The 70,212-nt window shown below is 30.9% G+C and overlaps 9 protein-coding genes, 1 long non-coding RNA gene and 1 other non-coding gene across 16 annotated transcripts; 3 read left to right on the forward strand and 8 right to left on the reverse strand.

The window, feature by feature from the left end:
- The first annotated feature begins 3,937 nt into the window (after positions 1-3,937).
- Positions 3,938-11,901, forward strand: LOC8280712 (autophagy-related protein 18f). Of its 2 annotated transcripts, XM_048378975.1 has the most exons (9): positions 4,993-5,128; positions 7,429-7,532; positions 7,883-8,344; positions 8,428-8,859; positions 9,297-9,533; positions 9,638-10,471; positions 10,552-10,703; positions 11,178-11,543; positions 11,679-11,901. In XM_048378975.1, exons 3-8 carry the CDS (start codon positions 8,036-8,038, stop codon positions 11,539-11,541), a joined length of 2,328 nt encoding a protein of 775 aa, XP_048234932.1. In that variant the 5' UTR covers positions 4,993-5,128; positions 7,429-7,532; positions 7,883-8,035; the 3' UTR covers positions 11,542-11,543; positions 11,679-11,901. The 2 variants fall into 2 exon arrangements, with proteins under 2 accessions (XP_002522834.2, XP_048234932.1); XM_002522788.4 differs by lacking the exon at positions 7,429-7,532 and having other exon boundaries at positions 3,938-5,128.
- A 141-nt stretch (positions 11,902-12,042) lies between these two features.
- Positions 12,043-15,980, reverse strand: LOC125371079. 3 transcript variants are annotated; one of them, XR_007217285.1, is made up of 3 exons: positions 15,218-15,980; positions 12,537-15,115; positions 12,043-12,451 (listed from the first exon to the last, which is right to left on the reverse strand). It is a non-coding gene; the product is annotated as an uncharacterized LOC125371079 (long non-coding RNA). The 3 variants fall into 3 exon arrangements; XR_007217286.1 differs by having other exon boundaries at positions 12,537-13,096; positions 13,198-15,973; XR_007217284.1 differs by having other exon boundaries at positions 12,537-13,011; positions 13,198-15,971.
- A 2,093-nt stretch (positions 15,981-18,073) lies between these two features.
- On the reverse strand, positions 18,074-19,937 carry LOC8280709 (putative methyltransferase DDB_G0268948). Its single transcript, XM_002522785.4, has 2 exons — positions 19,475-19,937; positions 18,074-18,861 (listed from the first exon to the last, which is right to left on the reverse strand). Exons 1-2 carry the CDS (start codon positions 19,622-19,624, stop codon positions 18,229-18,231), a joined length of 783 nt encoding a protein of 260 aa, XP_002522831.1. The 5' UTR covers positions 19,625-19,937; the 3' UTR covers positions 18,074-18,228.
- A 3,076-nt stretch (positions 19,938-23,013) lies between these two features.
- LOC8280708 (probable galacturonosyltransferase 12) lies at positions 23,014-27,058 on the forward strand. The gene is made up of 6 exons (XM_048378804.1): positions 23,014-23,400; positions 24,756-24,811; positions 24,962-25,117; positions 25,337-25,927; positions 26,024-26,326; positions 26,509-27,058. Exons 1-6 carry the CDS (start codon positions 23,190-23,192, stop codon positions 26,791-26,793), a joined length of 1,602 nt encoding a protein of 533 aa, XP_048234761.1. The 5' UTR covers positions 23,014-23,189; the 3' UTR covers positions 26,794-27,058.
- Positions 27,059-29,762: 2,704 nt separating this feature from the next.
- Positions 29,763-30,977, reverse strand: LOC8280707. The gene has a single exon (XM_002522783.4). It carries the CDS (start codon positions 30,846-30,848, stop codon positions 29,868-29,870), a length of 981 nt encoding a protein of 326 aa, XP_002522829.2. The 5' UTR covers positions 30,849-30,977; the 3' UTR covers positions 29,763-29,867.
- Positions 30,978-31,449: 472 nt separating this feature from the next.
- Positions 31,450-34,333, reverse strand: LOC8280706 (transcription factor ILR3). The gene is made up of 5 exons (XM_002522782.4): positions 33,936-34,333; positions 33,119-33,181; positions 32,309-32,383; positions 32,066-32,228; positions 31,450-31,872 (listed from the first exon to the last, which is right to left on the reverse strand). The coding sequence occupies exons 1-5, from the start codon at positions 34,073-34,075 to the stop codon at positions 31,606-31,608; spliced, it is 708 nt and encodes a 235-aa protein (XP_002522828.1). The 5' UTR covers positions 34,076-34,333; the 3' UTR covers positions 31,450-31,605.
- Positions 34,334-37,638: 3,305 nt separating this feature from the next.
- Positions 37,639-39,174, reverse strand: LOC8280705 (thioredoxin-like protein CXXS1). The gene is made up of 3 exons (XM_002522781.4): positions 38,909-39,174; positions 38,485-38,607; positions 37,639-37,958 (listed from the first exon to the last, which is right to left on the reverse strand). The coding sequence occupies exons 1-3, from the start codon at positions 39,005-39,007 to the stop codon at positions 37,806-37,808; spliced, it is 375 nt and encodes a 124-aa protein (XP_002522827.1). The 5' UTR covers positions 39,008-39,174; the 3' UTR covers positions 37,639-37,805.
- Positions 39,175-40,825: 1,651 nt separating this feature from the next.
- LOC8280704 (photosynthetic NDH subunit of lumenal location 3, chloroplastic) lies at positions 40,826-41,834 on the forward strand. The gene is made up of 3 exons (XM_002522780.4): positions 40,826-41,158; positions 41,253-41,539; positions 41,633-41,834. The coding sequence occupies exons 1-3, from the start codon at positions 40,879-40,881 to the stop codon at positions 41,738-41,740; spliced, it is 675 nt and encodes a 224-aa protein (XP_002522826.1). The 5' UTR covers positions 40,826-40,878; the 3' UTR covers positions 41,741-41,834.
- A 71-nt stretch (positions 41,835-41,905) lies between these two features.
- LOC8280752 (kinesin-like protein KIN-14N) lies at positions 41,906-48,588 on the reverse strand. Of its 2 annotated transcripts, none has more exons than XM_048379550.1 (17): positions 48,438-48,588; positions 47,708-47,965; positions 47,474-47,618; positions 47,283-47,392; positions 47,060-47,179; positions 46,732-46,935; positions 45,607-45,783; positions 45,440-45,514; positions 45,192-45,338; positions 44,976-45,114; positions 44,743-44,852; positions 44,303-44,464; positions 43,987-44,195; positions 43,592-43,673; positions 43,404-43,508; positions 43,175-43,279; positions 41,906-42,344 (listed from the first exon to the last, which is right to left on the reverse strand). In XM_048379550.1, the coding sequence occupies exons 1-17, from the start codon at positions 48,513-48,515 to the stop codon at positions 42,165-42,167; spliced, it is 2,406 nt and encodes an 801-aa protein (XP_048235507.1). In that variant the 5' UTR covers positions 48,516-48,588; the 3' UTR covers positions 41,906-42,164. The 2 variants fall into 2 exon arrangements, with proteins under 2 accessions (XP_048235507.1, XP_048235506.1); XM_048379549.1 differs by lacking the exon at positions 48,438-48,588 and adding an exon at positions 48,075-48,393.
- A 6,571-nt stretch (positions 48,589-55,159) lies between these two features.
- Positions 55,160-55,232, reverse strand: TRNAA-AGC. The gene has a single exon. It is a non-coding gene; the product is annotated as a tRNA-Ala (tRNA).
- A 1,603-nt stretch (positions 55,233-56,835) lies between these two features.
- Positions 56,836-57,943, reverse strand: LOC8280702 (21.7 kDa class VI heat shock protein). 2 transcript variants are annotated; one of them, XM_048378865.1, is made up of 2 exons: positions 57,425-57,943; positions 56,836-57,175 (listed from the first exon to the last, which is right to left on the reverse strand). In XM_048378865.1, exons 1-2 carry the CDS (start codon positions 57,729-57,731, stop codon positions 56,892-56,894), a joined length of 591 nt encoding a protein of 196 aa, XP_048234822.1. In that variant the 5' UTR covers positions 57,732-57,943; the 3' UTR covers positions 56,836-56,891. The 2 variants fall into 2 exon arrangements, with proteins under 2 accessions (XP_048234822.1, XP_002522824.1); XM_002522778.4 differs by having other exon boundaries at positions 56,836-57,172; positions 57,425-57,915.
- Between the last annotated feature and the right edge of the window lie 12,269 nt (positions 57,944-70,212).

Below are 70,212 nucleotides of genomic sequence, written 5' to 3' on the forward strand. Positions count from 1 at the left end.
TTCTAATTTGAAATTTATTTTTGAAGACTATTGATGAATTGGGAGAAAATATTAATAGGATCAATTTAAAATTGGAGTTGGAAATCGCAATTTTATTTTATTTTATTTTTTAAGTTTTAAAAATTTGTCTTTTTTTTACAGAAAGCTAATGCATTGATTTTTTCATAAAAATAAATTTGAAAAAAGTTATTTATAGAAATTTAAATTATTTATATTAAATTAAATAAATTTGAGATCTGTCTTTTTAACACTCAACAACAATCTTAAACAGATGCAGTGAAAACATTGAGTTTACTTCCTTTTGATTGGGGTTGCATAACAAGTGCCAAATTTAGGTTTAATTAGAAGTGAAATAAGAGCTTTGTACTGATTTATTTTGAAATAGTTTAAATTTTGCTTATCTAAGCCTTTGATTTGATACAAGTTAAAGGGCAATTTCACCCATGGTTGGTGTACTTGGATGTGATCCACATGTGGAAGGGACCAATATTAATAAGACCAAAAAAAGGAAAAAGAAAATTGTTGAAACTGAAAGTGACATGGGCATTGAATTTAGAGGAGGTTGTTCACTTTTCAGTATGCACCACAATCCCATGATACTCGCAAGTTTGATTGCCCACATTACATAAAATACTTGTTGATTTTTATGAGAATCTCTAGTCATTTCTTTGCCTTTTATTTTCTCTTTCATGTGGTGCATAACAATCATTTTCTGGTTTTACTTCTTGGAACATTTCATGTCATGTGCCCCATAGATTTCTTTTGTCATGTAAGGAGGGGAGAGGTGGCAATGAGTAATAATAACTTCTTGATGTGCATACAAACCTTTTTTTTATCCATAGAATCATAGCTAAATTTAAAACAGAATTCAACTTTAGTATCGCAATATCATCTCAAGAGTGTTCCGAGATATAAATTCTAAAAAAACCGTAATCTAGAATTTAAATTAAAATCTTTGAATTGCTTAATAAGATGCGTCCAATCACGAGACTATCACTCCCAGTGGGTAATTGCCCTATAGATTGTGCATGGATAAAAAAAATGGTGAAGTTTATAAAGCAGCAATGGGATTCAGTGTTAACCACCTTGTGACTCTTTGCACAAAGAAATTGAGGGAGAGAATGAAGGACAAATTAATGGGTGCATGTGTATTAATTTGCATTATAAAATTATAAGGACTATCTATTTGGAGAAAATTAAAATTGAATTATATTCAACTTTTCATGATTTTAGTGGAGTCATTGCTTCCACTACTACTCCCTTAGCTAATATCTTGAGCACCGAAAAAGATTGCTCAAGTTTATTCTGATCAAATCGGTCATGACTTGTGGGCCACGTGTTTAATACCTTCTATTTTATAATTAATATTGTTTTTCTATTGAAATTCATTAAAAATTTATTTTATTTATAAATGGTTTCTATGTATAACTCAATTCAATTTACGCTTATACTTTTTATGTGTTAACTGTACAATTATTTCAATTGAAATGAATATTATGTTGAAGATAATTATGATAAATGAATTTATAAAGAAATAAAATATAAGAAAGAAAGTAAAATAAAATGATATAATTGAAAGGAATATTTTAATTTTTATATTAATTTATTAATAAAATATTTATTTAAAAGTTTCTACTTTTTTCTTAAATTTATTTGAATTATAATCACTGTAAGCATAAATATTATGCATAAACAAAATTACTTACTCAAATATTATTCTGAGGCAAAAAGTACTATTTATTTAAATGTAACTCAACCAACTAAATGAAAAAAATAAATAGGATAAATGCATATTCAGACACCTAAAATTTAAATCATTTGGTGATTATAATATTTTAATTTTTAGTGTAATATAATAGATATCTCAATTTATATTTCCAGTGATTTTTAGACACTTTTGACGTGTAGTCCATTTAATATGTTCATATTTATTAGGTATTTTTTAGGTGTTAGTGTTATAATATTATCTAAAAAATAAATTAAGGTGGATTTTCAAATTTTCAACGTTTAGATTAATAATAATTTTTTGGATAATATAAACTTATTAGGTATAATATTGAAATCGAAAAGCATCATTCTTTTAAAATTGTAGATTTTAGAATTTTTCACCTCTTAATTAGGAAATTAATATTTTAAAATATTAAAATTTAAAAAAGGTGCCAAACTTTTAAAATCTATAGGTTTAAACTACCTTTTACTTGTTAGACAATAGATTTAAGATAATTTTTTAGATTTTATAAAGTTTATCATTTAAAATTTCTTAATCCAAGCGATCACTAAATAATATTTTATAAAAAATAACTAAATAATTAAAACTTAGATGAATAAATATATATATTGGGCACAATAAATACAAATGGAAGCAATGATAGAGAGAATAAGTGAAGGGATCATTGATTGGATACCATTCCTTAATGATAACCTTAGATGGTAATGTTGTATGCATGTCCTTTATCATTGATTGCTAAACAAACTTTAGAGTGACAATTATAACATTTGTTTGTTTTTCATTTTTTTGTTTTATTTTGGCTCTAACATGCATCATCTTTATGAGACCAAACTTTGCTTTCCGAATAGTTGGACCACATATATGCCTCTAATTCCATGATAGCACAGTTAAATATTATCACCAAGGCCATGATTAAGAAGGGTTTCAATTTTTTTAAATAAATAATTTGAAAATCTTCTGTTTTTTTACAGTTTATAAATAAAAATAATTAGAAAAAATACATAATCAATCATTTTATATTTAATATATAATAAACTTTCAAATAATTATTTTTTTAATAATTATACTTAATAATTTAATAATCTTAAATTTATTAATGTACTAATTATAAGAGGGTCACTGTATATATATATATATATATCTACATATACAAATTTATGCTTTCTCATCATAAATATAACAAATTTTAACTACTAATAATCCAAAGTTAAGAGAATTAACACTGGGGAGAAAACTAGCAGTAAATTTTAAATGAATATGTATAAATGCTTGGCAAGCAAGAAAAGAAAAGAAAAGAAAAGAAAAGAAAATCCGGTGGTGCCTTGGATATTTTTTATTAGAAGGATTCCAAGTTTCCGACACATCATAATAAAGTATCAAAGCTGCCATTGAATCTGCAAAAGTCAAATTGCCCCACAACTCAGTTTATGATTAACCGTGCAAGAAATATTATTCCACTTTTTTGTAAATGAATAAACACAATTATGCTATTAATTTTAGGAATTAAAATTAATTCATTAAAACCAAATTTACCATGAAATTAGAGAATTAGTAAATTTTTTTTTTTTGTAATGGTAATGAATAAATAATTAAACCTGAATAAAAAAATCTAAAATTAGTGTTTAGGATTAATACGTTTATGCTTTGGGCTGAGAACATGATAACATGTTCTTAAGAAATATAACAAATCAGATTTAGATCTTAAAAATTAATTGTTAAAGATGAATTATTTTAAAAAAAGAATCTTGATCAGAGTTACATCAAATTTAATGACAAAATTTATTATCCCAACTCTTAAAGTTGAATGGATCTTTAATTTATACATTAAATAATAAAATACATTGCACATATCTGTGCTACTGTATTCAATGAAAACCCATTTAATTTTAAATTCTATATTTTCAAGTCCAAATTCAGATTCACTGGTTTAAAAAACATTATTCTTGTTGAGAAACCAAACGATTCAAAGATTCTTTATCGGTTTCAGTTGCTCAATTGGTTGAACCGGCTGATAAAACACACTGGATTTTTTTATTATAATTTTTTAAATTCTATTTTATTTTTTGATAGAACTTCTGCATTTAGAAAGAAACAAAAATCAAGTCAAGTTTAATTAGATTTTTAATTTTAAGTATTAATTCTCAGTTAGACCGACCGCTTACTGGTGTGGCAACTAGAAAAGATGTAAAAACAGATCAATACAATTGGGTTAGGATTTTGTTTTTTAATTTCTTTGTTCTCAAGAAACAGAAACAAACTCATCAGTCATCAGAATCCAAAAGAAAAAACTGATCAAAAGAAAAAGAAAAAAAGAAAAAAAAAAGAGAGAGAAAAGCAAAAAGCTTTATAAGGTAGCAATGAGAAAACTAACCCAACTACAACTACAATACAATACTCTTCAAAACAGATAATAAGAGAGAGACGTGAACAAGAGCTTCTTTTCTTTCACCTTCCTCAATTCTCACCAAAGAAAACCCAAAACACCCCAAAAAATAAAATTTTATTTATTTATTTGTATAATTTTTTTCCCCTTCTTCATTATCCATTTCCTTCTCTCTTGCCAAATCCTTACCTTCCTTGTCTATAGATCCTCACAAGCCCAATTCAATCTGTACCATATTATAACTTATTTTTTTTATTCAAACTTATTTATTGGTGTTGTAAGTTGTTTTTTTTTTCTTTTTAAATAAAAGACAACAAGAATTTTTAATCTATTTTTGAAAAGGATATCCTTATTGTATATGGGTTTGTTTTTAGAAAAGTGTCAAGGTTTACTGGGTTTTGTTTAGATTTCATTTCTTTTTGTTGGTGTTTTTTTTTTTTGCAAAACCCATAAGGTATAACACAATAGATTTCGAAATTAAGAAAAAAAAAATCTGGTGTGTAGTAGCAGTTCGTTTCCAGTTGGGACTTTGTTTTTGTGTTCTTTGTATTTGCTTGTTTTAGAAACTTGTACCTAATCTATTCAATTAAGCAAGCAAAAATCAAGATAGATGGACATGTTTGTGACCTGAAGATTCTATCTTTTTATCTGAATCAAGGCAAAGGCTGTTTCCTTTTCTACAATTAGGGTTTTTTTATTCAATTGATTAATTTTCAAAAGAGGAACAGCCTCGTGTTATGCTCAAAGGAGAAATTGGAGAATCGGGGATTTTAATAATCTGGGTATTTGTTGCCTTTGTTTTTTGGGCTATTGGGACTATTATGAGGAATAGTAATGATGGGCAAAATCATAAGAATTTGCAGGGACGAGCTAATAATGGGTTTTTACCAAGCTCGTTTCGGGCGATTTCTAGCTATTTGAGGATTGTTTCATCTGGGGCATCTACTGTTGCAAGGTCTGCTGCCTCTGTTGCACAATCTATTGTTGATAGAGATGACGATGCCAGCAATGATCAGGTAAAGTTGTGAGCTTGTTATGTTTGAGTTTCTTTTTAGAGAGAAATTAAAGATTTTGGCTTTCACATGTTGAATTATTATTCTTTATGAAGTTTTGTGCTTGGGGTGTTTTTACATGTGTACTTAAGTTGTTTCTAATATGCAAAGATATATGAATGTTAGTTCGTTATGAAAACTTTTGATGTTTGCTGATGTTGGTTTTGATTTCTTTCTTATGTCTTTTCGTGCATACGAGAGAACCATAAAATTTTAGGTTTCTGTGTTAAATTTTGCTATATGAATTGGGAGTTATAATGGCATTAAATATATTATCTAATTTGAGGTCTTGAGGAGCTTTAAATGGTTACTAATTCAGCTCATTTTTCTGTGTTTCTTTGTAATTATGGGTATATGCATGCTTCAGTTGAAACGGGTTTGATCTTGATTAGGTAAGGCTATTTTTGACAAGCGGTTTAATTTTGATTTAGTTGTTACGAGGGGGAACTTCCCTTTTCGGGATTAGTAGCACATATATTGAGTTACTGGGTGGTTACTATTATGAGAAATTGAAGAAATTTCCATATAATTTTATGATTAAAAACTCGGGAAATTTAGTTTATTGATACTTGATAGTGCATGTAAGTTATGACTAGCATACTACAGTGACAAAACAGTTTAAGTAGTTTGATTGAGTTATAGAAGAAGCAGACTTAGATTCAGTGCTGAGGCTTGACTTTGCAGGAATTTTAAGGTCATTAGTGATATGCTTTGTGTTTAGATTGTGCAAAATTGTGCTAGTTCTTGTCTTAATACTGATTAAATAGATTATTACTGAACTTTATCCAAATTGTGGACTGGGCAGTTTCTGATGTGAATGTATGCAGGCTGGCTTTGCTTATGTTGAAGTACTGAAATGGAGTGTGTATGCTGTTGGTTTTTAAATGGTTCACCAATTTCAGTAATTTACAATGTCACGTACAGAATTTTAGTTGACCATGATTAGTGTGTGCCAAATTTGAGGAAGTAGCTGTTTCGGTTTGATAAGAATATGATAGTATGGGCTTTTTCTAGGTATTTTTGAGGTTGTTTTTCATATCAAAAACTTTTGTTCACTTTTTTTCGTTAAGTAGTAATTAGCATCATTCACTGATCCAAAAGTTTGGTGTTTCTTTGCCATCTTCATTCATGAATTATTTGTGTAAATTGAGTGGAGTGCAGTAAGAAATTGTATGTGAATTTGGATGTGGTAAAGTCTACAATAGGTGACATAGTCTAATTTTCACACTGGGGGAGAAAGCATTACTGATTATCCAAAGGGTGTGACAAGGAATGTAGCATTTATCTTTTTTACACCTTTTCCACTCCCTTTAAAGTACTAGACTAGGATAATGTGTAGCTAAACTTTGCTTTGTCAATCATATGATTCCTACATTACATGCTTTCTGGTTCATTAGAGACTTGGTACTTTGGAGCTAAACTTGGGTATCATGGCATTCACATCCATTAGAGATTTCTGTTTGAGTTAAAGTTATTTTTTTTTTCCTCTGGTTATTTGGTTTCTGGCCAATGGGCTTAAGGAGCTACTTTTAGAATGCTTTTTTTTTTTTTTTTAAGAAGTTACTGAGAAGAAGGAAAATTGAGTTCAAGGAGCTGATGGATATTAGCTAGAGAAACTTGTATAAAAGCTCTGGGTGTAAGAACCTTTTTTTTTTCTTTTTACAAAAGATAATAAGGTGTCAGTGCACGGCTCCTAGTGGTTATCAGTTTGAAACTGATACTATTAAGAAGTTAATGGAATAGTTACTAAAGTAATATGTGATAATTAAATTCAGTTCGGTTAGATCAAAATCATCTTAATGTGTATGCATGGTTGTATGGTTAACATCCATTATGTAATATTACTGTTACTGGAGTCTCAGTTATTCTGGTATGAGATTATAAAGGAATTAACTAATTTTGGCTTAGCTTTAAATCGAAATAGATGGAAATATGCTAAGCAAAATTAACAATTACAACAATTTGTATGGTTTGCAATCTTTTCAGCTGTAGAATTCTGGTATTTGTTTAAAGCTCCTGATAGAGTTTGTTTTGTTTATCTCTGCTCAACTGCGGTTTTGTTTTGTGCCATATTTGCATGTGCCTGTCGTTGTTGTTTTTCTTCTAATAGGCATATGTCTTGTCCTTCTACACTTTAGGCTGTTCTGTTACCTCTACATAACACTTTGGCATGGAAGCATGGGGGTTTTGTTTTGAAATTAATGACGAGAAGGTAATATTGGAGAAGAGAGGTTACTTTACAATGTTTTATGAATTTTATACAGAGCTGGGAGGTTAACCGGTCAAAGGAATGTAATGTCAAGAAGAGTTGATTGAGCTTACTTTGTCTGAGGTTAAAAGACATGAAAAGAGTGCAAGGTTCAATGAGGTTAGAAAAGAGTGGGAAGTTAAAATGCTAAATTTCAAAGTTCCTTATTACTAAATTTCAAAGTTCCTTAATCACCTTCTTTGGTCCCCCAACAGGAGTGTTAAGAGCTTGATAGGCATACAAAATTAACATCCAATACATTTTCAATTTTACGTTACACCCTTTAATATCCTCCTAACCGACATAAGGCATTTGGTCCTTTAATTTCTTATTATTGTTTGCATTGGACTCTTCGACTTTCTCTTGTTTATGTTAAATTAATTTCTAATTGGTTCTTACTTTATCTGGAATTTGTTAAATTAAGATCTGAGTGCAGATGGTTCTTATCATCTTTCATCTGCAATTTGCAGGTCCACTGGGCCGGGTTTGACAAATTAGACGATGAGGGTGATGTTCGGCGAGTTCTGTTGTTAGGATATCGGTCTGGTTTCCAGGTTTGGGATGTTGAAGAAGCAGACAATGTCCGCGACCTAGTTTCTAGACATGATGGTCCTGTTTCATTCATGCAACTGCTACCAAAGCCAATAGCATCAAAGAGGTCAGAGGACAAGTTTGCAGAAAGCCGACCTATTTTGGTAGTTTGCACTGATGGGACCATTTCTGGAGTTAATGATATTTCAGATGGGTTGCCTAGTCAATGCTATGGGAGCATCCCTAACTGCCATGAGTCTGGCAGTGGTAATTTTGTGCCAACTATTGTGCGGTTCTATTCACTGAGATCTCAATCTTACATACATATGCTCAAATTCAGATCAATTGTTTATTCTGTGAGGTGCAGCTCTCGAATTGTTGCAATTTCTCAAGCAGCTCAGGTTGTTGTCTTGTGGCATGATTTTTGAATCTCTTTTAATTTTTGCCTTTCTAGAGTGCGATAATTTAGTTTTCTGTGCTGCAGATTCACTGTTTTGATGCCACAACATTGGAGAGGGAATATACTATTCTTACGAATCCTATAGTCACGGGTTATCCTGGTTCTGGAGGTCTGGGCTATGGACCTCTTGCAGTTGGTCCCAGGTGGCTGGCTTATAGTGGAAGTCCAGTTGCAATCTCTAGCTCTGGACGTGTTAGCCCACAACATTTAACATCTTCTGCAAGTTTTTCTGGTTTTAATTCAAATGGGAGTTTGGTTGCACATTATGCAAAAGAATCGAGTAAACAACTTGCTGCTGGAATTGTGATGCTCGGGGACATGGGATATAAGAAATTCTCCAGGTATTGCTCAGAGCTTCTACCTGATTCCCACAGTTCCTTTCAATCAGCGAATCCTGGCTGGAAAGCGAATAGTACTGTTAATGGCCATTTGCCAGATGCAGATAACGTAGGAATGGTACATTTTCTGCTTCTCCTTTGTTTCTTTTCACTTAATACACTCTGTTTTCTAATTCCTTTGAGGGAAAGGCAAAGTTTCCTTTTAATTGTTTTTGCTGAAGCTCATAGATATTACTTAGCCTTTATGGGATTTCACATGAGAGAAAGGCTGATTTAAAATTATAGCAGTTGGCTGATAAAAGTTTGTTATGTTTGACTCCTTATGTGATACAATATTCATTTGCTGTGAGGCTTGAATATGTTATTAGTAGTTTTAGGAAGTAGTTATAGACAAGATTATGCTGTCGTGTTTCCAGTGCATCAGTTTTATTCTTCATCATTTCTTCCACTCCTCTCTGTCTGTATCTATCTCTGAATGAATTGGTAGCACCTAGCAAGCACGATGTTACTGCATTGTCCTTACTTTTTCCCTTTCCATTTACTCTTGTTGATCAGGTTGTTGTCAGGGATATTGTTGGTAAACTTGTGATTGCCCAGTTTAGAGCACACAGGAGTCCTATTTCTGCATTGTGCTTTGATCCTAGTGGCACCCTTTTAGTTACTGCCTCAGTACATGGTCATAACATAAATGTTTTTAAAATAATGCCTGGAATCCAAGGAAGCTCTTCTGCAGGTGATGCTGGAGCATCTTACACACATCTCTACAGGCTGCAACGTGGATTTACCAATGCAGTAAGAGCCGCATCACTGCTTTTGTTTATTCTCATCATACATCATTAGTATCTAGTAGCTTCCGATGTCCTTTTCTTATAGTGTATTTTGGATTTATTTCCTAGGTTATACAGGACATAAGTTTCAGTGATGACAGCAACTGGATTATGATAAGTTCCTCAAGGGGGACAAATCATTTGTTTGCTATTAATCCCTTTGGAGGACCAGTGAACTTTCAGACTTTGATTGCTAATTACTCTGCTAAAAATAGTGAATCGGGTGTAATGACCAAGTCTGCTGTTCGTTGGCCGTCTAGTTTGGGTTTACAAATGCATAATCAGCAGAGCCTTTGTGCATCTGGTCCTCCAGTTACACTATCTGTAGTCAGCAGAATAAGAAATGGGAATAATGGCTGGAAAGGCTCTGTAACTGGTGCTGCAGCAGCTGCAACAGGCAGATTGAGTTCCCTTTCAGGGGCTATTGCTTCCTCTTTCCATAACTGCAAAGGCAACAACGATTTGTATTTGGATGGCACCATTTTGAAGTCAAAGTACCACCTTCTTGTTTTTTCACCATCTGGTTGTATGATACAGTATGTATTGCGTATATCAGCTGGCATAGATTCGATGGCTGTTGTGCCTGGATTAGGCACAGCTTTTGAATCAGTTCCAGAAAGTGATGGGAGGTTAGTAGTTGAGGCAATTCAAAAGTGGAATATTTGTCAGAAGCTAAACCGAAGAGAGCGGGAGGATAATGTTGACATATACGGTGAGAATGGGATTTCAGACAGCAATAAGATATATCCCGAAGGCAAGAAAAAAGGAAATAGTGTTCATCCTGAAGGTATGGGTGCAACTATAAAAGAAAAGATCAACCCTGAGGAAAAGCATCATTTGTATATTTCAGAAGCTGAACTACAGATGCATCAACCTCATACTGCATTATGGGCAAAGCCTGAGGTATTTTCGTGTTTTGCCTGATATCAGTGTATTTAGGAATCATACCCTGTTCTCATTTGCTCTTATCAATTGCTTGCCAGATCTACTTCCAACCGATGATGACAGAGGGGATAAAAATGGATGGAGAAAATGCAATGTTAGGTGAAATTGAGGTTGAAAGGCTTCCAACTCGCACAATTGAAGCAAGGTCAAAGGATTTAGTTCCGGTTTTTGACTATCATCGATATGCGAGGTGTGCTGAAGCTTTCTAATTCTATTCTTTCTTTTTTTGATTATGTGTATTTAAGTATTGCTTTCATTTTAGGGAATTTTTTTGAGATATTCTATTACGTTAGCGAGATATGCTCATAATATTAACATACTTGAAAGTGGTTTAGGTGATTGATCTTTAGAATAAAATGTTTTTATTTATGAGATGGGGTATTTAAGTATTCTTTTTGCTTTATTCTAAGATGCTATTTCCCATAATGCTGAAAACTAGTCGGGATGCTTGAGCCATGCTTCATCCCCTAACAACTATACTCTTTATTGGCTAGATGCTGTAATGGGTTACTAGTCTGCAGAATGTTTGTTATTTGAGAACCTTTATCAGAATACAAAATTTTTAGATTCTTTTTGCTTTCACTTATCTTATTGCATTCAAATTTTATAAGCATCAATGGGAGCTTATATTCACAATCCTGACCTGAATTTATCTTACATACAGGGTTCCTGCCTTAGATAATAACATTAATGTGCAGCCTCAGCATCAAAGGTCTGTGCTGTCTGAAAATGGCAGGATTTCATGTAGAAGCAGCTCTTGCTCTCTCGACTGCATGACCGATTGCGGTGCTGTAGCAGCTGAACGTCGGAATGGAGTTGAAGAAACAGGGTGGAATGATTCTAGGATGCCCTCAGAAGTTATGGGCTATGTAAATAGTAGCGATGGCTCTAAAATAGATACTCCACTCGATAATGTAAATAGTAGAGATAGCTTAAGAACAGAAGCTCAACTCAAGCTTGTAAATAGTAACAATGGAGGCCCAAGAATGGAGAACCATTTTGAAGATGAGGGCGATGAGTTTGATTAGAGGTAACTTCTCATTTTCCTCATTCACAGTCTTTTGGTCCATTATCGCATGTCATCCTGAGCTCGATGTTATTGATAGATTTAGCAGCTTATTTGGCGATGATGCAGATGCTAAACCGATATTTTTCTCTCATTCAGGTGCGGTGTTATTCTTTTATTCTGCTTGAACTGGAAAGTTCATTAACCATGTTAATATTTGTGGATGGAATTGTAGACAAGAGTGAGAGGAAGTGTTGATACTTTGTTTGTATGCTGGGACTTGGGACTCCAGTCTTATATTGACGTTGTAAATAATACACATATTTGCAATAATAATCAGTTGTAATATATGTAAATAAAAGTATAGCATAACCTTAAGCAACTCTGGGTCACTTATTCTATTAGTTCTAAATTGTATATGTTTACCATTCTTGTGCAAATTTGTTCAGACAAGTTTGTAATATAATGTGCTGACAGAAGGTTTGGTTCTTATACTGAAACTTCTATTCAAGTGCATAATCTCTTGGGACTATTGCAAGTTTACTTCTGAGCTCTAAAATCTCAAGAAATGCAACATTTGAAGACTGAACTTGGTTTCATCTTTAAGCTTCCGTCTGCTCTTTCTGTTCTCAATGCATAATAATAAGAAACAATGGTGTTTCAGGTAATGGACATGTCGAGCGATAATAACCCATTAGGCCTTCCAAAATTAAAAGGAAGAATAGAAGAAAAACCTCTTCTTAATGCCTTGTAATCTCTATAATACCCAAATGTTATAAGAAAATGACTCCTCTCTGCATTACCAAGATATCACAAAATCCTATTATGCTCCATTTTAACAGTCAATTAACTGTAGCTTCCATCTTCATGACTTGAGATACCTTTATCTAAGGTTTCTCCAAGGATATCCTATTCTTATTGCTTCACCTTTCCTGCAAAGATAGACAGTTCTGACAATATTAGAGCCCCCCCAAGCATTATCAAACTCCTTAACATTTTCAGACAACAAATCCATACCTGGATATTTAGCAGTATTGACTGCTGATAATGACCTCAACATTCCCTCAAACGACTTCTGCTTTGGCATGTTTAACGTTACCGGCTGCCCCTTGCAGCCTACGCCAACACTTCCGGAAGGAAATGGAAGTATCTTGTAAGTTTTGGGTTTTGGATTGGGAGCATACCTCTTAGAAACGCCACATGACAGGATCAAACTGAGTTAAAACTTTGATGATATTACATGTCCAAACAGCAGTGATGCTTCCTGGCTTTTCATGGCAGACGCTTAACCTGAGAGTATCTTTTCATGTCGAAACAGTTTACAGCTATTTGATACTGTCACGACATCAACTGAAATTTCTTATCATCGGACGTTGATGACGGAGAGGGAAAATATTGAACTCGAGGTTTGGGGATGGCAGCCTTTATCTGCTCGTCTCTTATGTCAGCTGCAATCACCTGGCCATTATTAACATTCTGCAATCTGCACAAACTACAAATACTCTGGAAACTAGTAACTCAATCAGAAAGCAGTCTACTAATTTTTAAGATCCACAATATGATTTTGAAATTATTATCTGCATACACAAATCATTGAACCAAGATCAAATACTAAGTTAACTCAAATACTGAAATTTAACTATAAGTTAACTCAAATACTAAGTTACCAAGAAAGTACCTGTATCTCTCAACTTGAAACCTCTCCATCCAAATGCAAAGTTATAGTATTTGCATGCTGCCTGCTGAGAGGTAACTTTTGGAGGAGACTGCAGTTGGTCACATCAACCTGAACTAACAAGGCCATGACTCCCGTTCTCTGCAAAGGGTCCTTAATTTTGGAAGGTTCTTCAACTTCATTAATCCTAAACTTGGAACAATTGGTTCTGGAGCTAAATCTTGCCCTCAACAGTACTTAAATAGCTCCCCTAACTTGCCACAGAAACTTACCTTGATTTCTTCCAATCTCTGAAGGGAAACAATGAAATTACCATAAGAAAGAAGTTTTGTTAATCGAGTACATCTTGTCACTTCCATAACTCTTAATCTAGGAAATCTCAATCCGAGATGCCCAACTAATTCTGAAATGGTTTCTAAATAAGTGAGATGATCAAGATAGACTTCTTCCAAATTTGGTAGCATGTCCTCATGAGCAGCACATCCTCCTGTTGGCCTTAAGCTACTGTTGGAATTTGAAATGCTTAGAGACTTCAACCAGTGAAGGAACCAGTTGTATGGATAGTCAATGTCTCAAGCATCTCATTTAGTCCCCAACAGTGATTCAGGATGAGAGATTTTGCATTACTCAGTAACCAACCAATCCATTCTCCTGAAAGATTTACACCACTTATGGTTACTCTCCTTTTAGCATGCCTTGTTGGCAAAGAGTTTGCTTGCTCGCCGATGAAAAACTGGGATCTTCTTAATCTATCAATCCACGGAACATCAGTACCAAAGGAAGGTATGCATTGTAATCTTATAGATAAGACTAACAATTTTTGGAGGTTCATCAGTTCTTCAGATGTTGCTTCTCCTTGTATTACCTGTTCCTCAACACCCCAATGGTAATCACTGAGTGTCATGTCGAGAACCTCTAAGTTTAACAACCTTGATATAATTCCAGCAGGAATAGTCTTCAAAAAAATGAGTGCGGAAGAGGTTTACTTGTCTCAACTGGCTCAGATGTTCTATACGAGTAGCACTGAGATCAAGTACTTGCCCTTCTACTGAGGGTAATTCTTCGAGGTAATGACATTCTTTCAGAAGCAGAATACGAATGTCATTCAGTTGAAGAAGGGAAACGGCAACGAACAGATGCGAGTTCTGCTTAAATTCAACACCCTGAGTGCTTGAAATCCTTGCAGGCCTCTGAGGCACCGTCTCAAGGGGATTACCTTGTAGTAGTAAGGTTGAACCCTCTGAACATTCTATGGGACATTCAGGCAATGTTCTTATCTTGTTATTCATGAAAGTAATTTGGCCTCAGGAATTTCCCTTGAGCTTTCACCAGAGTGAACAAGTAATTTGCACGCATCTTCCAATGACCATGCTATCCATATAGCTACATCCCAAACTAAATCATGCATCTTTACAGTTCCCTTGCGAGCACCATCTTCCAACAAATAAGAGTCCTTCAAATTCTCTAACAAAGTAATACCACTTATCAATAAATCTTCATAGCCTTGTTGTTCATCTATCAATCCTTCTGCTAACCAACATTGTACTAGTTCACTTCAATAGAGAAATCCTCAGGAAACAAACAGCAATAAAGGAAACAGGCTTTTATTTTGCTACCTTCTGATGTATCATAACTCCACTTCAAGATGTTATATACCTTTTCTTCAATGTTACTTATAGAAGGCAGCGATCGTTGTAACTTGCTCAAAGCATGCTTCCACAGCTTTACCATTTTCTATCCCATCATAGCCCTTCCCATGGTGATGATTGCTAAAGGTAATCCACATTCCTTGGCAACTGATTCTGCCAGTGCTTTGATATGTTTTAAGGACACTGCTTCCCCTGCATTTTGATTAAACAACTGCCAATCTTCTTCCTCATCAAGTCTACTAACTTTAACTGCTTTATCAGGCTTCATCCCCCTGAAAACATCAAGTAATCAAGATGTTAAAATGATCTTCGAACTTGAAAACATCAAGTAATCGAGATGTTAAAATGATCTTCGAACTTTTTTTAACTTCAACCTGAGGGATTCCTAATTGATCCAAATCATTTGCCTCCCATACATCATCAAGAATTAGAAGGAACTTCTTTCCTTCTCAAGTCGTTGATGCAGCCGGATAGCTAATCCCTCCTCACTTTCTTCTTGACTTACCCCCATATTTAATCTCTCAGCTATTTGTGTTTGGACCTTTAAAAGTTAAAGTTTCTAGAGACTGTAGCCCATATCCCCACACTGAATGACTGGACAGGAGCAGTCCTTAATTTATTATTCAAGGTCTTCACCAGGGTAATCTTCCCTATTCCTCCCATCCCCCAAACACCAACTCTTTGAACCTCATCATCATCTAACATATCCATAAGCTGTTAAAGTTTGAGATGCTGTTGTTCGATCTTGAAAAATTGAAGGTCCAGGAATATGCTTGATTGGGCTTGCTTCAGGATTCTTAATAACAATGCCTTCTGTAAAACTTCCACCTTCCTTGAGTTTTTCTACGTTCTTGATCGCTTTTACTACTTTCTTGCTGGGCCTATATTGGTGCCTGCAATTTACTTAGCATCCACAAAATTGTTCTTGTGTACCATCATTTCTTGCTGTATCAAACCCATTTGGTTCATCATCTCTTCAACTTCTTGAAGCCATTCTTTAACTTGAGCTGTTGGTGATTTCCCATCCTTGTCAGCTGATTCAAGTTCTTGAATCACACTATTTTTCAAACAGATTAAGAGTCTTCAGCTCTTTGTCCAAAGTGTTGCAATTGGAACCGAGTCTAGTAATATTAGTAATGTTAGAGTAGATAGACACACAAAGTTGAATTTCTCTAGGAAAATAATAGGTAAAAGGTAAAACAATGTCATTGAACTTATTAGAAAAGTTCAATTAAGTTTTCATCATTTTCTTTAGCTCAATTAAACCCATTAATTTTTATACGCTCTGAATATTTTAAAATTATGCTTATATCACGTGAGAAAGAAAAAACTATTTTTTAATACAAAAGTAGTATCAATAAATCATAATTTACAAAAAAGAGTAGTAATTTTTTTTTACCTGAAATGACAACAACATTTTTGTTTTCTTCATCACGCTCATTTATAAGTAAAGGGTGAGTGCAAGTTGTCGAGTTAGATTACATCTCACCACATTCAATATGTTTTTACAATAAAACCATAAATATGCATACTTCATGGAAAAACCAATCATGAAAGATGGTTCTACAGTTCTAGAAGCTATGATGTAAGTTAAATAAAGAAGAAGAAGTGGCTTTCTCTCCCTCACATGATATAAGCGTGACTTTAAAATATTTAGAGCAGTTATTATTCGTATTCTCAAAATAATAAGACCTTTATACTTAACGACATTTTGGACGTTATTAGCATTAGGGGTTAATTAGACCTTTTATAAAAGTTAATGGGTTTAATTGGCAAAAAAAAAGGATGAAAACTTAATTGAACTATTTATAAAAGTTAATGGGTTTAATTGAGAAAAAAAAAAGATAAGAACTTAATTAAACTTTTCTAATAAGTTTAGGGATATTTTTGTACCTTTTACCAAAATAAAACCCATGAATTCTTTCAATTATAATTGATAATCTATCCACCGAACCAAAACCGTTAAAACTGTACTAAAAAAAGTAGTTGACAGAAGTAGTCGATTGAACTTATGGATTCATCAACGGTTTTTAATTTTTAAAAACTGATAGTTAACCAAATTCGAAAATAGAAGGAAAGAAAAATTCTTAAATTTTGATTGAAATAATCAATTTATTTGCAAATTCAGAATTTATGTGTTTTAAATAAATTAGAAATTAATTTATAATTTTATAAATTTAATTATATGAAATTAGTTAGAACTAAATTAAATTCTAATAAAATAAGTAAATTTTTTTAATAAATTTATATTAATTTATCAATATATTTTATAACATCAAAATATCTCTTTCAATTTTATCATATTTATTTTATTTATTTTTTATGTATATTTTTTAAATAAAATAAAAATTTTAATAGATTTCAGCCAAATGTAGCATTAGTATATTATATTAATTATACATAAATTAAATTAAATATCATCGCATGATGTTATTTATTAAATGTTGTATTTTTATTGGTCGATTTATTTATTAATACTAATAACTCATAATTAAAAATCAATCAAATAATACATATCAATGTTTAACAGTAGACTGAGTGTGTATAAAAATTTCTCTAAAAAAAAAAATACTCTTCTCAATTTTAATAGGTCAATCTTTATTTGCACAAAAATTAAGAAATTTAATATTTTCAATTAATATCACTATTTCTTTTCAAATGCCACATCATCGAAGTGTATCAGAAAAATATCACCATTATTATTAAAATTAAAATTCAACCATTTATTTACAAATCAAAAATTTAATACCCTTTTATTACAAAGTGCAAAATTTGGTGACCGTTCATATAATTTACCTTTTAATAGTATTATTAAAATTAAAATTTAATAATCATTTAGTTAAAGTTATAAATTAAGAATTTATTAACTTCTTATTACAAAAATTTACCCTTCCAAATGATGAGAAAAGAACTAGATGCCCTCAAATGAAAAAGGGCATAACTATATGTGTTTTTTTTTCTTGTAAAATCAAATTATGCTCCATACTTGGCTTTTATTAAGCTTAACTATAGCAACCATCTTCATGACTTAAAAGATACTTTTATCTTAAGGTTTCTCCAAGGAAACCTTACTGTTTCAAATGAAGTTTTACCATAATATTTTTTGAATTTTGAAATAGTATATAATTGATTCAATTATGAAATCATAAATAGTCATTGGTTCGACCGACACATAGGAATCTAAAATTTAAATTTCTATTGGGTAGTTTCTAAAAAAGTGTCAGAAAGAATTCAAATTAATTCCATATTTGATTGTATAAATATTTTTTTATTTTCAATTCTAATATAGAATAAGATAAAGTATCTCACATTTTTTTGAGTCCCAAGGCTCATAAAAATCATTAAAAAGATTTCATTTCCGTCTTGGGGTTTCTCCAAGGAAACCTTACTGCTTGACCTTTCCTGCAATCATATACGTCTTGAAGATAGCAGTTCTGACCGTATTAGAGCCGCCCCAAGCATCCTCAAACTCCTTAACAACATTTTCGGACAACAAATCCACACCTTGATCTTTAGCAGTATTGACAGCTGACCATGACCTCAACAGCCCCAACATTCCCTCAAATGACATCTCCTTCGGCATGTCTAATGTTGTCGGCTGCCCCTCGCAGCCTACGCCAACGCTTTCGAAGGGAAATGGAAGTGTCTTGTAACACTCAAAGGCAAACTTGGCTTTCGGGTTTTGGAATGGAAGCGTACTCTCATAGAAACGCCTCATGACAGGGTCGAACTCTGAGTTAACGCTGATGGTGTTATATGTCCAAACAGCAATGATACCTCCAGGCTTTCGCAGCAGACGCTTAACCTGAGAGTAGAATCTTTCCAGATCGAAATAATGTACTGCTACTGATACTGTCACTAGATCAACTGAATGTTCAGCCCCAACTAAGGATACTATTTCATCGTCGGACATTGACGATGGGGTGTGAAAGTATCGAACTCGAGGATTAGGGATGGCATGCTTTATCTGCTCTTCACTTATGTCAGTTGCAATCACTTGATCATAATGTTCTGCAACCTGAAGAGGACGCAACATGTATCACAAAAATGTATATTTATTTCAATCAAAAGCAATCTCTACTGATCTAATTAAGTATCATCACTGCTCTTCACTTAAGTCTGTAGCAATCAGTGGAACAGAATGTTTTAACAATCTGCAAACAGTTTACACAGTACATAGGCATATAATTATTCAATCAAAAGCAGTATCTACTGACCCATGAACTTTCATTACTGCTCTTCACTCAAGTCAGTTTGCAATCACTTAATCATCATGTCTCATGATCTTATAAAGAACCTAATGAATTTGAGGACAGGTATTTTTACCCAATTAATCTCTATTCATTCCCAAGATCAACAAAAATAACCCTCCGATATGATCTTGCAATTACTATTATCAAAGACAGATAATTTAAACCCCTATCTGTTCTTCTTATTCCACATCATACAATTTAACAAAAATCAGCTCCAACAATTAAAGCAAAAGATCAGCAAATCCAATTGAATTTTCAGACCATGATCAAGAAATTCAACCCATATCAATTAAATTTCTATATGCACAGGTAATCAGAGTTAATTACGGTTTGAAAATCAAGGACAGTTGTGAAACAAGAAAAAGAGAGAGAACTAACACAGATAGCAGCTTGGCCATTGCCAGTGCCAGCATCCCAAGCTAAAGAATGGTGAAGGGTAAGAGCAGAGAGCATTGAGAACCATTCTTTTGGGAAAGTTGGCCTTGCATCCAAATAAATTGCTGCCTGCTTGTCAAACAAACCTGCCATTTTTTTTAAACAGTTTGTGTTATGTGATGATGGAAACCTTCATATCCTCGAATATTTATTATAACCAGTAAAGAGTTCAGTGTTTCTCAATCACATGCCAACATCTAAACAAAGCAAATTTGAACTTCACTTCTTGATCAGAAACTTGTGACTATATTTTTCTTTTATTCTTTTAAAGATGACTAAGGCCCAGATCGACCCCTTTCTACACTTTAGACTCCATTATTTTCAGGCTTGGAGTCAAATTTGAATAGACATTGCTGTCATTTTTTATTTTTATATAGCTATTTAAGCCCAGAGTCATCAAAATCCAAAAGCTTATTGACTCCAATTTCAGCAATTTGTGTTAGAAAAAGTGATCAAGAATACTTTTTAGTTGCAGTCTTAAAGTGGTTGTTTTCTTTTTTGAAGAAGTCTTGGAATGGTTGGGAAAGCTATTGTTCTTTACTGTAATGATCACATTTTTTGTCTAAGTTTAATTTAGATAATAAACCCATTAGAATTTTGATATCGTCGCACTCAAAACTTTAGTCTACCGATGAATAATAAAGTCTTTAAGTTCAAATTCTCCTCTTCATTCTTTCATAATTAATGGTATCGATTTTTATCAAATATCTTTTTATATACATTTACTAAAATTTCTATAACAGCTACAATTTCAAAGTATAAAGTATCAAAGTATTTGCATTTCATAATTAAAAATAATAATTAAAGAATTTAATATACTAATAATTAAAAAATAAATAAAGAATATAAAATGGACAAAAAAAAACCAAAAAAGACTATCCTTTTCAGACAGAAAGAATATATCAAAATGTATTGTGTGGACCGACAGCAACAAAAAAGTTGGATGGGTCAATCCTGATATTGGATGAGGTCATTGGGCTTAGTTGGGCCGTCATGAGAGCTTTCAACTTAATGGAAAATAAATAAATATGAGTTTGTTCAAAAGGAGTCTAATTTATAAAACTAAACTAAACTTCATAAGTTAAAATCTCATTATCATCATATTTATTAATAATTAACAATTTTTTTCTTAATAATCACGTTCACATTGATTATGATTTTGATGTGGTCAAGAAATGTAAATGAAGATTTAATTACCCACAAGCTTCTTCTTTTATTTTATTTTATTCTGAATGTGGAAAAATTAATTATTAGAGTTTTAATTAGGTTACATTTGTTTCATTTCATATAAGAGTATTTTCCATAGTTTTGAGGTGTTTGGCGTGCAAAATGATTGGTCAAATCTTAATTAAGAAAAGAAAAATGTCCTGACTAGAGAAAAATGTGTGAAATACAAATATATATTACCATTTTATTAATAGAAACCACCTAATTTACTTTGTCTTTTTCTATTATGTTCTTTCAATCGAAATTGTTATAGAATTGATTCATGATTACTAAGTGGAGTATACTGATCTTAAAATTATAAATAAATAAAAAATCTATTAATGTGATTGAAAACATATAATTAATTTATCACTATTTTAAGTGAAATTTTATTTTTTATTATATTTACTTTTGTTTTAAATACTGAAAAAGCTAATTACATGCAAAATCGATTGTCATTTTTATTATTAAAATTAGACGCTATAATTTCTAAAATTAAATGAATTAGTTGACACTAAATTTGTCTTGCAACAAATTATAAGTTCTCCATTTTTATAAAATATAAAGGCATTATAAACGTGTCAAATCCATTTTTATTTATGATGTTGGGACCAAAAGAAACTGAAAGACAAAAAGAAAAAAAAAAAAAGTGTCAACAAAATGTTCCTACAACTAGAACCCAATACATGATGACAAAAGGCAAAAAAGAAAAATAAAATCAAAATAATGTTTTATAGATTTGTTACAGAAGAAGTGTGTCATGGTTTCCTGTGTTTTTACTCCAAATACCAGAAGTCCTGAACCAACCCCCCACTTCTAGTGAGAAGAAGAGTCATTTTCCATTTAGAAGTCCTGTACTATCAATCTCAAAAAATTCCATTATTTGTATCCCTCAATTTTAAAAATTTAAAAGAAAAAAAAAACTTCATGTGTAGGCAAAGCTATGTAGCACCAAACTAGTTTTTATGATCTTTCCCATCCAAAATGTAATTCTTGTATCTTTACATGCATTTCGACTAAAGCTAAGATGTAAAGGAAAAATTCTTATCAAGATTTGGTGTTTGTTTTTGCATATACACCGAATTGATAGATGATAAAAATATATTTATTAGTTTTAGTAAGAAATTCTTATTTAAAATTGGTGTATATACCACAACTAATAAGAGAGTGACACATATGTATGAATATTTATTGGATGATTGACACATGCTTCATCATTTTAAACTAATGAATATGTCTTAATTATTTATCGGTTTACTGTATAAGTGAGGATATACATCAAACTTAGTTAAGAATTTTCTTTAGTTTTAAATAGTAGAATATGTGTTTATCTTTTAATACTAATAGTATAAAATATTGTTATATTGTTATATATATATAATTTTTCTATTTATTATGATGTATATATTAAATATAGTTAAAAAAATTTCTGTGTAAATATCTTGATTAAAATAGTTTTTCAAATGAGTTGAAAATGCATATAGAATTTGAGTTGTGCATTCAAAAATCATCTCACAAGTATTGACATGAAGATGAAAATATTCATATGTATGATAGAATGGGGAGCAAACTCAACTACCCTTTGAACTGATTTTATGGTTTTTTTATTCTTTGTCTAAATTTTATATTATTTTATAAAAATATTTTAAATTCTCCATTGTATTGTGACTAAACTATTAGATTAGCAATATATATTTCAAGTAATTTATACGTGAATAATAGAAAAAATATATTTATAATTTTACGAGCGACTTATATCAATAATTTTTATATATATTAAATATATATATCACAATAAATATAAAAGTGACGTATATATAAATATATAAGTGTTTTATATTTTAATATTACATAATTATTATATATTTAATTATTTAAAATTAATAAATATATATTAATTATTTATTAATTTAATATATAAGTGGAAATAGATACAAAAACAACTTACAAAGTCAACAGGACGACACCTCCTTATTGTATTTATTTATTTATGTTTTATTGGGAATTAAAGGAGTATCTCTTTTTTCAACTTGCCTCCTTGAATGCGAAGCCAAAGCCCAAACCTTAAAAACCAAAACATATAAGCCCTTTTCTTCAAGTCCCATGTCTCTTTCCCCTTAACAACCCCTTCTTTTTACTCTTGTATTTGCACACCAAAAACATTACAAATTTTTATTTATTTAATTTTTTGAAATATACAAAACGTCTAGCCCAAATGCTAAGCAAGTTTAGGTAACTGATAGCTACCTTAAACTCCAATCATATCCTTCCTTTTACAGCCATATCTCTCCCTCATGGGCTCTTGCAATTCTACCCGATCCTCCTTTTTTTTGAGTGATTGCCTAATGACATAACCAAAACCAACAAACCAAGAAACACAAGAGAAACCCCATTATCTACTGGTTCTTGTGTTCCTTGTTTTAGTTTTGGTTCTGTGGTTTCCCCCAAAAAAATGCAGCTTCATATATCACCAAGTCTGAGGCATGTGACTGTACTTCCAGGAAAAGGTGTTAGAGAATTTATCAAAGTGAAGGTTGGAGGGAAAAGGGTTTCCTACAGAATGCTTTTTTATTCACTTCTCTTCTTCACTTTCCTTGTTCGCTTTGTCTTCGTATTGTCTACTGTTGACACCATTGATGGTGAAAGCAAGTGCTCTACTCTAGGTATGAACAATATTCTCTCTTTTATATATAAACTTCCTTCTTTTTCTTTCTTTTGCTTCTTTATCAATGCAGTCAGATGAATTAACAGCATTGGTGCATTGGTGGTGTTAAGATTTTGAAGGAGGATTTATGTTTCTGCAATATTTGTGTTAAGTAGACAAAAACAAAGCTACAAACACGAAGAGCAACCCATTTGGAAGCAGTACATTTTGATAATATTCATGTTAATTTTTTGTGCACCAGAATTTTATATGAGCAAAGTCTCTTAAGCCTTCACCCATACATTGTTGTGGATATTAAGGTTCATCACTAGAGTCAAAAACATTGTTTAAATCATGATTATGGTTCCAATGTGTCTGAGTTTAATTGAAAAAAAAATTGCCTGTTCTGCATCGAAAATGCCGTTTGCCACCCTAAACTAAATAAATATGTATATATTTATACTTTGATGATTATCCACTTACTGGGTATTTATAATCTATTACGATAAGTACTTGACTGCTCGTTCAAAATAATGAATTGATTATTTTTAATGTATTGCACCCAATTATTGAATTGAATGAGTGATTATATTTCTAAATGTGTTATATATTTTAATATAAGTATATATATATATTTATTTATTTTTAAGTTTTCATAAATATATTTACGTATTACTTATTCTTCTACTAACTATAATATATCAAAACGGTGAAGAAAAATTTCTATAAAATTAGAATCTACTTGAAGAACTCAAATAAAATCTTCTCAAAAGGATAATAATAGAAACTAGCCGGATAAATTAATCAATAGTCGAGTAACACATAGGCACTTATTAATATTTTTCGTTTATAGTATATACTTTTGTTTTTTTGTTTGTATTCATGTAATAGACTGTGATTAGGATTTAGATTAGGTTGCTTAATTAGTTTGCAAAAAGTACAGGAATTGACTGACATATCCCACCTAATTGCATATATTTTTGGTACTCTGTTTGCTTCAAATCATAAGCAGCCAATTAGCACGTGATTTGCTTATAAATTAGTGCTTAAAACATATTTGAATTACCTGGTCGGTGCATGACCACTCTTGGGTGATGCCAACTAACATTGATATGCCCACCACAACAATAATTTAACATATAAATTCATATATAAACTTACAATTACTAATTCAACAACAATAATGAAAGATTTTGATATATATTATGAGTATTAAACGAGTGATATGTATTTTAAATACTTTTATATGTAATTTAAATTTTATAATTATTTATTTCTTATCACTTAATAGTAAAGTATGATTAGCTTTCTTATTTAGTATTTAATAACATGATATAAAATTATTGATATGGCCTTAATTTGTTTCTAATGTAGGTTGCTTGGGGAAAAGACTAGGACCAAGGATATTGGGAAGAAGGCTTGATTCAGCTGTAAATTTCTAGGCCTACTACTTTTTTTTTTTTTTTTTTTTTTGGGTTGAGATTATTTTTCTTAATTTCCTTCATACCAAAGTTTTGGTTAAGTGTGTCATTTACTAAATTAATTGGAGTATTCTTTTTTAACTCTGAAATTAATTAAAGGTTCCAGAAGTTATATACCAAGTACTACAAGATCCCCTTGATCAAGATGATTTAAAAGGAAGAAGCGATATTCCTCAAACGTTGGAGGAGTTCATGGCAGATGTTAAGGACACCAAATTGAATGCAAAAACATTTGCCATCAAGCTTAGGGAAATGGTATCACCTCTCTCTCTCTCTTTATATTTTTCTATTCATAAATCAGGATTCAAACTCGATATTTTTTATATATCCTATACGAATTCATTCGAATGAAATATAAATTTAGAATGCAATTTTGACAGTAATTTATTTTTCTTTTATGCAAACCCTTTTGGTGTTACTGTAATTGGAGATCAAAATTTGTTTTAACCAATGCATGTTTGATATCTATTCCAGGTTACGCTGCTTGAACAGAGAACCAGAACAGCCAAAATTCAAGAATATTTATACAGACATGTAGCATCAAGTAGCATACCGAAACAGCTGTACTGTCTAGCCTTAAGGCTAGCCAACGAGCATTCTACCAACGCAGCCGCCCGCCTCCAGCTGCCTACACCAGAACTTGTCCCTGCCCTCGTCGATAACTCTTACTTCCACTTTGTCCTTGCCTCGGATAATGTGCTTGCCGCCTCTGTTGTTGCCGCCTCCCTTGTTCAGAACGCCTTGCGCCCCCACAAGTTTGTATTGCACGTAATAACCGACAGAAAAACTTATTCACCTATGCAAGCATGGTTCTCGCTGCACCCATTATCGCCTGCAATAATTGAGGTTAAGGCATTGCATCATTTCGACTGGTTTGCCAAGGGGAAAGTGCCAGTTCTGGAAGCAATGGAAAAGGATCAAAGGGTAAGGTCACAATTCAGAGGAGGTTCATCAGCCATTGTGGCAAATAACACAGAAAAGCCTTATGTCATCGCAGCAAAACTACAAGCACTTAGTCCCAAGTACAACTCAGTGATGAATCACATCAGAATTCACCTGCCAGAGGTAAAATTCAAGCATCTGTTTATTAAATTTTTTACTTGCCAATTGAAAGATGTAAAGTAACCCTTTTGGTGATTCCACTTATACATATGCATGTAGTTGTTTCCAAGTCTAAACAAGGTAGTGTTCCTAGACGATGACATAGTGGTCCAAACCGATCTTTCGCCCCTTTGGGACATTGACATGAATGGAAAAGTGAATGGAGCTGTAGAAACATGCAGAGGAGAAGATAAATTTGTGATGTCAAAGCGATTAAAGAGCTATTTGAACTTCTCTCATCCTCTGATAGCTAAGGATTTCGACCCTAATGAATGTGCTTGGGCTTATGGTATGAACATTTTCGATTTAGATGCTTGGAGGAAGACTAATGTCAGCCTCACCTACCATTATTGGCTTGATCAGGTAAATAGAAATATAAAATTATTTAATACATCTACTCTACTCTTGTTATATACATCCCAATGAATAAATAAAGATTCAGACTGTTGTATTATGATACGTTATTGAATTGGTGCACAGATATCATGTAAATAATTTTCTGATATTTAGTAATTACAACTATGTTTTTCATTTAAAACTTGCAGAACTTGAAATCAGACCTCAGCTTGTGGCAGCTAGGAACACTACCGCCAGGTCTAATAGCATTCCATGGACATGTCCATGTTATTGATCCTTTCTGGCACATGCTAGGACTGGGCTACCAAGAAAATACAAGTTTAGCTGATGCTGAAAGTGCTGGTGTTGTCCATTTCAATGGCAGAGCAAAGCCATGGCTAGATATAGCATTTCCTCAACTCCGACCATTGTGGTCAAAGTACATCAACTTCTCCGATAAGTTCATTAAAAGTTGTCATATTAGGGCGAATTGACATGAATTTTGAAATGAATTTCAACTGTATTATTGATGACAAAGAAATATATATTGTATATCAGGAGTGGGAAGAAAAAACAAAAGGATGAAAGAAAAAGAGAGAAACAGAGGAGGAGAGAGTTCTTCACAAGATTAAAAGGGCTTCTTTATGTAAAATATAACACAGCCTCATGCAATGTTTTTTTTTTTTTTTTTACGTTCTTTTAATTCTTTTGGAATTCTTCCTCTATTGCTTAATAAAAAAACACAATCAGTTGAACTCATGTGTTTGCTTGAAGTATCTCTGCATAAATCAATCAACTGCTGTATTTTCAATTATAAAAACATTGATATTGACTGCCTTAATCTGGCATTTGGTAAATATCTCAACTTAACTAAAATTTATTCTTTTTCCTTTTCTAATTTGTAATTTAAAAAGATTATTATTTTACTAGAAAATGACATTCCAATAATGAGTAATACATACATCAACATTAAACTAACAAATTTATTTTTTTAATGTAACTATTTAATTATGTGATAAATCAAACAGTTGAATGTCTACACTCAAAATAACTAAAGAGTAGTAATTTTAATTAAAATAATCCATATATTTTTGTAGATTTCTTATATCTTTAGTTCCAATTTTAATCAGTTGTAAATAAGAATAAACTCTATATTATAATAAATTATAAATTTTTTTTGGTCTTTTTTTTTAGAAAATATTTTTCTATATAATAAGAAATATCTTTACAAATTACATATTATGATGGTTTTGTCTCATAAATATTTGTACAATATGGTAAAGATATTAACATAATTTATTTCTGATTACTATTATTTCACCAACAAGAAATATTAAGTGAAGAAAAATCTTATTACTCAAATCTCCATTAAATTATCTTCCTCTTAGTTATAAATCTTATTTGGTCCCAAATGTATAACTAATATAATGAGATTTTATTATATAAAGAATGGTGATAATTTTAAGTTTGGGCAAATCAATTGACCTATACTAAGTATATGTATTTATTTAAATATAATAATAAAATATATATAAAGTATTTTATATTTTAGTATTAAATGATTACATATGTTTAATTATAAAAATGTATAAACGGAATATAGCCGGAATTTTCAAATTAAAGCTGAAGTTGGATATTATTGTTAAAAATGTAAATGACACTCTTGAATGTTATAAACCACAAGTCATATGTGGAATATAAACCAACCAAAACTCTTGTCAGCTGCTTGAAATTTAACATGATCAAAATTTGTTTAAGCATTTAATAAGAATTTATAAGCCAAGCTAATAACAAAATTCGGCTTGTTAGCTCTTAAACCTACTCGTAAATATGATAGCTCATAAAAATAGTGTTAATAATTTGATATTTAATGTATAAATTTTATATTTTACTTAATATTAATATTGAAATATCTTTATTGAACTAGCATAGCCGAGACAATGCTTGGAGTAAAAGAAATTTTGAGAATTCAAAAAAAGTCTTCTTTATCAAATTCTATTGTAAAAGACACATTTCTTTTCTAAAAAATTCACTATGGTATATATAATCAATGCATAATATTATAAAAAATAGATATAATTCTTTGACTGCTACTTAGTATCGGTAATAGATCTAAAAATATATCTAAAAGAACGAATTGTTTTCATTTCGCATCTTAGGAAAATCTCTTTTTATTCTGCTTAGCTCTATCTCCTTTATAGGGATATTTTAATAATAGATTTTATAAGGACCGAGCGATCATATTTGGTCAAATTATTCTAGTAATTATATTTTTATAATAAATATATGCTTAAGAATTGTATTTGCTGAATTCAGCTAAATTTAAGTAAACTCGTTTGGGCTCCTTTAAGCATGAATAAATTCGATAAATTTAGCTGAGATCTGAGTCAATAGTAATAATCAAGCAGCCTGCTCAACTACAATCCTAAGCATGTTTAATCTATATTTGTATTTAATTAAATGTATTCCAAAATCAATGTTATTGCCAAAAGTTAGTGTATATAGCATTTTAATTTCTTCTGCAACTTATCAATTATCACTTCATTCTGTAAACTCTTCCATCCTCCTTGGCCTTCTCTTTGGGAAAGACTTGGCAAAGATATCTAGTCGTAAGGAAGAATTTGCATCTTAATTATAATTTTTAGGAGCTATATACAGTCAACTGTGTGGTTATACTTGCACTTATTTTCTGCAATCAATCTTCAACCAACTCTGGAATAAAAAAAGGTCACAGAGATGAATAGCAGAGGTCACAAGAAGAAGAAGATGAAGAAGAATATGTTTGATGTCCTCCCCCAAGAATTAAAAGCAGAAGTGGCCAATCAAGACCCTTTTGTGTTTCACCTCTTTCTGCAGAAAAATTACTTAGACTTTGTGCATGCACAAAGTCTATCAATTCTGCAACTCCTGGAACTCTCTCATAAAAGATCCTACCTTTCTATGCAATCACTTTAAGAAACAAAAATATGTTATCTCCTTCATCTTCCGCACCTAAAGATCATAATCCCCTCTCCTTTTCTTTCAGAACCTGCTATATCTATCTCCATAATCGAAACTTGAACCCCGACAAGCTCCTAGATTTCCCTTTCAGGTGTTACAGAGAAACATATAATGCTGTTGATCCGATTAATGGTTCAGTTTGCCTCGTCGGTGACAATAATGGGTGTAAATGGCCGTAACATGCCTATGTGGCCTCCCAGAACTTACATCCTTTGGAACCCATCAATTCGTGTCAATGAAATTATATTTTTACAATGTGGTGATCCTGTCAGGATGTTTGTTCAAGCCACCGATATTAATGTTCTCCTGGAATAGGTGTTCTATAGACTTATTTCAAATTCTAATTCTTGAATTGCTTGAAATGCTTGGGAATAAATTTAACCCTTGGAAACTGACAGTGTGAGTACGACGGAATTGTTGTGCAATCCAGTGGTGAAACATGATAATAACCAGTTCATAAAAATTCAAGAAGAGCAAAACTTTTATTCAATGAAGCAACCCCAAATCACAAGATTCTCATTAGTCTCTAAATTTGAAAATAAAAACAATATCATAACTCATCAGATTATCATTCTTTTCCAGTTACATTTGACACCAGATCTTTCAAGAACTTAGCAGACTTTGTGATAGGAGAATTGATAGCCATCAAATTGTACAAAACAGTCTCAACTTCACCTATTGATGGTCTGGTCTTGAATCTTGAAACAACTTTCAATTCACCTCCTCCTTCTTCAACAAGAACCATCCATTTTTCACCACTTACAACCCCATCTTTTACACACTTGAAAACCACTCCTTTTCTCTTGCTCAGAATACCCTGCACCTCCAAACCCAAAAATGAATATATCACTTCAAAAGACCCTATAAATCCATTCAAAGCACCAAAATCATTCTCCTCTTGGAAACCCCATTTGGGGTTTAATATCACCACTGGTTTTGGATACAAACTGTCAGCAATGGTTCTTATAGATGCTAACTGTGAACTCTCTGGTGCTAAAAACACTGCTACCTCAACAGAACCAAAGACTGATCTGTCGTTACTATTTACAACTGAAGGTATATCAACATGCTCAACATTATTCGATGAATGAGAATGAAATATATCAATTGCACTTTCCTTTAATGTTTGGTTTGGCCAAAGGATCACAATCTTAACCTTAGAGCCTTTTCTTTTAAAGGGCGGCTCTTTAAAAAGATCAAAAGCAAGTTGGGAAAGGGATGTGGGTGAGTCATCGATGATGGGAATTTCAACCTGGAATCTGGGTTGCTTCAGTTTCTTGAGCTTGCCAGCGAGTTTGGGATTATTGAGGGGCTTTTCTAGTGTGGTAGAGAGGCAGGTTTTGGCTTGAAGAATGGCTTCTTCTTTGGAGGAAGGTGGAGTAGAGGAAGATAGGGAAGAGTTGATGATTGATAGGGAGGGAACTCTGGATTGATAGCGGATTTTAGGGAATGGAAGAGATGGGAAAAGGGTTCTGTGTTGCAGAGATGTAGTTGAAAGATTTTTAGTACTGAAGGTTTGCATATGAAATTTGAAAAGATTGGAAGCCATGAAAGACTAGCTTGAAAACTAGATAGTAAAACAGGCTCTAAAACAAGATAGATAAAAGATATTATGGGAGAAAACAGCAGCCACATATTACTAGCGTTAGGCTGGTCCACCCTCAGTGCCCTTTTTCTTCATTGCCAATCGCCATATCCTCCCCAGTAACTTGTCTACAGCTTGCACAGATATGGTTAAAGCGCAATTTAACTTAAATTTACTGGACCCGACAGCTGAAAGGCAAGATCTTATTTGTAATCAGAATGGTTTGGTTGGCCATTTTCGTAAGGAAAATATATTTTGGTGATTCTCCACCGTAACGTAAATCCTCTGTGAAAGGAAATATGATATTAGGGTCAACCATTTTAACACAATTAATTAAATAAAATTGTGTTCGAATTCAGTAAGCATTTGTATATTAGAATAACTCTGTCACGAATAGCGTCAAGGGCGTATAGGTGGAATTTGTATAGTCCATTACCAGGGCACAGATTTCCCCAGCCTTTTCTAAGCCCGCAAATAATTAGAGTCCACTTAGCATCCCAACCATACTAACTAAGAAGACATTTGCTAGATAAACTTATTAAAATTTACATGTGAGCACCAGCAATGAAACATAGAAATCCAGATTGCAAATACTTTCAGTCACCCACCAATATCCAGTTAGAGGACTCCATAAAAAACTAACGCAGACGAGAACACGTTGACAAAATGAATACATTTGTTTGGTGCAAAATGCAAACCAATGCATTTTTAGGTTGCTAACTTAAGCAACAGGAGGACGGAGCACATGATCTTGAGAGGTATCCACTGCAGCAGGTGGCATAAACTGCCACATGGCTACTCCTGGGTATCCAATGAAAGGCACTAACTTATTTCCAGGTGCTTGGCCTTGGGCAGCAAATGGTGCAGGAATTGCAGGAGGTGGAGGCAAGAAGCTTGGTTGTGCATTCACGGCTTTCAGCTGCTGCTCTAACTTCTCCTTTTCCACCTTTAGCCTCTGCTTCTCATCACGAAGTTCATTCTTTTCAGCCTATTCAAAACAAGATAGCAACTTAATAAAATAGAAAGTAACAATCTGAACTAATTCAGGATGATAAGCAGTTGACATGCAGCATACTTTCAGGCAATTATCAAATGACATGCACAATTAAATCCCATCATACAATTTTCAGCATCGAAAAAATTCTAGAATTCCAAAACAAGGACAGATGACGCATATTCACCTTCAACTCTTTGATCTTCTCCTGAAGACTTGAATTTGAGTCCTTCAGCTTCTGCGCTTCACCTCGCAGCTGAGTCACCATTCGGACAGCGTCAATCAAAATAGCAGCCTTGTCTGTTTTAGGAGGTCTTCCAGGCTCCAAGATAGAGCCCAACTCCAAAAACCTAGCAGTAACACCAAATACAGATTGTGGGTGCTCCAGAGAAATAGAGATAAAAAGAGAGAACAGAGAATAAGGGAGTACTTGTCATTTAGTCTATCCCTCCGCAACTTTTCCCTACATGCTTTGGAGCTAGAAGCACATGAGTCAGATCTACCCCTGCAGCAGGCAGTAGGTGCGAAAAAGAGAGAGAGAGATTAGACAACATTCTTCCACTAAGGGACAAAATAAAAATAGATAAACAAATAAATAAAAAAACAGCAGAAGTATGTATTGAACTTCTATCCAAAAAAGGATAGCAACTGGCAGGGTGAGGGGAGAAACGAAAAGAAAAGAAAAGAATTAAGGGATACTCAAGTTGCAGAATATTCCATGCCATTCCAGGCTATTTCTCAGAGTAAAATATTTCACAGAACTAATTTAGTGAAGCCTTTGGCATAGATCAATTCAGCTTATGCCACAATGTCAACCATAATCTTGCAGTATTGAAAAGCCAAATTTAGTCAATATAGGCAAAGTCTTCTCCACATATAAGAATGTTGCATAGTTCTACTCCACATATACAAATCCATAGTCCACTGGGTGTGACTTCAAAAGTAAGACCATAATTAGCTAGCAAGGTTGCAACTTGCAGAAAATAAAAGATAATCTTTGATTTTTATTCCTTTAACTTTAGCTTCTAAAAACCCTTAAGCATCTGGATATTTTACAATAGAAAGAAAACGAAAAAGTAGGGCAGATTCCAAAGTTCTAGTTGCCGACACTTTCTAAACAAAATGTATATAAAAGGAATCGAGCTACTACAACATTACAAAGACTAGTGACCACATTGCCCCAAAGAAAGACAATTCCATTTACTAATAAATAGAGTACAGTAGAATTAATTAAGTCTACCTCTTCTTGGAAGTGGAGTCCTTCTGGGTGTCAGCATTCCCAAATGATCCATCAATTTCCACACTAGAAAGACAATTTCACAAACATAGACATTAGGGTAAAAGAAAGCCACAAAGAAACAATACAAGAGAAAAGAAACAGATATCAAAAGCAATTTAGGTTTCAATTACATGTGCGCATGTGTAAAATGTACAAATTTCGAACAGTCTGAGGTCAGACCAAAGCAAGGATGTGAAGAGGAAACTACTAATAGCAAGAAATAGGATATCACTTATGAATGTAAACACAAACAAACAATTAATCCAGCAAACACAAAAGCAACCCTTTGTAGCAATCTCTGAAATAGCAGAAATCATTTCCTCCCTATTTATCAAAGTTAAAACAACTTTCTAACGAATAGATTCAGTAAAATAAAGCAAACCTTATAACCCCAGTGTTATACAGTTCAAAGCAAATCCATATAAGCAAACTCTGATGGCACCTGAAGTAAATTCGTACTTGGGACAAAAAAATTTCCTCATAATAAACTCCACCTTAAACCAAATCAAGTAGACATCAAATAAATATTCCAAATAACAGAGACAAAATGCTAACAGTTACCAATAGAAGTCCCGAAATAGATAAATAACCATGTAACCAAAAAATCTTCTCCAGTTATTCAAAAGCCTATTCGGTAGCACAAGAATTTAAACAAAGGAAACAGAAAAAATCAAAATTTTCTGACAATTCTCTACAATTCAACGCCATAAGTTTTTTTTTTTCTTAAGAGTACAAAGCACCCCTAACTAATATATTAAAGAGAGATTTTTTTAGTTACCTGACATTAGAAGACCCATTTAGGGTTTGGACAGGCCACGAGAAACCAGTAACAGGAACAGAGAAATTGGCATCAGGAACAGGAATATCATCGATCAATCCATACTCTATCAGCCAATTCGTGTTTTCTGGGGACACCATTTCTTTTTCAGCCACCAAATTTGCCGGAAAATTGTCTCCGATCTTCCGGCTGCAGGAAAATTCCGTAGTGGTGATGATAGTATGGCGTGTTTGGCTGAAGAGAAAAAAAAAACGTTTCTTTAAAAGTCTCGATTCTTATTTCTTAAGGGAAAAGAAGATGCATCTGTTGTTTTTTTTTTTTTTCAGAAATTGAGGGAGAGAGAGAGAGAGGCGGGCGTGTTTGGTGCAGGTGTGGTGTGAAAGTTTCGTCATCGTTGCGCACTTGCCTGGATAAAACTGTTACTGGGCTTTTTCTTCCTCTTTCAAGCCCAATTTAAGTGATGTCTTACAGTTACACCATGTTCCTCTATTTAATATTTATTTTCCAAGTTTTTTTCTTCTTTTTTCAAAAGCTGTCCATAAATTTCTGATAATCAAATTATTAAACCTTAAAATAGTTTAATTTTATTTCTAAAATAGTTTAATTATATTCTTAAAATTTAAAAAATATAACAACCATATCTTTAAAATTAATTATAACAGTATTGATTTTTATTTATCCAAATAAATGAAAGATTATTATTTAATAACTCTCATCACTAAAGAATAAAGTTAATATTTTATACGCACGTAGAAAAAAAAGAGTTAAAAAGATTTAAAATAAATTTCTTTTAGTATTTAAAACTAACTAAATTTTATTTTAATATTTTTTATTTAAAAAAATGTCACTGCTAATCATTTTCACAAGATTTTATCTTAATAATGTTAGAGTTGTCTTTTGAACTGTAAAATCTGGAGTTAGTTTCAATTTCATCCAAAACATGATTCAGAAGTGTATGCATCATATGAAAATTAGACTATTCAAATTTACACATTGAAGGAAATCATAGCAATCGTGACTCAAAAAAGGCAAAAGGAAAAAGTTATCATTTTTATATTAAAATATTAATTTCGTTAAAAATATTATAGCTCTTAAAATTCTTTTTTCTTTTTTTTCTCAAGAGAATAATAAATAAGGGTGGAATTTAATTATTTCTTTCATGGGGAGGACACGCAAAAGAGGGTCCACTCGAAACGTGTCTTTAAGTTTTATAAATAAAAATAATAAAAGAAAAAACAAAAAGTAATTCAAAGAGAGATTAAATAGTTGATACTTTTCAGCCAAACATTTGAAGCCATCGTTAGCGGGCAGTATCAGTTCTGTTTTCAGCATTTATACCATCTCAAATATGTCACTTCTGTTAGATTATGTTTGAAACAAAATTATTAATAACTAAAAATATTTATTAATTTATTTAAATTTTTAAATTTTGTATTGAATTGTCTTGTATCCAATCAAATTTTAACTAGATTGCTGCTAATTTTAGTCTAATAAAATTATAAACTTAAATATAATAAATTTTTAAATATATATTATGGTTTCATAATAGTTATCTCGATATAATGTATCTTTTTACTATATAAGAAGACGAGTATATAAAATGTAATTTTACTAATTTTTCGTATTTAATTTGAGTTTCTTGATAGATTTTGAAATCAATTATAAATAAATTTAAATTAAAAAAAATTAAATATCTATTATGAAAACCGAACTGAACGATTATGAAAAACCAACATAATTCGAAAATAAAATTTTCTCTTTTATATTATAACAGGATTGTAGAAATTTAATTTTGAAAATATTTAAGATTGGATTTGGTTTGCGAGATTTTGTGACCCCTAATTTAGATGCTTTTGAAATACTTGTGAATAAGGTGAATAGAAGTGTGTCTCTATCTGCAACGTGAGAAGAGGACAAAGGATGCAATGCAAGCAGGATGAGATGCAGTGAGCCGCTTGGCCAAGAAAAGAAATGGAAAGGAATGGAGAAGACTTCAATAAACTCCCATTAGAGTTGTTTTCGGCTCAAATTTTTACATGTTTTTAAACTTTGAATTTTTATTTTCTTATTTTTTTATTTTTAAATTTATATTTAAAAAAACTTGAATTCCATATAGCAATTTTAGGAAATAAATAACAAAAAGAAAGACGAAATATTCAAAAAAGAAAATGAAGAAAAAAATAATATCGAACCATTTATTTAAGTAACACATATCTATATCCTCATTTGTTGAATTCGCTGAATAACCATAAAACATATTAATTATAATATTTTATTAAAAATATAAATTTATTTATTTATTTATTTAAAATAAAATAGTGAACAAGAAAAGCACAATAAATGGTCTTCTTAGTGGGTATCTGCTTCTGGTTTTATATTATTTTCTTAATACTTTTATGTATTTATTAATTACTAATGCACTATGAGCTTAGCTTCAGAATCATGCTCAACAATGCTATTTATTGATAGGACCTTTTGCAAATCTTTCTCATTGATCAAGAAAGCGATAAAAATAATTAAAGGCCTTAAGTTTCTTTATATATATATATATATATATATATATATATATAAGAAAAAAGAAGTTAAACTTTTGGGACTTATTGCGCATTTAATATTTTTTAAAATTTTTAAAATAAATTCAGTTTTAAAATTATATTAATCCAAAATTTGGGTAAATTTATATAAAAATGAACTGATATAATATACAAATAATGTTGAAATAATATTATCAAATCAATTTTACCTTTAAAATGACAAACACGTTATATCTCGATAAAGTTTATTTATAAATCTAAAATTATATATTTTAAATAAAGTGAAATTTTTTTAATATTCTACAATTAAATTTGAAATTAACTATAGCTAAATTAAATTTTTAAAAAATAAATAAATTTTTTAAATAAATTTTATATTAATAAGTCAATACATTTTATAATATTAAAATACTTCTTTTAATTCTTTTTTAATCCAATCAGTCATATAACTATTAGACCGCAGTATCTTCTAAATTTAACTCTTCACACAAAATTTTTTTAAAAAAAAAGTAAAACCAAATTTCATTGAACTTGCACTTAGGAGCATGAATTACAATTAAAAATAATACTAATAATTAAAACCCTTTACTTTTTTCCTACATAATCATATATTTTCGTCTAGTATATACATTAATTAAACAATTATCGTTAAAAAATTAATCTATTATAAATTTAAAAATAAAAACACTAATATCACCGCAACAGTCGTCGTTCGATTGAAGGCTTTCTTGTCCACCACCACTTCGAGCATGATGGAGATTACATAGATATGAGATTTCTTATAATCTTTCAAGAAGAGAATATGTGAAATTTTTTAATTTTTGCTTATTTTAAATATAATTCTTTTAGAAAAGAATTCTCATTTAATATTACTGTATTATTGTTTTGAGTAAAGAATTTATAATTATTTTATAAAATTTTATATTTTTCAAACTGTAATATTGATACCATTGCATTTTGATTTAATTTTTTTGAACAAATTTTATGTTTATTAAAATCATACCTATTTTTTCAAATCGAGTTATTTTGAAAAAGATGAAATTAGAAAATAAAAAGAAGTTAAAATCATATACATTTGGCTTCCTTTTACCATGATAAAAGAGAAAAGGTATCCAATTCTTGTGCACATTATATAGTTCATTTTGCACGTATGTATACCATCACAAAACTTAACCAAGAAACAATTTCCATTCTTCTAAGAAGCAAATCAAACCCAAAACATACCCTAAAAAAACAAAATAAAATAAAATAAAACCCAAAACAAAAGCTATATGGCTATTGAGAGACTAACAAGCTCCAATTTACATTAATCACAACTTTTTTAAGACTAATTTAATTAAGTTTTGCAGGCACGAGCAGATAAAATAAACCCATGAATCCTTTTCTTTAGCTCAATCGGATTGGCCCCTACAACCCTATCACTCACACTTCCTTTTCTCATCAATATAAATGTTGGCATGGCCTTCACCTCCATTTTCATAGCCACTCCCTGATATTCATACACGAAAAATTAAAAAGAATAATTATTAATTAACTAGACTTAAGTAAGAATTATCTTTAGCCACAAAAACATTAAAAAAAGAAAAAAAGCTTTTTTCTTTTTTTTTTTGTTAAATTATTATATTGTAGGTCAAGTGGCAATTTTATATATATATATATATATATAGTGAAAATGGCATTTTAATAATTGTGTTTGTGGTTGTGGATAATGTTTTTTTAGGCTTATGTCAAGTGGTGTATCTAAATAATTAAAATAATGTGAGATTGGATCATAGTTTGACTTATTTATTGCAGAATGAGAATTTGGGATATATGTTCTTTTTTAATTCTTTTTTTTATAAATATATACCTTGTCAAGTAGATTTGGTTTGTCTTTAGAAGAAAGAGCTCAATTATTTCTTTTGCATCATTTATATACTTGTTTTCTTTTAGAATTTTTTTTTTAAAAAAAGCATCAAAAGTAGAACCTAAATCATTTTGTGAAGAGGATAATATAAATTCAACCAAAAATTTACCTTAACCTCATCAAAATCCACAGTGAGAAACAAAATATCTTGATAGCTCAAAGCTAGTTCCTCAAAGAAAGGATTCATTGCTACTGAAGGCATGCACCAAGAAGCTGTAAAGTGCACCACAATCTACAATTTACCCCCCAAAAAAAGTTTAATTATATTATATCCAAATTTATACTCATACATATTATATTATGGCTGATTTCAGACCTTATCTCATACATTTATATTTCTCTTCCTACACAAAAAAAAAATGACAAAATTCGAACCCTTTCATATAACAAAATTCGGATCGATTTCCTAAATATATATTTAAACACTTGAATTCAATTATTTAATCACTTTAACTTTGCAATTTTTGATATATCTTAATACACATCATATCATATATATATGCAAGAAGAAAGAATGGAAAGAATTGTCTTACAGGGCAGCCTTGATTGGTAGCTTGAGTGATGAAGAAATTCCATGATTCCTCTGATTCTACTTTCACAACTCTAGACTTCACCTCTCCATGTCCATCCATTTCCTTTTTCTTCTTTCCCTTTTCTTTGTATTTGAGAATTCGGTCTATTTATAGAGGCTTGGACCAAATTCTGTGTTGGGTAACATAAATGGATATGCTGCACTGCCAGCCCTTTCTTTAATTAATGTTTCCTTATTTTCCTCACTGTAGATTGTTTAGGATTAAGGTTGTATTATCCGAAGAAGATAGGACTAAATTTGTTAATGTAGGACCCAATATTTGGCTTCTACTCATTACTTATTCCAACATATAATATCCACAGGGGATAATTATCCATTTCCATGTCATCATAATCATTAGGCTTTAGTTACTTATTTTTCTTCTCAACAATCTCCTATTTTGTTAGACCTTACCCACAGTATACAAAAGAAAGTAATCTCTATTTCAAAGATGCTAAGACCCTTTTAATTATTATTAAATGCATAATGCCAATTCTCTTTTTATGGACTAATTCAATTTAATTAATCTGTCAAAATAATGGAAAACTCAATTTGATTAATAAAAAGATTCCTGCCTCATCAAAATTTAAATCCCTTTCATGCATTGCAAAGTGGAAAATTGGAATAATTATATCAATACTGCTTAATTTCGCAATTAATTTTAATTTTAATTTATTTAGTTTTAATTATATTATAATTTATCTATCTTATTTAATATAAAGTTGACAAGTCAGTGTGAAGATGAATAATGAGAAAATTATGATTAAAATGGAGAAACGCAATATATCAATTTTTTAATGACAAAAATTATGATGAATTAAAAGTTAATAACTATTTCAAAATTAATGAATTTTTTTCTTAGTTTGATATAATTATCTCGTGAAAATTAGATTAAGTCAAAGAAGAAATATATTTTTTTTCTAAGAAAAAACATGTCATAATTTAAGAGATGTGATATGAGATCAAATATCCAAATTCAGAGGATTGACTGCAAATTATTTGCTTCCTAATTTAGGATAGACAAATGAGTTGTGAAAGAAAAAAATGTCCTATTAGGCATAATCTGGAACCAAGATATGCATCATGTCAATTTCTTGCTCTTATTCTTTTGAACAATATTTCTTGCTCTTATTCAGTTAAGCACAATTATGAAGCTTAAGGAGAGAACTGCTGTTGAAGCTCTGTATTACTTCTGTCTCCTTGTATTCAATGAATTTGGATTTATGGGAAAGTAATTACAGTTTTGGCATTGGCATTGCCTGCCCACAAAAATTTGTGAAAGAATTCATCATTATATTGGCACACATGTCATTGGATTCTGCTTTATAGTCTATCCAAGTAGTACCCATCTTCTTTCTCCATTTCTAATGCTCATAATTGTGATTATTAAGGGTTATGCTGAGTTACAATACATTATACAAAACACTGCAAACAGTAAAGTCCTCTTAATAGGTACAATTCTAAGAATTCAAACTTATGATTTTTTACTAGAAAAATACTTTGAGATATCTAAACAGTATGATACTAGACAGCTACATCACGGATAATTTGTAAAATTTATAAATTTGATATTTTAATTATAATTTAATTGGGATAGAACTGAAAACTATTGCGTTCCTCAGGGGAACAATAATAGAATTCAGCACTATGCATTATTTGAAGTGGATAGTGAATATGAGTTTATGCTAATTGTGTAGTAGCTCTCCTTCATTTCCACAGGGGTATAATTGAAAAATATTTATGGTTTTTCAGTTAAAGTACAATATCCAAAAGAATATAGTCTAAAATTTGAGTCTCAGAACTGATTACAACAAAATGTCAAAAATGTCCTCAATAAGGATATCCTTCTGGTGGTCAGTAGTAACTAACACTTGCTTGAATGGATATAACTGAAAGTCCTGACACTTGCACTCTTCACTCAATTGTTATTCAATGGCTCATTTAGCAAACTTAAATGGTATCAGTGAAAATTGTCCTGCAATACCGAAGATCACCAACAAGCAAAGGACCAAAAGAAGAGCAAATATAATAGGACTGTTAGGCAAGAAACAAGTTAACTATGAAGAACATCCATTGCAGACTACAAGAAGACTAGCATTAGGCCTTGCTTCAGTAGCTCTTATTGGAAATTCTGGTAATGGAGTCTCTCATGCTGAGGATAACGGCTTCTGGCAGCTTGATTTCCCTTTGATTGTGCCTTCTGTTGACAATAGTAAGCTTTCTGTGCATAGTTTCCTGCTTCTTTCTCTTACAAACTTGCAGAGTTTCTCTACTGCAAAATGGATACTAATGTCTGTGTAACGCAGAGCTTGCAAATGAGAAAACGGGTACTCGTTCATTTCTCAAGAAAGGGATCTACATGGCGGATATTGGTGTTAAAGGGAGCATGTACAGGATAAGGAAGTGTGGTTTTGATCTTTTGGCTCTGGAGGATTTGATAGGACCAGACACTCTAAACTATGTGAGGAAGTATTTGAGACTCAAGTCCACCTTCATGTACTATGATTTCGACAAAGTTATCTCTGCAGCTCCTGTCAGTGATAAGCAATCTCTTACTGATTTAGCTAACAAATTGTTTGACAACTTTGAGGAGGTAATGTGATTGCATAAGAGCTCATTCTTTATAAGCCTGAATTCTTATCAGCTTTGTTGAACTGATTTGTAAATTTGGCGATGATATTGGCAGCTTGAAGATGCTTCAAGAAGGAAAAACCTGCCTGAGACAGAATTAAGTTATCAAGGCACAAAAGTAATTCTTCAAGAGGTCATGGACCGAATGCCAGATATGATCTGAAGGATTTATCTATTGTCAACATCATTGGTTAAGTCATTACAGTTACTCTCATTTGCTCTTGAAATGTATTTTGGCCTTAAAATCTGTTTTTACATTTGTCTGGTTTTGATTTCAAGTAAATGCATAAAATGATACAAGCAAATCCCATCAGTATGAATAGTGTAATGCAACAAGAAAATGTGGTATGACTCATTCTGAATAACATAGTAATATAATACAAATTTAATGACAAGGGTAGGGCAGCCTTTCCAGATTTAATTCGTCAGTAGCTCATGGACAGGCTTTCCTGGTGCAACAAATGTTCACTATACATGTTATAATCAGCTCAGGTTAGGATGATCACTCTTCACTTTCTCAAATTATAAATACTCAGTGATAGAGATAGTATTCTGAAGTAAAACTGAAACCATTATTTTGTTAAAAATCAGCCCAAGCTCAAGCGAGAATCTGATGACCGCATGACGGTATGACGCCGAGGAATTCCTATCTCACAAGCATTGACCCTGGCAGCAAACCGGAGCGAGCATAGTGACTCGCCCATTGAAGAGGGATCAGGAGAGATGTTCACAAACATCAGGGTCTTCGAGTCCCCGCCCAAACATGGCTGAATGAACATGGTATAGAAAGAACGACAACATTAAGATGATTCAGAACACCAAAGTAATACTAAGACATAGTATAGTTCATATGTAAGCCGAAAAAGTCAACAGTAAAACTTAGGTACTTTGATAAACCAAGGTAAGAACAGATAAAAAACTTTCATAATTAACATCAGAACTTTATTTGTGAAGTTCTTTATACTGCATCGAAGATGAAAATACTTCAAACATTGGAAAGATACAAACTTAACAGAGCCTCTTAGCATGAAAATCTTGCAAGCTTATTTCAAAATAGGCAAAAAGCAAGTGCATGCCTCTGAACTTATATGTATTAGTCAATTTAATACTTTAACTTTATTTAACCTACCAGACAACTAAATCTTGCAAGCTTATTTCAAAATAGGCAAAAAGCAAGTACATGCCTCTGAACTTATATGTATTAGTCAATTTAATACTTTAACTTTGACTTAACCTAACAGACAACTAAATTCTTATTTTTAATTTTAAATACCTTTAACTTTCAATTTTAACCTAACATTTTCTAGTAATATTTAAACACCTTTGTGGAATATACATGGATGTATTGAATGAAAACACATGTCAAAAAGTGTTAAGATATCATAAAAAAAAACACTTCCATGTGTCGGTTAGGTTACATCGAGAGTTAAATGTTTAAACTGACTAAATAGCCAAAGTTCAAGGGCATATAATTATACATTTGGCCTTTCAAGATATATTAAAGGGACACAATACCTCTAGAACTGAGTCTGCTTGCATGACATTTTGCAATTATATATATATTCCATACACAGTCAAAAAGAACGTAAGCTATTACCTGAAGAAGATAAGTGAGCTTTGAGTTTCTAAATGGCACATGATCTTCCTTCTTTGCCAAGGCAAAGATAACATCACTTAAAGATGATAAACTTTTATTGATGGCCTGTAATTATAAAAAGAAATTTCCAAAGAAGAAAGAGGAAATTAATTGATTGCCAAAAGCATATAACAGAAAGCAAGTAAGAAAGACATTATAATAATAAAAGGTATAAGATAAGTCAAATTACTTGAGTTTCTTTCAGTCTATCTCCAGTTGAACCACTCTTAGAGAGACGCTCACTCCCAGCAAGATCAATAAGATTCAGGATGCCTTGTACTTGTTGGTCAGTGCTCTATTAAATAACAAACATCCAATTAGAAGGATAGATAATTTTAAGAAAAAAAATCTAGCAGCTACAGGCAAGGATGCCATTACCTCATTCATTCCAGATATTCGTAGTGTGAAAACAAAGTGACTTCTAGACGATTGTTCGTTCATCTGGGTCTTGCCAACAGACCTGCAAGGTATAATCAAAATTATTGTTTGCAGATGTAAATTCAAAGTAAACAAGTTGAAGTCCACTCACTGCAGTTTATCTTACTTCTTTGTAGTGAATGTATCAAATGAGTTTCTCTTTCTTTGTTTTATATACCCGGTTAAACCTTTCCTTATTAACTTTTGAATCATCAATAAGAAGTAATATATTTCTCAAGCATGCAGAGTATATCAATATAAAAACCAAGAAAGATGATTAAACTGACATCCAATTTTGAGGCGCATTTCTCTGAATACATATACAAGCAAAAAGGGCTAGAGGAGGATTTGTTTACCTGCTGTTAGCAGCCCGATCTAAGAGAAATGAGACCTCCCTAGTGCTGCGAACGTCCACAATTGTCAGATCAGAGACATGTGTGTTCCCGTTGGCATCATGTTTGATAGCATATTGCTTTCCATTAGTACTGTTTTCTGTTCGTGATGAGTCTCGATTTGTTGACAACAGATCACGAATTGTTTCATTGTATATTTCTAACATTGAAACCTGTGATTGTTTGTAGGAATAAAATGTTAAATCACAACAAAAACTGGATATTGTGTATGCATTTCATATTTTGTACCAGTGTAAAATCCAAACATTTTTATCATTACCTGCATTTCATATTTCCAACCTTGGGACTGAAGAGATTGCCTAGTTTGGAATATTTGTTCCAATGACCGGGGAATCAATCCCTTCTGTTCTGAGTCCCCTGGTTTTCCCATCATGGTGTAAGTTTTACCCGAGCCTGTTTGGCCATAGGCAAAAATGCAGACCTGGAAAAAGAAAGATGGTGTAATTCCATTTTAATCATAGATTGCATTCACTAGTCAGTCCAAACTTTTGCACCAAGGTACCAACTCAAAGAAACTAAGATATGAAATTGGGTTTCAAGAACAAATAATTAAAGCTTCTTAAACTGCCACAAACAGCAAAAGAAAAAAGTTATTATGTATAGAAGCTCATGTTGCACCAAATTCAATAATTAGTTACAATCAGCCATATATTGGTTTCTGAAAGTCTAATGAACAAAGAAGGAAGCTAGATAAATTACCTTATAACCATCAAGAGCACTTTGAACAAGCTGTGAGATTTCCACAAAAACATCTTCTTGGGATGCATCAGGCGTAAAAACTTTGTCAAAAGTGAAAGGATAAGTTTGCCCTGCACACAATAAAAAGTAAAATAAAAGTTCTCACTATCAAAAGTCAGTGTGAATAAGAGAAAAGAATGGAGTTGCAAACAAAAAAAGACAGTGACTTTTGTATAATGTTTTTGCACTCCTACCATTTTGCTGCAAATCAATGCCTCTTCCAAGAAATTCAGTTGTTGTGGGGTAAGATATAAGCTTGCCTTCAGCAGAAGGACTATCGTCAGGCAACAGAGGCCGCACTCGACAAAATACACGGATGTTCCCTTTTAGTTCCTAAAGCATCATGGTATTTTGTAAGATAAATATAGATTATACCACAACAGTGAGATTTATGGTACTATGGGTATTACCAAGATTGTATTATGTAACTTCTTACGAAGCTTCTCTCCTTCAACAAGTTTAAATTCTGCATCTTCTAGGCGACTTTGTAACTCAGTTATAAGCCTTTTTTGTGCTTCAAACTCTGTTTTTATCTCAAATGCAGACAGATCAGATACCTGGAAAAGGAAATTAACTTAACCATAATAATGAGTTAAAATAACTTAGCAGCAAATAAAATAACAAAAGAACATATTTTGCAGGAATCAGATAGTAATACCCGTAGTTTACTTTGTGCAGTCTCTAGCTCCTCCTGCATTGTTCTTATTTGCTTACTCTGTGATGAGCATCTTTCCTGCAAAGAAATTTAGCATCATTAGTAGGCATAATTGTAACTGCAAGAGATTATATCAGGAATAAACAGGAAGACGAAGAATGGTATCCAACCTCCAATTCATTTGATTTTGCTGCTAGCTCTTCACAATTAACCACTCTGGCCATTAAATCCTGCGCTTCTGAAAGGTGCCTATCACGATCATTTCTCGCTTGTTGCAAATCTACCCTGAGAGATGCAACTTCATGCACTAGAGCATCCTTTTGCTTTGTGACTTCATCTAGGGATGCCTAATATAGTTATCCACTGATTAATAGGAGCACCAGAAGACAATAATGGGAAAGATTGTCCAAAGACATCCATGTTTTATTTCCTAGGATAAAATGCATTCTTAAGAAAAAATTTATGTCAAAAGGGATACTATTCCACTAAAACTAAGTTGCTCCAGCATAATTTGATTACGTTTAATTATCAATTACATCCAGTAATAACATGATTTGATTAGGAACACCATGTTTACATTTCAAGGCCTCTAATGAGGCTAGGCTTGAACCTATCAGAGTGCAAATAGAATACCAGAAATGGAGCATCTTATCCTAATGATTTCACTATTTGTGCAACCAAAAAGCCTAAGCCTTAGCTGAAAAAGCCCATTTACTTTATTTATTTATCCAGGAACCTTACCAAAGGGATGTGGACTTCTCACTCAAACTCTAATAAGACTATTTTCGAAAGTTAGTTGATGATGCCCACCCATGGATCCACCTATGCAAGTTGCAGCTATAGTTGCAAAAATTAACAGCTTAATGCTACTTGTACATTAGCCAAGGAACGTGACAGGTATAAGAACTGCTAAAGGAAAATGAACTACTAATTAACATTTTTGTAGAACAAGGAATCCTATATTAGATAGTTACAATTTTGACAAGGACAACAAACCAGCAATGCTATATAACTTCTTCCAATGGAGTTATACACCATTGCTTGAGGACATGGGTGTTGATTCCTATAAGGCTTACTGTAGACTTCTTGAACAACTAATTCCCTATTAAAAGGTCAATGAATGAACAAATAGATAAAAGATATAGGAAGCTAAACTTTAAGAATCAAAATCTTCCTAAACCTACAAGAGCAAAGAAATAAAAATCCTGAAAATTCTACAAAGTTAATTAGTTATGCAATGAGAAATGATTCACAAAAGATGAAAAGGAAGAACAAAACATCAATATGAAGCTCACTTTGCATGAAGTATATTGATCTTGCAAAGACTTGTGTTGGCCCCTTAAGCTGCTGAGATTCTCCATAATAGCAGCTTTTTCTTTCTCTCCACGCTTAGCAGTTTCTTGAGCTGTATCAAGATCTGTTTGAAGTTTACTATTGTATAGCTGTAAGCTTGAATTGTACTCCTGTAACAGCTTGTACATATCACTTACTGATGTAATCTGCAGGAATTCACAGAATCCAAAAGCAAACAAACTTAAGGTTACTTCTGCACACCAATAAGGGGGACTAGAAAAAGAGTAGGTGAAAGAATATCAGGAAATTCAAGTTACATGTCTTTATTACCCTTTGATTAGCACTTTGAAGCTCTGCTTGAACCTTCCCAAGCTCCTCTGAGAGGGAAGTTTGTGACTTCTCAAAACTGAGTCTGGCATCTTTTTCTCTTGCAAGGGCATCTATTGCAGCCTGTTTCGTGTATGCACAAAAAAATTATTCATAAAAAACAACCCAACATTTTATTAGAAAAAAAAAAACCCAACACACTAAATTTTGGATTGTTTGCTCTTACCAACTTCTCCGCTTCTTCTTTGGAAACTTTCTCTTGTACAGAAGCAAGACTTCTTCTCAATTCCACAATAATTAAATTCAATTCTTCCTCCTTGTTTTTCAACATCAACTCTATAATCACAACATTTTGCATCAAGAAAATGTAGCTAGTAACCGAAAAAAAAACCCATAAAAAAAAGATGAAAGGCATACCCATTTCAGCACATTGACTCTCATTGAATTCTAATGCATTTTGCAACTTCTCTTGCTCAAATAGGTAGCATCCTTCTAGCTCTTGAAACCATCTAATACAAAGCCTTAGCCTTTTTATATAATCCATCATATTATCGCATCTCTCCTACAAAACCAAGAATTAAGCAACACCTTCAGAATCTACTCTAAACTGAATCCAAACCAGCAACTTCAGAAAAGATTAATATCACTGACCTTGTAATTGAACTTGTTTTTGTATTTCATTCTCTCACTTAATAATGCATCAACATCCTCTCTTGTGAACTCGATCCCACCATACTCGGATCCGGCATTACTTGGAGGAGCACTATTTGGTGTAGCAAGTTCTTGGTCACCATTTACAATTGAAAATGCTTGTCTCATTCTTCCATAAGTTGCAGTCCCAACCATTTCTTCAACTTCAAGTTTTAGCCACTTATCTATGCACTGCACCTCATTGCCAATATACTTCTTCTATCAAATCCGAAAAAAAAAAAAAAGAACAAAACAAACAAACAAACAAAAAAGATCTTCAGGTCAAAACACTAGAGCATAACATATATCTACTGCACTACAAGCACACCTCATCAGTCTTCGTAAATATCCCACAAGAAGAAAATACCAGAAAAGGAAAAAGAATATTGCAATCTAAGCACCTCAACATCCAAGAAATCCTACAACTCTAACTATTAAAATCAAAAGAAACCTCATTGAAGAGCTTAAAACAAGACAGAAGAATCTTGAAAAGAAACCCAGCAAACTAAACCAAAATGCAAACAAAAATTCCCTAACGAAAAAGACAAAAAGATGAAATCTTGGAACCAGGAAGCAAAATTAGAAGAGATCCATTAATCTGAAAGAACATGAAGAAGCTGAGTAAAACCCATGAAAAAAAGAAAAAGAACAGAAGAAAAGAACAAGAAAGCAAGCAAGAAAGAAAGCTTACATGTGAAGAAGGGGTTGTTATAATAATGGGAGAAGAGTTATTAGTAAATGGAGGCTTGTTCTGGTTCTTTGAGGCCATTTCAAGTATAGAGAGAGAGAGACAGACAGAGAAACAGAGTGAAGCAGTATTTTTTTTGAAAAAAGAAAATTTGATATTTTTCTAAGTTTAATTTATATTATTAATAATATTTTATTTAATATTATATAATATATAAATATATAAATTTGAGCTAGCGTAGAGTAGGACTGGGACTGGGAGTGGTAAGTTTGGCTCAGAGTTAGGTGGGGTCATGGATTGTGTTCAAAGCTACGGATTGATTGCGATCACAGCCGTTGCTTTTAGCAGCAGGAATATGATGCAGAGACATACACACCTGATCTAAAGTCCTTCTTTTTTTTAAAAGAATAACAATAAAATTAAAGAAAATAAAATAAAATCGTATATAAATTTGATTTTACTAATGTTTTTACCGTTGGAATCCCTTTTTTTCCTTTCAACATATTTAAAATGGCATCAGGCGGCATTAGAATTGTGTGTTAGTTAACAACCTGGTTATGACTATATTGCCCTTACCTTCCGTTTACGTTTCCTCTCAACTAAACACAGCGTTAAATAAGATCCCGTTTACCTTTTCCTTGTTCCCAAATGTTTGGATTCTTTTTCCTTTCTACGGACGGACGGCTAATATACAGGACAAAGGATAAGTATCCTGACTTACAGCTCATTGCTAAATAAATTCAATTTTAACTATTTTAATAAATAAATTTATAATTCTTATTTAAAGGTTAAATATATTTAAATTTTAACTAAAATTAATAGCAATAGTATTAATAATAATTTTAAAAAATCGATAGTAAAATAAAGATAATAATTATTAATTTTAATTTTTGATAAAATATAAAAACTGATATATAAAATCTAAAAAATTTAAATTTAAATTTTATTTAATTTCATTAATTTAAATAATGAGTATGATAGATATGTTTATAATTTTTTTAAAATCTGAATTTATTTAATTCTTAAATAGAAGTTATAAGTCTATTTATTAAAATATTTAAAATTAGACTTATTTAGCCATGAGCTACAAGTTGAAAAGGTATTTGATCTTTCGTCTCTAATATATAATATATAATTACTTTATAATATTTTAAAAGTGAAAAATCACACTAGTGAATGGTCATAAAAAACTTAAAAAATAGTTTAATTTTAATAAATAAAGTTTACCAATTATATTATATTATTTTAACAAAATGGACCTTCCTTGAATATAATTCTCAAACTAAATAAATTGCATTTCTACATAATTTTATTTACATGTACAATAAAATAAGTTTAATTTTGTTCCTAAAAGAAAAGTTTAATTTTGAAGTTGGAATTAGAGATAATCTCCCTTCATTGTGGAAGAATCTTGAATCTTCCACTCATACAAACAAAACAGACATTTTAATATAAATCTAAATATTAATATTGTACCTGAAAACACATTTAGTTGTTAAAATATATTAATCAAGGAAAAGGAGTCAGTTGTGTAGTATTGAGTTTTGGGTGATATAAGAAGCAAAAGCCCTATTTAATGTAACAAAGCATTCAATTTAGAGAAGGAAAAATTACAAGAAAAAGAAAAAGGGTTCAAAAATATCCATGAAGATGCTATAATCTTGAGAAATAATAGAGATAGATGTGATGGTACAAATTGGGTGATGAGAATGAGGAAAAAGAAAGAAAGAACAAACAAAATAGGATTATTGGATCAATTGGCAGCAAAAGAGAATGTCTATAGCACATGAGTTGTTGTGATATAGACAAGATTGATATGGTGATTTAAACCAATAAATTATAACATGAAACTCACATCCTAAATACCCATGATCCTACTCTTCCCTCTTATTCATATTATAGTGTGTTGCTGGAGTGGCATTGCAGTCATATATTATTATAAGTGTATTTTCTAATTAACTATAATTAAATGATTTATTTTAAATAATTTATTATATTATATATATTAAATTTAGATTGTGAATAAATTTATATATAATTTTTAATTATTTATATAAATTTAAATTATATAGATAATTTCATAATTATAAAATAATACCAAGTAAATTTAAAAATAAAATACTTAGTTGAACGATAACTAAATACTATATATAATTAACTAATTTAGTATTTAATTATATTAATAAATTATTAAGGCTAAAATAAAACCAATTTTTTAAATTTATACGATATCGTACACTTATAATATATTAAAATAACTCTATATTATAGTGCAATTGCTCTATTTTTTATTATTTTTTTTTTTTTGCAAAAATTAGTGATCTCATAAGGGATTTCTTAATATTATTTGGGTAGTTTGCATTTAAAGAATGTAAGAGAATATTACCCGGACAAAAATTTGACCATTCAATATGATGCAATCATTAACCTTTAAATTATAAAATACTATCTTAATAAGGGAATTAAATTTATGTTTTTACTAAGCGTTAATCATTAAAATACTATTTCAATGATCAGCTTGAGTTTCCTCCTAACCTCTTAATAAATTATAAAACTGTTACGAGAATAACTAATTAACTTACAGAAAAAGAAAAAAAGAATTATAGAGTCTAAACAATATATAACTAAAAGAAAAGGGAAGGTGAAATCATGGTAACCCTAATGATAATTTAAATGATGTTCTGAAAATCAATCATAATAAATAAATAAATTAGTCTGACTAATGATTGACTCCACAAAATTGACATAAAAAGCAGATTCCAATTACTTGTATGTAATATACATAAATATATTATATATAATAAGAAAAGGGAGGGCAGAAAGCATTTAGATAGCCTAACTTTAGACAGATTAGGTGACAGAAATTAAGTACAAATTGTGTATTAAACTGCATCAACCATATACCAAACATTAACAAACGCAAATTAAACTACATTATCATTGTCATTTGCAATAATAGGGTTTATAATTACTTATTTGTGGCTATTAATGATTATACAATTATTATAAAGAAAATATATAAAAGAATATGACCGAATGAATAGTAAAATATAAAATAATTATTAGTTAACCATCGGATTCATTATATTGAAATTATATATTAAAAAAATAAAATAAATTAACTTTGGAGATAAAAAGAAAAGCAAGAGAACCGAGAAGATTGTTTCTCCCAAGAGCATCTGTCCTCTAGCATATAATAGAACAAAATTGCAATCTCAATTTACATCTCTCTCCAGCTTTTGGTTTTTTTGAGACTTTTATCTTAATGTTGAACACCAAGTGATTATAAAAACTAAACAAACACAATTTCAAAGGGAAGACTTAGACACCCAACATGTGCAAATGCTCTTATGGGATTTCACCCACATGGATGTTGAAAAAAGAAATGTATGGTCCTAAGGAATTCACACATAAAAGACTTTCCCAAGGAAAAGAGAGGAACTTGGCAAGATGACTAGCACTATTCACTAGTTCCTAGATTTAGTAAGAAAAATGGAAAGAGTAATAGAAAAAGTGTCTCATCTAACATGGTGTAAGGAAGGTGCTCTATCTATTTGGCATTTGGTGACAAGTTCCATTCATGTGGGCTTTTCTTTAACTATATGCATATAAAATTAATCCTTTTCTTTGGAGCCTTCCTCTTCACCCATGCCTTCCTACTTTGACTCTCTCTCTAAAAAGGTTGGAAGTTGGATTCAGATTTTATCCAATGCGTGTTGCACTAACAATCCATAAAAGTATATATTTTCCTCTCTTTTTATTTATTTATTTAATCAGAAGAGAGAATTTTTTAAATTTAAGCTTTTTTCAAGGAGTGGTTGGAGAGGAAAAAAGAAAAAAAAAAAAAAACAAAGGAAAGGAAGAAATATCACTACGTGTGCAATTTGCATGGAACCCTATTATACATTGTTGGTGCATCCTCTAATATATCTACACGTAAATCCATGTTGCTTAGGGTTAAAATGAAGTTTTGAATTTGATTTATTTTTAAATTTATTTAATAAGTGTAAGCTTATTTTAATTTTAAAGCACATTAAAATTCTTAACCAAATTTGAGGATGTGAAGATTCGGTTAAGTATAATTTATCAACTTGTAAACTCATTTCTTGAAGGAGTTTATCTTAGGGTAGTCACTCTCCACAAGGAAATCAATATAATTGGAGTTTATCTTTTCCTTTTGTTTCTAAAGGTTTGTTATTAGCTTTGATTCTTTTTAATAAATTAAATACAAATTTATTTGTTTTGTTTTCAGTAAAGCATTTTTTGTTGGTTCTTTGTATTTCTTTTTAAAATTATTATGAGCTTATAATTTTTTGTAATTTTTCTTTGATTAATTTTAATATTAATAAAATTTTATATTACTTAAAAATAATTTATTAATTTTTTATTTGTTGATTTATTTTAATTCGGTCTCATTTAGTTAATAAATAAAAAATGTAAGTTAAAAAATTTCTCGAATTCAATATAATTTTTAAATCATAAGCTCAATTCAGAATACTTTAAATTCAAACAAATCTTTATTATTATTATAATTTTTACAGAATCGAGTTTGAACAATAACATATTTAGATCAATCTTAATCAAAAAATTCTTCAATTAGAAAAACATTCATACTCTGCCTGCATTCCCTTATATAATCAATTTTCATTAGGAATGTGGCAAGTGCCAACCTTCAAAAACCTATCCTTGATGTTCATGGCTTGCCTTTTTCAAAAATACATATAGTGAGACAATATATGGTTGATCTCAATGATTCTTTTAGTTAGAAGTGATCCATCAATCAAACCCACAAATTTTGAAAAAAAAAATTGTATGTGGGCTCAATAACTTTGTTTTAGTACATCATGTGACATGCAAATGAATGCATGGCATGGTCTAATTGCCAAGATTATTTATGTGCTAACCTTTTTAACGGTTAGACTTGTTTTGCATGTTAATAACAACAAAGGGTTTTTTTGGTAGCATATAGCATTTTGATGATATTGCCTTGATGTCAAGCAAAGTAAAGCTAACAAAAGGTTTAATCTTCAAGCTTAATACCCTTTTATTTGGTGTCTTTCGGATGCGTAGTGAATCGTTAAAGGATATTAGGTGTCCACAATATAGAAATTTAAGAACAATTGGCTAGTGAAATATCAACTTCACATTATATACATATATATATATATATATATATATATATATATATATATATATATATAATAGTCACTTTTCTTTTTCACATCCTTGGATAATCCGTAAGAGGTTGCATGTATAATTGATTTCTGTTACTCCATTCTTGTCTGTTGTTTATGGCAAATTTTTGTCTCTAGAAATCATTGTATACTAAACAAATTGGAGTGTAATTGATAATATTTGCAGGCCGGACGAGCAACCAAATTGACTATTTTTAACTAAGAAAAAAAGAATTATTTTCCTTGATGCCCTATGAAAGTTGATTGTATAATAGGATAATCACACATTTCTTTTAGCGTTAAATGAAAAATCATACCATGCAACTGTGATTTGATATCATGAAATAATAAACTAATTCTGAGCTTGCACGTACTTTTTAATTTTTTAAATGAAAAATATTTATATGTCATAATTTATAAAGATTAAATTTATAAAGACTATGTATAAGTTTATATTAGTTTGTCATTGTATAATTTTTTGTGAAACCGATCTGTTATGATGTATTTATAGTTGTTATTGGGTGTTGAAAAAATAAGTTTAAAATTTTTTTATTTAATAATATTAATTTTTAAAAAAATTTTGTAAATTATTTTCAGAAAACAAATACATTAATTTACTTATTCTTAAAAGTAATTTTTAAAACTTAGAAATAATAAATAAAATAAATATTAAGCAAACAACCCCTAACTAAATTATGGGTCATCTTGATATCAACTAACAAGAGATTCAAAAGAACTCATTTTTTTTTTAAAAAGTTATAAACTGGAAATAGTATGAAACCTTATCTATCCATAGTACACATTGGGTCATTGGAATCTTACAATACACACTAGCTAGGGGGATGAGGATAATAATGGCCTCCAAGAAAAATATGTGAGTTTTTTGCTTTGTCTAAGGTAGAAGTGTAGCTTAAATATGCAGATCATCAATTTATCAATGTAATTAGGATGTAAAAATCTAAGAGCACGTAGATGAGATGATAAAGATATGTTTTAACTTAATTAAAGTTTTAAGTTTGAGTTTTGAATAAGCAGTTGCATTGAAATATTACTTTACTATCTGTAAAGGACTTACTCGACACGCTCTATATTAATTAAACTAACTCTAAAAATATGTCAAAAAAATTAAGGGTCTTAGAGCTGGCTTATACCTAGTTTAGTGAGTTCATTTAATTGTCATATGGCATTCTTGTTGTTGGGTAATGCTAATTTGTTGAAACTTAGCCTTCAATATTCATGAGACTTCTCTTTGTTTCGTAAGTAAGCAACTGCCTTCAATACATTTGTAATAAAAGGGATGGAATTTCTGATTCTGAGCCTACATCATTATTGTACCACAGAAGTTAAAACAGACCTTCATGACCATGAATGAAATTAGATCCATATGGCAGTAAGAGAAGAAATTGAATCTTGGATTGATTTTTTTCTTTTTTTTTTCTGACTCTTTTTGTTCTTTGGGCCTGGAAAAAATACAGCCCCAGGATCTAAATTATTTTATTTATTTAAAATGTGCTGGTTTGTAAAATAATAATTTAGAAAAATGATCCTAAGTGGAGATGCGGGGTATCGATCCCCGTACCTCTCGCATGCTAAGCGAGCGCTCTACCATCTGAGCTACATCCCCTTCGCTTGAAGCCGGTTTAATCTATATTACTAACTATTCTAGAAAATGTCATTTTGTGCCCAACGGCTGATCGGTCACAAGCTGAATTTAAAGAGATTAAAAAAGATCGTTTTATTTATTTATATTTTACTTAGCAAATACATTTTCTTATTAGTTTCATTTCTTGATTTAACAATAATAATAGTATAATGTTGTGAACAAGGCTCTGTTCACTTACCAAATGTTTCTTTTTCGGATAATTACTTATGTATTGTAAAACTGAAATAGTAATAAAAATGGATAATTTACTATACACTCGATGGTTTTTTCATATTACATTATTTATCTTTTAAAATTTAAAATTTAAATTTATTTTATTTTTTTATTTTATACTAAAAATTTAATTTTCATAATTACTGTTAAATAATCGTTAACTAAGTTTTATTTTAAATTATTTGTCTTTTGATTTTTTATGTAACATACAAATTGCTCATATGCTTTATTTATTGCACTAAAATCTTCTTTTATTTTAAAATTTATTTTAATTAAAAATATAAATAAATAAAAAATATAATTTGATTCTCAAACTTTTGAATAAAAATAATGAAATTAATAATAAGAATAATATCTTTTTATTTTGATAATTTAAAATTAAATTATATGAATTTTAAATATTTGAATAAATATAAATACTTTTAAAATATTAAAATTTTGTTAGAATTTAATTATGATATAAATTAGAATAAGTAATAGAATACTAGTTAATTATTTTTGTACATATACTAAGATTAAATTTTGTTAAAAAAATATAATTTTATCTTAATTTGATTTATAAATAAATTTATAAGAGTCTAATACTTAATAATAAATTAAATAATTAAATAATTTTTTTTTAATTTAGTCTTTTGACGTTCTTAACCTTAGATAAAAGAAATAATAGCTAGTTTTATTAAAGAATAAGAAAGTTTTAGTAATGAATAGACTATAAAAAGTAAATTGTATATTACACTAGAAATTAGGAGGTAAATAATATAAAATCAAACTTTAATTAACGAATATTTAATGAAAATATTAACAAAATAAATTTTTAATATAAAATTACGAAATACAAAAATAAAAAAATATAACTTTTAAATATCAAAAGGTAATTAGTATAATATGAAAAAGAATAATAGAAGCAAATAATAATTAACTTTAATAGAAAACAAATCATTAGCTAAACTCGATTTGTCACGTGATATTTTCAATAAAAATAAGTCACATTAATTAATAATCACATATTAATTAAGATAATTGGAAAGCTAAAAACAAATGCCTATGGTTAAGTTTAAACTAATTATCTTAGATAATAAATCATCATTAGTTGATCCGATTCAGTTTTACTGAATACATCTATAGATGACGTTTTGATCAAAATCTATCTAAAAAATTTTAAATTAATGCCTTATCACTATTGGAGGCTTAAACATGGTTCAAGACAAGGGTGGAAAAGGTTCATGGAAGTTTTCTTGGCATTTGTATATATATAGTTTTGCAGGTTCTTGCTAGAAATTGAATTTGTGTTGGACCCATCACTGCTCTTTGATAGCAATTAGAGGTTTGAGACAGCATGCTAACTATGATGTTAAAAAAGATTGCTTCAAATAAGGATTTAACATGTTTCTTGACATATTCTTTTAATTACACTGTCTCAGGAATTTTAGCCATATTTTCATCAGTATCACAGTCCAAATTGTTCTTGGGAATTCTTAGTTCTAGACTCATGTCAGTATTCACATAAGCCTCAATTTTTCTCCACTCTGCATCTTCTGGCAGCTCCAGCCTTCTAACATACCCATGTTCCCACCAATGCCCACTTCTCCAATCTTTTGCTTTTGACTCTCTTTGTTGCTTCCATTGTCCGCTAATTTCCATTATCTTCCCATTTTCAGCATAGATTCTCACTGTGTTTATCCCAACTCCTGCTTTACAAAACCATCAGGTTCAAGAAATTTCAGAATCACTTCATAGATTTTTTTTCTCTTGGTACAGAAATATGAACAATTTCTTACTGATATTAACTTTTGGAGTTAAATGGTTCTCTGATATCATATGGTAGCCGCTAAATTAAGACTCTAGAATCATATTTCTCTGATATTAAGCTTCCTCTACTTTTTTCAGGCCTAGTAGTTTGGAAAAGAGATGTCTGAAAATTACTTACTAAGAACACTTACCTGGTAATTCTGCTTTTAGTACATAAGCTTCATCTGTCTGAAACCAATCAACACCATTCTTGCCAGAGCTCTTAAGATTAGACAGCAAAACATCTGACTCAAACTCCCAAAGTGGAAATGCATCTGAAGGATCAAAATATTTTCCAAACAACAATGGGCTAAACAATGACCCATCACCAAATATCTTATGCACTATTGGATTTCCCTGAGCCAAAAATCTCCTGAATACTTCTTCAGTTAATGAAACAATCCATTTATGAGGTGTTTGATCTTCTGTATGAACTTCTAGTGGTCTGCAACTTGTCATTTGCAGGTTTAGCACTTGTCGGGAAAAAATTTCAGAATTTTTCCCTGATGGGAGTTCTTAAAGTTGCAGGCTTTATAATGCACAAAAATAAGAGTGCTTTAATAAAGCAATAAAAGAACAAATTCTTGGAGAATATTTGGAGGGATGTAAAGCAAGAAGGAATATTTTTTGTTCAATAGTAGAATAGAATTGTGACAGGAAGATTAGGCATGAATGATTGAGAAAAATGAAGAAGAAGCCACCCTTAAATGAGAATCTATGGTTTTCTATAATTTTCCATTAACACTATCCCCTATTGCTGTCCATACAACTTTAAAGGCAGGATACTTCCTCATAATTCTTGTCTCCCAATTTAATTGTCACTATCTACATTTGATAAATAGTTAACCAATTCCCTCAAAAGAACCTGCACCCAGTTTCCAAGGAAAGTTTGATTTTGAAATTAGATTGGTATTAATAGTTCATTTTTGTGTTAATTCTTCTTGAATCATTTATGTATACAAATACAATTTTCCTTTCTTTATTTTGAATTCACAAATACGATTATTCAAGTTGAAATAAGCATTTAGTGTAAGATTAAGTTTTCAGATTATAATAAATCAATTAGAATTTATGATAGATCTTCAAGTTATGAATGCAATACATAGTCATGCTTTTAGCTCTAGGCCCTTAGTGGCATATGTGCCTCATAATATGGAGAAAAAACAAATCAAGAGGGTATTCCCAAATTCAAGTTATATGATGCCAAAGTATAGTTTCCAAAACAAGAAATCCTATAGCTCTATGCCAAAGTTTTCCCATGATGTGATTTATTTGCCTGATAAATAATGTTTTAGCTTAATTAAGTAGAAACCCCACAGAAATGATTCATAATTATTAAGGTATAATCCCACCTACTTAACTTAAATCTTTGATTTTCATTAAATTATTAAGTGGTGAATGTAAATGATTATACTTTTGATATAGAAAGTTGTGTGAAAGGAATTCTCTTTTCCAATGTATTAGATGCCTTTATGTCATGGTGCACATTCTTCTTCTTTGTAAATGTGCTTTCATGTGTTGAATTTTTTCATTTCTTTCAATTTTCTTTTTCTAAATGGCAATTTGTTTTTGACTACACAAGTGGAAAGCTTTGTGCACTACATTGCATCTAGTCTTGGCATCTATGGAACTACTTTTTTCCTGAAAGCAGGATTAGTATCTGCTTGATGGATGCTTTGTATTTCTAGCTATGGCAAAACAAAAAAACAAAAAAAAAAAAATTAAATTAAAAAGAAAATAAAACACAGGAGTTAGTGGGGCAAAGAATATCAATTATGATCCCTTATTATTTAATTCAATCATCTTTAAAAGGGGTAATGTTGTATTGCAAATCCTACATTATGTTTGGTGCACTAGTTTAGAACAAAAAAGAGACTAAGTGAAGGAAATAACACGGGAAAAAAATAAAAAGTTTCGAACCTAATTTAAGCGATAAAAGTATTTATTTTTAAAAAATTGAGATCTTGAGTTTAAGTCTTTATTTCTGAATTAGGTGAATTTTCACTTTATTGCCAACGTAAAAAAAAAATGACTACTCCTGTTATATTATCTATAATTGGATCTTTTATAGATAAAAAAAATAAAATAAAAATTCTAAATTTGTATTTAGATAATTATACGAGATGGTTTTTTGAGATGTAAATGATAAAATAGTAAATCTGAAAGTTCATTCAATCTTATTTATTTCTTTAATGTCCTTGATTTCCTCCCAAATTTGAAGAAAATGAAATGTAACTTTTAAAGATGATCAAGAAATCTAAATTTCCTTGATCTTTCTTTCTTTCTTTCTTTCTTTCTTTCTTTTATCTAGTAAGTGCCCAAACAAAGGTTAATTTCCTTGTTTTCTCATGATTTTCCGTGCAATCAAACATAATATTAGAGAAACTTTAGGGCGCCTTTCAGATGGATACGATATGATGCTTTGCAGAAAGCAGAAAATGCAGCTTCGCATGTACCAGATTTGATCCCCCAAGCATTACTGCTTACCCATCATTGGCCTAACAAAAATAATAATATTTATCCCACATAAAACTGTCATTAAGTAACACGCATATGTTTTTTTTTTTATTTAATAAATCAGTGTTTTAGCCCAATAATAAAATCTAATTTTTAATTAGAAAAAACATAGATGTGGCTATTTTCTATGTACTTTTTTTTTCTTACGAGTGATATTAATTTTTTTTATATATATTATTATTTTATTATTATTATTATTATTATCATCATCATTATTGATAGCATAAATGATTGATGATTAAACAAATCTGTTAGGTATGGCTCATATACCAGTTTAAGGGACAGATGCTGGAGTAGAGCGGAGTGAGCGAGTGGAGCGCATGCGCTCCATGAGCGAACTTAGTTAGAGTATCAATTATATAACATAGCCGCTCATCGCTCCCGAAGATGTAAGCACATTGCCAAACCTCGTTAAATTCTTGTGTTCTTATTTTTTTTTATTGTTTATTCATATTCCTGTTATTATTAGCCTTATTTCTCAATAAAATTGAACCGCCAACCTTTTGAAATGTTAAAAAAATTGTTTAAAACCCTACACTCTTAAAGGTGACATATGGATTATCAATAAAAATCGCACAGACCTCAAATAAGTTGTTAAAACCTCTAGTAATGTCATAGAAACCTAGATTAGCCATGCATTCCTATCTCCTAGACGGTTGTAACAGAATTTCTGAGATGGAAACATTTTTATGTCTCCAAATTATCACTTTTGATGATTAAATATATATATCACTTTCTCATATACACAAACATATATTTTCACTATTCACTATACTATTATTTTGCCAAAATCATCTCTGAAAGCTAACTTAATCATCGGATAGTGTCTATTCGCCCATTGATCTTTCCTTGAGAACTGACAGGGCATCCTTGATAACTTATCCGTGAACTCTAGGCAAATCCATCAATGATTATTATTGTTGTTGTTGTTCATGAAGTTGAATGGAAAACGTATATAGGTCCATGAAAAATAAATAGAAGGTGGAGATAGGGTTGCTTGTGGTTTGAGAAATGGATGATGGCAGACCAAGGGTTGGCTTAAGTGCAAAGTTTTAAAATTCAAAGGTCTGTCTGGCAATGCCAAGTGCCAGGGAACCTCATATTGGACTTTTACATGCCACCCAAAATTCTGGAGGAGAAGTAAAGGTTTTATCTTTTTTGTATAATCTAGAAGATTAAGAAATTTCAGTGCAAATCATAGGAGACTGTCCATTCTGTTTCATATTTTCATAGAGTCTACAATCCATTTCTAGGAAGATGCACCTGTCTAGTTAGAGCCCTTAAGCTCCTACATTAAAAAAAGAAAATGAATACCTGACCAATCATTATTTTTACTAATAGTTTTAAGTGAAGAGTAAAAGATAATTTATTTGGTGGAACTGAGAAATGGTTTTTGGATATAAAAGTTATTCTTTCTCAATATAATATTCTAATAAAATTTTACTGTTCAGATCATTTAATTTTTTTTAATATTACCGATTTGATGCCTTAAGGTTTAAAAGTAAATTTTCCAGGTTCGAATTTCATCAACAGCAATATGATGGTTTGAGACACTCTCAGATAGGAGTCGCCTCGATTCGGAAATTTAAAATCTAAGATTCAATTAAAAATTAAAAGTGAAGATTAGTTGTCCCAATTATTCAAGCTCGGCTTACTAAAGTTAGACCAGCGATTGAAATTAATTTAAACTAGTTGTTTATCTGTGTGCTGCACCTATTTTTATTTTAGTTATAAAATTAAATTTATAAATATAATTTAATAAATTTTTAAATTTTTAATATGTAATTTATAATGCTTTAAAAAATAATAGCAAACTAACTATTTTTAATTTTTTTAATTTTCTTTAAAAATTTATCGGTGAAATAATATAAAAATTATTTTTAAAATATTTATTTATTAATTTTAATATTGTATAAATTATCAATATACAATTGATATTACTATTTTTTAGAATTAGAAATTATTATAAATTTAAAAATTAATTTATTAGTGAATATAATATTTAAAAATATTATTTTCTACAGTTAAAATTATTATCTAATTAAAAAACTAATTTATTATTTAATATAATATTAAAATATAATTGTATGATAGTTTTTTAGAATAATCATTATCTAATTAGAAAACTAATCATTATCTACTTAGAAAACTAATTATTATCTAATTAAGAAACTAATTTATTATTAATATGTTATTATTTTTAGAATTAGAATAAGTGTTTAATTAAGAATTAACCTATTAATTACTAAATTAATAGAAAAAAATCATAAAATTACACATAAGTTTGAATCTCACGTGTCAAAAATAGTACACAAATCAAAACAAGAATTTTATGTGTCAAAAATTAAATATAAGTATCAAAATAATTTTAGATTTCAGAAATTTATATATATATATATATATATATAGATATAGATTTAATATATTTTAAATAAATTCAAATAAAATAAATAGTAAGCCAAATTAAGTCAGGTTCAAACCACTTAAAAATATTAGAATTTTTATATTTTTTATATTTTTTTATTATATAATTAATAAATTAAATAATATATAAATATTTTAAAAATATATAAATGATTTTTTACAAGTAAGATAATTTTTATTTTTATTAAAAATTAATTATAGAAACACACAGAATAATAAGTTTAATATGATGAAAAAAATTCCCCCAAATAACAAATTAAAAATAATTATTCATCTTTTAGATTTTCACTTTCCATTCTTTTTACCTTTTAGTTGATTAAAGATGATTTGCAATTTTATATAAGTTTAATTGTCAAAATAATCCTTTGTACTTGTTTTTAAATTTTACTTTTAAAATTTTTAATTTTAGCATCAAACTTAATATTGATTTCGATTTTAATCTCAGTAAAATTATTAATTAAATTTATTGACATGAGATGAGACCTGGCGGCAATAAAAAAAGAAGAGATTAGTTCGATACTCTCATTATTAAAATATTATTATTTAAACATATAAAATTAATAAATCTCTAAAGTTTAAAAAAAATTACTTATGCACTTGAATAATAATATATTTAGTAATAGAATGAGTCAATAACTCTAATATTGACTCAACTCTTTGTCATTATCACTCAACTCTTTGTGTATAATTTTACTGAATGCTAAAATTATAATTAATGTAAAATATGGTACTTAAATTAAATAGCTAAAGATTATACCTTAAGTTTGATAATAAATACAAGGTTTTCTATAGCAATTAAGCATTTTATATGAGTATACAAAAGATATTTTCTAGCTAATAATAACATGCTAAAATCTAACATTATTAAAAGAATAAAATATAAAAACAATTTATGAGTATAAACATCGATTAACCAAATAGTTAGTTCTAATTCTATTTTAGTATTGATTGGACTTAAGCCCAATTTACATTAATATCTACTCATATAATTCACATATTAATAATTAAATTTTTAATAAAGTATAAAATCTTTCATTTTTAGTTATACAATATATTAACAATAAATAAGATTTGTTCCACAAACACATGTACTTGCACCATATTTCATACATAGGTATATGTTATATATGACCAACTTAAAAGCTCACCAACATGTTGAGTGAATATTTACTTTTTCAAATCTGGCTCCAATGTCTAACCAGCATAAAAATAATATTAAACTCAAATTGTTACACTTTTTATCATCATCATCATCATCATTATTATTATTATTATTATTAGATTTTTAATAATATTTTATAATATCTGCTGAAAAGAAAATAAAAATATGAAAGCATTTCGATAATACTATCTTAAAAAATATTATTTCTATGATAAAAGTATTTTAAAAATATTTATATATAAAATATAATAAATTTAATAATTTAAATCCAATGAATTTTTTATATATAATATCCTTTTCTCCGTAAATATAATGAGTTTCAATTTTTAATTTCTTTTCTTTTAATTTTGCAAATAAAAGTGTATAAGAAATTATAATGTATTTATTAGAATTAAAATAAAGTAAGTCTGACTCCCTAAGAGCATATCCAATGGTACTTTTTATTTTAAAGAGCATTTTAAAAAAATTATTCAAACATAAGAAGTATAAAATTTATTTAAATTTAATATATTTATTTCTATAAGTATTTATGGTTTTAATTCATCTTTTCTATTTATTTAATTTTTCCAATAAAAAAATAAATATTACAAATATCAATAATTAATCAAATGTATAGAAATTTGTAATGCAATATTAAATTTAAAACAGAAAATAAAGTATGGATCTCTACATAACTAACTCTCTATTTTATAGTTAATGAATAAATATGTTAGAATTTTATTTTATAAGATGACTCTTTAAAATAAAGAGTTTAACAAATATAAAAATATATATATTAAAAATGCTCTAAATACAGAAAGTCGAAAACAACTTTTTTATTTTTTTTTTTAAAAAATAAAAAATCTGTTAAGATTTTATTTCATAAAATAACTTTTCGTAATAAATAATTTAACACGTATAAAAATCGCTAAATATATATTTACACATTTGAACTTCAATCGTTTTGTTATTTTACCATTTGAATTTTTAATTTAACTTAATAAACACCTCAATTTATATCTTTATAATATTTAAATACATTTTAATATGTGAATTCATTTAACACATAATATATATTATATATAAATATTTTAATATTATTATAAAATAGAATTAAAGTATCTGTTAAATTAAACCAAAAACTATAAATATCTAAAAAGTTATAAAAATAGAATCTAAATATTTATTAGACTAAATTAAAAATTAAAAATATTAAAAAAATTAAATAATTAAAATTCAGATGTTCTACCTTTATAAAATATGTAGGAGTTATTGAATTGTGGAGAATCAAATAGAGGCTAAACTGTGAAAAAGTTGAACGATTTTCACTTTTTACCCTTCTTTAACTTTCAGTACATATGAGTCCGTGGCGATCGTAGCTTTCTAATTTCGTCATCATTGATAATGTGAGTAATGCCACCACTGGGTCCAGATCACCTTTTTGGGCGGCAATTTTATATTATCAAATTCTGTGCAAAAGATTTATATACTACCATACATCCTTTTGCTTATATGCACTTGTCAATTTCCTCTTTTTACTTTTTATAAAAAATATTATTTCATTTAGATCTCGTCGTAGCTCATGAACCGCTAATTTTAATTTAGAAATCACCGTTCACGATTTTGTATTTTTAGAATCAACTGATTTTGATTTTGATCGGTGTAAAAAATATTATAAAAGAGAATTCATTTTCTAATACGGGTATTTGAATTTTTTAGAAGAATTGATTGATAATTGTTTAACAAATCAAAAGATGAAGAATAGATAAAAGAATCAATGTTGTGGAACACCAAATCTCACCTCAAAACCAGCTATGGTTGACTTGAGGATTTTTTTATTGAAAAAATAAAAATTACAATTTTTTTGAATAAAAATGCTACCGATTCCTACCAACTCTACTCACTTTATGACACGTAAACGACTAACAAATTTCTAACAACTCCACTTATTTTATGACACGTGACCTCTCCAGCTCATTACTCACAATTCCTATAACAAATCTCCCTCCCTTCAAGGACCTTGACCTCAAGGTTCAAATGCAGGAGATTTCTTGTACATATCAATATAGAATTCCCATGTTGCTTCTTCACTAGGTTGGTTCTTCCATTTCACTAGAACCTTAGTAGCAGCTTGACCTTGACGATTGACCATTTTCCTCTCGAGGATAGCCTCTGGCTCCTTAACAAAGACGTTAGGAATAATAGATAGTAAGGTTGAAGAAGCCACAGTAGAACCTACATGCTTCTTCAATTGGGAGACATGAAATACAAGGTGGATACGAGAGGTTGCACGCAACTTGAGCTTATAGGCCATGGTCCCACATTTGTCATGGACTTCATATGACCCAAAGTATTTAGGTGCTAACTTCTGATTACTCCTTTGCACCACACTTTGCTGTCTATAAGGCTGGAGTTTAATATAAACAAAATCCCTAATCTCAAAATGCCTCTCGCTCTTATGTTGATTTGCATATTGCTCCATCTTATGTTGTGCTCTCAGGAGATGAAACTTTAAAATTTGAATCATGTTTTCCTTTTCTTGTAAACTTCTGACCACCATATCTACCTTGGTTTCTCCTGGTAAGTAAGGAAGATGAGCAGGAGGTGCTTGTCCATAAACTACCTCATAAGGAGTGAGTTGAGTTGCAGTGTGGAATGTGGTATTATACCACCAATCAGCCAATGGAATCCACTTGCTCCAGAGATGTGGTGTATCACCACACATACACCTTAAGTAGGTCTCTAAACATCTATTCACCACTTCAGTTTGCCTATCTGATTGAGGATGATATGCAGTAGACAAATTCAAAGATACCCCTTGCACAGTGAAGAGCTCCTGCCAAAAGTCACTCAAAAAGACAGCATCTCTATCGCTTGTAATAGACTTAGGGAAACCATGCAATTTGAACACATGATCCAAAAAACATTGTGCTACTGAAACTGCAGAATATGAGTGTGATAATGACATAAAATGAGTAGATTTGCTTAACCTATCCACTACCACAAAAATCATAGATTTACCAAAAGACAGTGGCAATCCCTCTATAAAATCCATAGAGATATCACTCCAAATTTGCTCAGGAATTGGTAAAGGTTGTAAAAGACCAGGATAGGCAGACTTGCCATATTTGCTTCTTTGACATACCATACAACTTTTGATGAAGTGTTGAATATCATTAGTCATGCCCTTCCAATAAAATAGGGCCTTCACCCTTTGCAATGTAGCATCCCTCCCAGAATGTCCATTTGTACCAGCACAATGTAGCCACAACAAAATCTAATTTATGACCCCAGCATCATTACCAATAACAAGCTTGCTCTTCCTCCTCAAATGCCCATGAAGCCAGGTATAATGTTTTTTGAATTTAGGATCCTTCTGTAACCCCTATATTACTACTTTGAGGTTGACATTTTATAGTGTAGCAATTCTGAATGAGCTGCAATAAATCAGACTCAACCACAGACATAGCCATACTTGTAACTTCAGAACTCTCTACCCCAGAAAGTGCATATGCTACCAAGTTCTCCTTTTCTTGTTTATACTGGATGTCATAGTCAAATTCCAATAACTTGGGAAGCCATTGTTGCTGAATAGGAGTATTCAACCGCTGCTCCAACAAATACTTCAAACTTTTTTTATCTGTCTTAATAGTGAAGTGATTGGTAAGAAGGTAATGTCTCCACTTTTGCAATGCAAAGATCACTGCTAGAAACTCCTTCTCCTATATAGAATAGTGCAACTATCTACCCTTCAAATGCTTGCTAATATATGCTAAGGGATGACCCTCTTGCATTAGAACAACCCCCATGCCATAACCACAAGCATCGGTTTCAACCACAAACTTCTTGTCAAAATCTGGTAATGCCAATACAGGAGCTTGACATAATGCAGTTTTCAAAGCCTCAAATGCTGTAGTAGCATCCTCACTCCACTCAAAACTGTCCTTAAGTAACAAGGATAATAGTAGAGCAATAACTCCATATCCTTGTACAAACCTTCTGTAATAACCAGCCAACCCCAAAAATGCTCTTAATTGTTTCAAATCCTTAGGTATTAGCCAACTGGAGATAACCTCAATCTTTTTAAGATCAGTAGCTACACCAGCAGCAGATATAAAATGTCCTAAGTATTCCACACTTGCAACTGCAAATGCACACTTACTTCTTTTAGTAAAAACCATATGTAAATGCTGCACATGATCCTCCAAGGTTGAACTATATATGAGGATGTCATCAAAAAATATTAGAATAAACTTCCTCAAGAATGGTCTGAACACAGAGTTCATCAAGTATTGGAATGTTGCCGGCGCATTGGTTAAGCTAAAGGGCATAACCAAGTACTCATAGTGTCCATTATGAGTCTTAAAGGCTGTTTTATGGATATCTTCCTTACTCATCCTGACCTGGTGATATCCTGCTCTCAGATCTATCTTAGAAAAAATTCGAGAGCCACCCAACTCATCCATAAGATCGTCTATCAAAGGAATGGGAAATCTGTCTTTGACAATGGTGGCATTCAACCCTCTGTAATCCAAACACATACGCCAAGTTCTATCTTTTTTCTTCACCAATAACACAAGAGAAGCATATGAACTTGAACTTTGTTGAATGATCCCGGCAGCTAACATCTCCATGACCATTTTTTTAATCTCATTTTTCTGGTAGATAGCATACTTATAAGGCCTCTGATTAACTGGATCAGCTCCTTGCACAACTGGAATCTTATGGTCATGTCTTTCTTTGAAAGGAGGTAGTTTTTTAGGTTCTTGAAACAAGTCATCAAACCTAAGCAAGAGTTGCTCAATTCCTTTTAGTATCTCTTTGGGAGCCTTCACACTAGATAGAAATCAATCATAATTGCTATCCATCACTTCTCTGACATACAACATAGCTAATTGTCCCTCTTGACCCAACAATTTGTTGAAGCTTTGAGCTCTCAGTTCCCTCACAGATCCTGGATTAATCCCTTGCAAAACTAGTTTCTTATTGGCTACTTTAAACTCCATTGTTAATTGTTTAAAGTCCCATAAGATCTTTCCCAAGGTTTCCAACCATTGCACCCCCAACACCATATCGCAACACCCTAACGGAATAACCATCAGATCTACTTGAAATGGAACATGCTGAAACTGCCATCGGAACCCCTCAATCTTGGCCGACACATTCAAAGTACTTCCATTAGCCACATAAACTTTTGACAATCTAGAGTTCATTAATTTGCAACCCAATTTCTCAGTTACTTTTGTATCTATAAAATTATGTGTACTTCACGAATCAATCAAGATAAAGAGTGCTTGTTTACCATGTATTCCTTTGACTATCATGGTTCTGTAATTGGACACACCCGCTACTGCATGAACAAAAATTCACACATCAATCTCTTCATTCTGCACAACCTCCTCCATTGGATCTTCCTCCCCGCTATCATTTAATTCCATCACATAGAATTGGCTCCTTTTGTGCTTTAGGTAATGAGTTGGTGTATAAGGTTCATCACAAAGATAACACAACCCTTTAACCCTTCTATCACTCATCTTAGCAGCACTCAAGAACTTCCTTCCACCAGAGTTTCCCTCAACTGGTTTGGTAGTCTCACTTGTGGATCGTGGTGTGATATTACCTTCCTTCTTCCCACTGTCAACAACCTTGCTAAACCCTCCTCTCTGGGCAAAAGAATTCCCCGACTGGCCAACCATTCTTGGATGAGCCAATTCATAAAGTTTCCCCAAAGTGAAACATTGTCTCATAGTCTGAGGTTGAAACATTTGAATGTGCATCTGAGTGTCATTGCGTAACCCTGCCAAGTATGCACTCACCAGGTAATATTCAGACATCCTTACCCTATTCCTTATCATCTCAAATTTATCGTGATACGCCATAATACCCTCAATTTCCCTTAATTTCATAAGACCTACGATAGGATCATCAACAACTTATCCAAACCGTTCTAAAAGCAAGATTTTGTATCTAAACCAATTAAGAATCATACCTCTGGATTCCTCAGTTTGGACCATTGATTGATGCCATCAAGCTGCTTTCTCTTCAAGATGAATCGAAACTAGATTCACTTTAATCTCCTCTAGAGTCCGATTGATCAAGAAGAATTGTTCACATTTGAATAACCAATCATGCATCAGAGATCCATTGAATCTTGAAAAGTCCAATCTTGATAGCTTGGTTAACCCCGAATAACCATTGTTGCCAGCCATCATCCCTCATTGCCTTGGTCTTACCCCTTCCATATTCTGAGAGCTCGACTGAAAATTCTGAATTTGAGCTTGAAAATTTTGTTGTAAATGTTGTCCCATATCCCCCAGTTGAGGAGGACTCGTCCTTCTTCCATTCGATGTCAAAGCACCATTGGTGAACAATTCGAAAGCTTCAAACATCTCCACCATTCTAGATTTCAAACATCGATCTCCGACAGCTTGGAATTGATTTTCTCTTCCAACTTACCTTCCACGACTGCGATCTTGGAGTTGAACGTCTCATCCATCTCACGCGTTGCCCCCTCCCGCAGTAAAGCTTGTGAACGTGTTTCCGCCATCGAAGTTTCTTTCCGAGGATTGATGGCTCTAATACCAGTTTAATACAGGTATTTGAATTTCTTAGAAGAATTGATTGAGAATTGTTTAACGAATCAAAGGATGAAGAACATATTAGATAATTAATATTGTGGAACAACAAATCTCACCTCAAGGCCAGCTCTGGTTGACTTGAGGGTTTTTCTATTAAAGAACAAATTACAACTTTTCTGAATGAAAATGTTACCGATTCCTACTAACTCTACTTACTTTATGACATGTAAACGACTAACAAATTTCTAACAACTCCACTCATTTTATAACACGTGTCATC

The sequence above is a fragment of the Ricinus communis genome, chromosome 9, assembly GCF_019578655.1.
Source record: "Ricinus communis isolate WT05 ecotype wild-type chromosome 9, ASM1957865v1, whole genome shotgun sequence".
Classification (NCBI taxonomy): Eukaryota; Viridiplantae; Streptophyta; class Magnoliopsida; order Malpighiales; family Euphorbiaceae; genus Ricinus; species Ricinus communis.

Coding starts and splice junctions, on each gene's coding strand:
- LOC8280708 (XM_048378804.1), top strand. CDS start 23,190: ATGCAGCTTCATATATCACCAAGTCTGAGGCATGTGACTGTACTTCCA. Junction 23,401..24,755: donor AAGCAAGTGCTCTACTCTAG/GTATGAACAATA, acceptor TTTCTAATGTAG/GTTGCTTGGGGAAAAGACTA. Junction 25,118..25,336: donor CCATCAAGCTTAGGGAAATG/GTATCACCTCTC, acceptor TATCTATTCCAG/GTTACGCTGCTTGAACAGAG.
- LOC8280707 (XM_002522783.4), bottom strand. CDS start 30,848: ATGGCTTCCAATCTTTTCAAATTTCATATGCAAACCTTCAGTACTAAA.
- LOC8280702 (XM_048378865.1), bottom strand. CDS start 57,731: ATGACAAGTTGCAGACCACTAGAAGTTCATACAGAAGATCAAACACCT. Junction 57,176..57,424: donor ACTAAAAGCAGAATTACCAG/GTAAGTGTTCTT, acceptor GGTTTTGTAAAG/CAGGAGTTGGGATAAACACA.
- LOC8280712 (XM_002522788.4), top strand. CDS start 4,850: ATGCTCAAAGGAGAAATTGGAGAATCGGGGATTTTAATAATCTGGGTA. Junction 5,129..7,882: donor ACGATGCCAGCAATGATCAG/GTAAAGTTGTGA, acceptor TGCAATTTGCAG/GTCCACTGGGCCGGGTTTGA. Junction 10,472..10,551: donor CATTATGGGCAAAGCCTGAG/GTATTTTCGTGT, acceptor ATTGCTTGCCAG/ATCTACTTCCAACCGATGAT.
- LOC8280706 (XM_002522782.4), bottom strand. CDS start 34,075: ATGGTGTCCCCAGAAAACACGAATTGGCTGATAGAGTATGGATTGATC. Junction 33,182..33,935: donor AATGGGTCTTCTAATGTCAG/GTAACTAAAAAA, acceptor TTGTCTTTCTAG/TGTGGAAATTGATGGATCAT. Junction 31,873..32,065: donor AGAAGATCAAAGAGTTGAAG/GTGAATATGCGT, acceptor TGTTTTGAATAG/GCTGAAAAGAATGAACTTCG.
- LOC8280704 (XM_002522780.4), top strand. CDS start 40,879: ATGGCTCATTTAGCAAACTTAAATGGTATCAGTGAAAATTGTCCTGCA. Junction 41,159..41,252: donor TGTGCCTTCTGTTGACAATA/GTAAGCTTTCTG, acceptor TGTGTAACGCAG/AGCTTGCAAATGAGAAAACG. Junction 41,540..41,632: donor TGTTTGACAACTTTGAGGAG/GTAATGTGATTG, acceptor TGATATTGGCAG/CTTGAAGATGCTTCAAGAAG.
- LOC8280709 (XM_002522785.4), bottom strand. CDS start 19,624: ATGGCAGGTTTGTTTGACAAGCAGGCAGCAATTTATTTGGATGCAAGG. Junction 18,862..19,474: donor ATGGCCAAGCTGCTATCTGT/GTTAGTTCTCTC, acceptor CGTCCTCTTCAG/GTTGCAGAACATTATGATCA.
- LOC8280752 (XM_048379549.1), bottom strand. CDS start 48,155: ATGTTGAGGTGCTTAGATTGCAATATTCTTTTTCCTTTTCTGGTATTT. Junction 45,784..46,731: donor ATCAATATACTTCATGCAAA/GTGAGCTTCATA, acceptor TAACTATATTAG/GCATCCCTAGATGAAGTCAC. Junction 44,465..44,742: donor GTGCTCTTGATGGTTATAAG/GTAATTTATCTA, acceptor TTCTTTTTCCAG/GTCTGCATTTTTGCCTATGG.
- LOC8280705 (XM_002522781.4), bottom strand. CDS start 39,007: ATGGATGGACATGGAGAGGTGAAGTCTAGAGTTGTGAAAGTAGAATCA. Junction 38,608..38,908: donor CTACCAATCAAGGCTGCCCT/GTAAGACAATTC, acceptor GGTAAATTGTAG/ATTGTGGTGCACTTTACAGC. Junction 37,959..38,484: donor TGGATTTTGATGAGGTTAAG/GTAAATTTTTGG, acceptor TATGAATATCAG/GGAGTGGCTATGAAAATGGA.